Below are 70,415 nucleotides of genomic sequence, written 5' to 3' on the forward strand. Positions count from 1 at the left end.
ACACTCTGCACGTCTGTGAGTAACTGTGATGAAGATGTGCAGAGATCTGTGTCCAAACAGGAGAAAGACTGTAAAGACTCTGTGCTTCTAACAGCCTCTGTTAACATATGTGAGGCTGTTTGTTGTTGTTGCCATGGAGCTTTGCACTGTTTGGGTCAGCAGGTCATGTGATCAGGTTTGTTCTGCTGGACGATGGTTCAGTGTCAGGTTTGTTTGCATTCATCAATAAATATCTAAATAAATCAAAGACTCCATGTTTGTTCTTTCATCATGTGACCTCTGCTCATCCATCTCTGTGTGTATCAGGATACATTTGGTTCATAATACACAGAAAAATCAGAGTTATTACCTGTAATAAATGTGAAAGATTCCTGCAGTGATAACCAGGCAGGACTGAAACACATCCAAGCTGTCACCACGGTAACAGCACCGTCCATCCACAGGTGAGGGGAGGAGCAAAAAGAGGGACTTTGACCATTTTATACTAAAAACACTGAACTAATGTTTCTAATATGAAACAAATAAGCCCACATTAATGTGAGCGTTTATTAAATAATAATAATGATGATTTCCTCCTGATCTCATTTCCACAGCAGAGAAAACTGTGGTGTATATTGAGGTGGAGGGTGTGGTCTGTGGCTCAGGTGTAGAGTGAGGGTGGGGTGCACCACAGCAGCATGCTGGGACTGCTGAGGGTGGAGGAGGGAGTGATGATGACATCAGAGCTGCAGCACAGAGACCAGTGAACACACAGTCTGTTCATCTTTGCATAGATACAATATACAGCACAATATTGAATGACAGACACGCTGTGGGAGCTTCCACAGATACACTGACGTCAGCATCCAGAGTCCTCCTGCTGCTCCCCCCTCAGAGCCCCGTGATCAGCACCAACACATTCAGTTAGATGACAGAGTCCAGCTGCAGCTAGAATCAGCTCCCCTCTGTGAACAACAGCACAGCGTCAGTGTTTCACACTCAGTGAAAGGAGGAAACAGCAGAAGAACACCATGTGTGCTACGTTTCCCAGGACACACTACAAACTGCACAAATACAGAGCAGCACGTGGAAGGACCTGGAGCTGCATTTACAGAGCTGCAGACAGCGTGATGTCCTGTATGGACAGGTGGAAGGAAGCAAGTCCTCAGCTGGAACACTCGTGTTTGTCCACAGACAGGAAACACAGCAGGAAACTTCCTCACAGAAGTGCAGCTCATGGATAACACACTTCCTGTCAGTCAGAATGAGGCTGCAGCCAAACACAGAAAGGTGTTTTTGTCCAGATGAGCCCAGAGAAGAAACACGAGTGTTCACAGACATCAGAAGCTCAGAGAGGTGAAACATGAGGTTGGAGTCCTCGTCAGCATCCAGAAGAGCTGCTGTGAAACCCTGAGTACTCATGACAGACTCTGATGGCACAAACACATCATGATTCAAACAGAAAGACAAACATGGAGCTCCTGATCCTCCTGCATGAGAACAAGCTGACATGAGCGCTGTGTCTGAGAGTGTCTCCCTGTCACAGTGACAATAACACAGCTGCTGCTCACAGTCATTAAACTGACCTGAGGTCAGCTGTGCTCCTTACATATGAACCATGTGACCTCACATCAGTGCTGTGGATGACTGTAGTCATAGAAGAGTAGAGCTGTAGCAGGTGGTGTGAGGAGGAGGTGGTGTATTCTAGTTAACGCAGTACTGAAACACTCCAGCAGAGGGCGCTGTTAAGTCCTTATTGTAACACAGTTACTGTGTGCAGTTAGACTTCATACATAATCTGCACTTATTTCCATCAGACATGCTGTCAGTAAATGATTGGTTTCTATTGATTCTACTTCCTGTTGACTCGTTTGATGACAGTGAAACAATCACAGCTGATTGTGTGATGATGTAAACTGTCACTGTTACATTCAGTGTGTGTGACATAATGTTAGTGCAGGCTGATAACAGCCTGGTTCTGTTAGAAACACATGAACGTGTCCATAGATCAGTGTGTGTTTAACATGAGAGCTTCAGCCCTGCTGATGTGTTAAATAAAGACATGCAGGAAAACTGATGAGACTCTGAAATAACTCTTTATATTTATAATGTAACTCTGCATCAAAAGAACAACAAAGGATCCCAGACAGGTTTCTGTGAACAAAGACCATTCTGATGTTTCTGTGTTTCTAACACTTTGACATTATTAGTAAACAGACTGCAGTGAGCAGCATTTATAAAGAGCTTCTATATAAAGATATGACAGCTGTTTGACAAGTTTATCACTCTGTGTTTGGACCTGATCAGTCCAGCTGTTTACTTGAAACATGTTCATTTACCTGTTCTGTTATATTCATGTTCTTGTCTCTGTTGAAAACACATTTTAATGTCCCTCAGATTTTTCTCCCAGATGAATAAATATAAAAATGACACAAACTGACTGCAGCTACTTTTTGTCCTTTCTGTCAAAAACCTTCATGTGACTCATGAGAGACACGTTTCAGCTGTTTGTGACAGATCAGAGGCCAACAAGTCATTTATAACACTTTCCATCATTGTTTAAAGTTCTCAGTGTTTCTGTGTTGCTGCGTATAGGATCTCCCAGCATCATCACTGTGCTGTCCAATCATTGTGTGCGAGGTTACCCTTATAGTGCGATGTGTGTTTGCACAAAGAGAAGCATGTGTGTCAAATATAAATAAGCACAGAACAGAAACAGCTGCTCGTTTCTTCTGTTTAGAGTCAAGTTAGTGTTTTGTGTCTTTGTTTGAGGCCTGATGTCGAGCAGAGGTGTGTGTAACTGCACTGCTCTGTTATATGTGTGAAGTGTGTGCTTCTCTTCAGCATCATCTTTGTCACTGCTGATTCCTTTGTGTCATCATGTGTTGAGAAGAGAGAACAGTTATAACGGAGGAGCAAAAGGAAGCCCTGAAATCTGCATCAACAAGGAAGTGTTGGCTCACCAGTGATCCCAGCAGAGCCACTGGTTTGGCTCCAGTTGTTCTAGATTCAATGATGTTGTTGCTACAGATACATGTCAGCATCTTTATTGAATTTAATATGAAGCAGAAATGGTGTCATTAGGAGAAGAAGAGGAGAACAAGTCCGGCGAGGAGGCAGCAGCTCTTAAAGATGAAACAGCAGCTCAGCCCTGAGCTCAGAGAGCTGCACATGAAAAAGCTCCTCAAGCAGATCCTGTCAGAGGTTTGTCATCAACAGGAGGAACTGTTCACATCATAGGATGAAGATGCTGTCAGCTGGATGAAGAAGGTTATTTAATGCAAACGTTCACACTGAAGTCAAATTGTTGTCGTGTTGAACAGATTCATGTACTGATCGTCTCCAGAATGTTAGAAGAGCTTCAATGAATCATTAGAAACAACTTACAGCTGCACAGCTGTGTCAAACACATCTGTGTGTCATTGTGGGATTGTTGTGTTTCTACATGTGACACACGTCTAAAACATGCACACAATCTGAACACAAACAGGGACTCATGTGTTCCCACAGCCAGATGCTGAGAGCCATTTCCTTGTAGTCCTGTGTCTACATACATGAACCATTAGATGTTATTGGAATGATTGTCAGCTCTGATAGTTTCATGTGTGTTTAGCTGGACGCTGTTTGATCCTCGACATGTTTAAAGGTGTCCAGTCCTGAGACACTGGGGCTGGAAACAGCTGTGATGTCATTGCACTGTCACACAGACAGAAGTGCATGAAGTGAGCAGCCGAGGAGCCGCTGATGTTTTGGATTCAACAGCATTTGAAAGGTCGACACAGACACATTTGCACACAGAAAGCTGAATCTGTCATATGCCACAGTGAACTCACTGTTCAGTGTTTTTCAGGAAGCTTCTTAACTGCCTCTGCTGCCAAACAAGCAGCTGATGTCCTTGAGAAGAAGCTGAAGAAGTCTTCAACAACAAATACAGGAAGTGGACTTTCAAATACTAGATTCACTTTAGACTCACAGAGAAATGACTCAACCAGCTGTGTTTGACTCTATGAAAGGTCAGTGTGTGTCTGCACACAGACTGTTGTGTTGGACTGTTATTCAGTTGTCTGCTGAATGTTTTCAAATGTCTGCATCTCAGCTGTGATGAGGCTGGGGGTCATGGGAGGCCACCGTAGCAGCCTCTTCAACATCATGACATCATCATAAATGCTGCTGGACTGTCTGATGGGCTGACGGTGAAAAAGCCGTCGGGAAGGAAACAGAAGACATTTCAGAGGCTGCAGCAGATTTCTTTGATTCGGGGCCTTTTTCAGCTTTATTGGACAGAGCAGTGAAGATAAGTGACAGCAAAGCAGAGAGAAAGGGGGCGTGGCCCGGGTCAAAGCCAGGCCAGCTGCTCTCCACCTCGTGGTCACCTGCTCATCCTAGTGAGCTCCACCAGCAGCCCTTTCACACACTTTACACTGTCAAACACTGTGTGTGGACCTCAGCTAACAACAGGCTACATTTAAGTCTGGACTACATGCTTTTATATTGTTTTTATTCCATCAGCAGCTCAACATCATGAGCAGCTTTGACATAAAGACATCAAACTCAAGCTGACTTTAAGCTACTTTTAATACAGGGGCTCAAAAACAACAACATCTTTATTATATATCAGGACACAAAGTCATTTCATCTCAAAGGGAAACAGCTTTATTTGGAATAACCAGCACTATCAACTGGTTTGGGATCTCCACCAGTTTCATGTCTTTGCAGCTTCTCCAACAAAGTTCCTGTAAAATCAGCATGTTTGTCTTTATTGGTTTGATAGTGATTGATTATTCAGTCCCAATCTGCTGTCATCTAAAGAACAAAATGATGTTTCTATGAGTCACAAAGCTCCAGATGTTGTCGGCTTCACAAAGAAAACAAAGAACTTAAACACAAAGTGTTTGGAGCCAAAATGTTCCCAAGCTGCTCTTTTTGAAATGGCAGAGGTACAGTGGTGTCTAACAGCACACTGTGGAAGGCAAACATGTTATTGTTGGATGAAACTTCATGAATCCTTTGTAGATTTGAGCTGTTGGAGCCTTTCTTTTCTCTTCAGGTGTACAGATGCTGAGGAGGCAGGTGAAGCAGGTGGAGCTGTTGTGATGCTGGCAGAGGGTGTGTCTTAGTAACTCTGTGAGGCAGAACTGGATCCAACATTGTGGATGTGTTGATGTTGGAGCCATTAAGAGTCTCTGGCCACACTGTAGGATTTCCCTTTGATCCACTGTGGGGGCATTTTGGAGTCTGTCAGTGAAACTCTTCATGTTTGTGTTTGACTCCAGTTTATAGAAACAGAGAAATGTGTCATGCTTTTGTTCGGCCTCCACAAATACACACATTTGTTCATTGGTTGGACTTTTTGGAAGGAGACACATTGAAAACCATGTTAATAAGATCTTGTTGTTTCCTGTGGATCCGACACAGAGAGTGGACTTCAGACAGAAAGCGTGGAAGAGATTTTAGAGGCCGTGTGTGGCAACAGGAAGTTTCTGTGTGTTTGCTGATCTTACATGTGGAAAACAACACGTGATGTTTGTGAAGTTCTACAATGATCATTGTTCTCACAGCATTTTGAGTGGGAACAGTTCAAACTGGGAGTAGTGGGAGTTATTTACTGATTGAAACAAGCTGAATGTTTCTGTGACGATGAAGATCAGCAGCTCAGCTGATCAATGAACTGACATCTATCAGTCGTTTCATGAGATGAAGTCATCAGCAGACATTTGTTCTGACTGTGTGATGAATGTCAGAAGGTCAGGGCTCTGCTTTAGTCACTGCTTGATGATCATTGGCTCATTGTTGAATCCAGGGCCCAGTCTGACCTCTGACCTTTGCTGCAGGTCTTCTGTGTTATCTCCACTTTCATGTCTGATCTTCTGCTGTATCGTCCAAAATAAACATCTGGATCATTTCCAACACTTCAGCAGATCTTTAGTTTGGGCAGTGCAGCACAGAATAACACATATTGTACTATACTGCCCACTTCCTGATCTTATTGGATCTGTGTGTGAGGTTGGTGAAGGAAACACATGTTTACTGAGTGAGTCGCTGCCATTAGGAACTAGTTTTTATATCACAGCCTGGAAATCACACAGGACCATTTCTGCAAGTGAAAAGTCGTCATTGGAGGAAAATCATTGTGTAGTTTGTGCGACTGAAGAATTGTCCCAACTACATGTGCTGCTGACCTTTGCTTTAGGTGCACAGAGGAGTCTGTGGGAACATCCAGAACTGAGGCAGTGCTACAGATGCTTCAAATAAAGTGGTGTATTATCCATGTTTTCTATGGATCACATCCAGTATCCTGATCTAACGAGCCCCCTTTTTGTGGATTTTAGAGCCTCTGACTTTTGCTGCGTCTCATTTCAAGCACAAGAGCAAGAAGTGGATGAAGAAATGGGGCGAGTGGGGTCAGTGTGGTGCATGTCAGCTGTGCTCACACATGCTTTCACAAAGAACATGTGTGTTCATCGGCAGCATTAAGGTGCACTTTAGTCTTCATAATAATAAAGTATTCTGACTTTATTCTTCTGAATCCTCACAGTCATGTTGCAGCTCTGCTTTGCTTTAAGAAAATGTTCTACCAGGATGTTACTTTCCTAAACGTGTTCTCCAAATGTTCCAAAGACTTTGTTCTAAGTAGTTCTACATGATGAAACATCCACACTAAGTTTAAGAAGGACACACAAACACCATCTGTCCTTTCATCATGTGTACAAACGTGTTCAGATGTCAAATGTACCGTGAATGGATGCAAATGTGGATCGTTCCAATAAAATGAGACAGTTTTGTAAGTGGATCCCAGTTTGAAGTTCATTAAAACCTATAAGAACATGTTATTCAAACCAATTTTATCCAACAGGAAGAAGCATCAGGGGAACAGGAAACATTCAAACATGTTTACTGTAAGAACTGCACAAAGGAAGGAAACACAATCCTACACACGAGCACTTTAAAATGGACATTTAGCTTTTCAAACATCAGGGAGCTGCAATAACAACACTGTGCCCATTCTGATCAGACTGAAAGATTTATAGAGATTTATCCATGTGCTGGAAAAGGATTTGATATCAACATAGATGCAGATTAGCAGCAGCATTTTCTTCATATTGATTTAGAGTTCAGTACCAGGAATATGTAGAATTAACATCTGTGCGCATGACGAGTGATGAAAATTCAAAGTCAGGCTTTCAAAGGATGTCAGAATTGGTGTCTCTATCTGTGACTGTCCCAGAGGAACCTACCTGAGGGATTATTACAGATCTGTCTATATAGAAAGACTTGCATTGATTCACAGTGTACAATTCTTTCTAATCTATTAACATCTTCCTCCAAATCCTGTTTCTGCTGTTTAATGACATATGTCTGAATACAGACAGTGGAAAAATGTCAGTTTTAGTTTTACTGGATCTCAGTGCAGCATTTGATACAGTTGACCACAACATATTACTCAAACGACTGGAGAACTGGACAGGTCTTTCAGGAACTGTACTAAACTGGTTCAAAACATACTTAGAAAACAGGAAATACTTTGTATCAATAGGTAACTTCACATCTGAGCAGACAAGTATCACATGTGGAGTTCCCCAAGGTTCCATCTGGGGACCCTTTTTGTTTAACATTTACATGCTCCCACTGGCACAGATTATAAAGAACAACAAAATAAACTATCATAGCTATGCAGATGACACACAAATATATATCACAATGTCACCAGGAGACCAAGGCCCCGTACAATTTTCTCCAGCTAAACAAAACAAAACTGAGGTAATAGTCTTTGGCGCCAAAGAAAAACGATTACAGGTCACCAGAGAACTTCAATCTATACATCTAAAAACCACAAACCAGGCGAGAAATGTGGGTGTAGTGATGGATGCAGACCTAAACTTAGAAAAACACATTAAGACAATAACAAAGTCAGCTTACTATCACCTCAAGAATATTTCAAGGATAAAAGATCTGATGTCTCAACAGGACCTGGAAAAACTAGTCCATGCATTCATCTTTAGTAGGCTTGACTACTGTAACAGCATCTTTACAGGTCTACCTAAAACATCAGTCAGACAACTACAGCTCATTCAGAACTCTGCTGCTCGAGTCCTCACTAAGACCAAAAAAGTGGACCACATCAGTCCAGCTCTGAGGTCTTTACACTGGCTGCCTGTCCGTCAGAGGATAGACTTTAAAGTTCTGATGCTGGTCTATAAAGCTCTGAATGGTTTAGGACCAAAATACATCAGTGACCTCCTGACCCAGTATGAACCTTCCAGATCACTCAGGTCATCTGGATCCGGTCTTTTATCAGTTCCCAGAGTCAGAACCAGACACGGAGAAGCTGCATTCAGCTTTTGTGCTCCTTATATCTGGAACAAACTCCCAGAAAGCCTCAGATCAGCTGAAACACTCAGTTTATTTAAATCCAGGTTGAAGACTCACCTGTTCTCAGCTGCATTTGAATAAAGCACCAAATCCACACTTTAAGCTTAAATTTCAAAACTTACATTTAACTACTGATTTTATCTACTGTTCTGATCTGTTTTGATTTTATATACTGTTTTGTTTGTTTGTTTGTTAATTAGTTAGTTTGTTTGTTTGCTTGTTTTAATCAATTTTAAATCATGCTTTTTATTTGTTTTTGTTTCTAATGTCTCTGTAAAGCACTTTGAATCACCTTGTTGTTGAATTGTGCTATACAAATAAACTTGCCTTGCCTTGCCATCAGTAGGGCTCAAACCTCCTGCTGTTTCTACTGGACCATAAATTCTACTTTATGATCATCTTCAAAAATAAAAACGTGAGTTTATTTGTGAACTCTGTGAAATGTGTCTGATGTTTAGTTTGAACCAATCCTGTGTCAGCTGCAGCCACATCATTGCCACACATACAAATGGGTGCGTTCCTGTTTAGACCTGCTGGCTGTCAGTGGGCTTCATTCCATTTCAGACTGCCGGTGGTCGGCTGTGATCTAAACTCAACATGGCTCCTGTGTTAGAAGAGCCTCTGATTTTAAACTTTGCACATTTAATAGTTTCTTTCCAACACTGTGGAGCTACCAGCCCAGTATATGTAGCCCACAGTAGATGGAGTTATCAAGCTGGACTGACAAACATCAGGACTCATGTGATCCCTACATGTGGACCTTTCACAGATGGATCCAAGTGCAGATTCAGCTCTGCATCACATTTGACTTCAGCTGTTACACACTTTCTAGCTGTGTCACTTCCTGCTTTTTGGATCAGATAGTTTATTCATGTCCACAAATGTTTGGCTGCATGTTTGTATCATCTATATTTCCAGTCTTCATACAGCCGATATTTCATGTGAACTCCAACCTGCCAGCTGCCATCATGTTTTCAGGGTTCATTCAGTGTTGAAATGTAGGACAAACAGCAGCACATGTTCTCTAAATGTTTGCAGTCATTTTAAATGAAGCTGATACTACATGAGACATTTTCCATATTTACTGTCTTTGAACAGAGAATAATAAAGCCATCAAACATATACAGGCTGTGCAAATACAAACTTCTGTGGTGCATTTGATGACCTGCAGAGGAGAACAAGTCGGGCTTTTCAGCCCTAACACAACCTCTTTGTTCTCAATACTACAAAACCTTCAAAGGCTGATATGCAAGTTTGCATGAATCACCAACACAGTAGTGTTTGTTTCTAGTATAATTATAAATAAGCTGATCAGATATCTGCTGACTGATTAGATCCTGTATCTATTACAGATGAACTGGATATCACAGCGCATGTTGTTAATCCGTCATATCAAACTAAACCGTGTTGCTGGTGTAAATATCCTCCAATAAAGTCAGATGAGGGCTGCTGTTGCCAGGTAACGATGATGTCACACTGGATCTTCTGATCTTTAGCATCGTAGCGCTCGGAGTCTGATGTTGGCTCATGTGTTGTTAAACACCAACATGACGTTCTACTAGTCAAGGCCTCAGCTTATTATATACCTATTATATTCTAGTATCAAATACACAATTTTCAAATGGAGGCCTAATAACAGATTATATTGTTCTCTTCCAAGATGGTTGCTGGCATCCACCAGTAACCTTTCAAAACAAAATGTCTAATTTCACTGCATTGACAGTAGGTAAAGAATTAAACTGACATTACTCCTCCACTGAATCTACATAAATCAACAGTTAAATAATGTCAGTTCTTCCGTGTTCTCTGGAATCAATCACAGCAAAGAAATTAGACTGTTTCTTTTGAAAAATGTTGGGAAAGAACAAATCAAGATCAAAAATCAAGATTCAGTTAAACAACAATTATAACTAAACAATTTGAGATAATGTTAGTTTCCATTAACATTAAATTAGGTTACTGAATTGGCAAACACCTTCCTATTAACATTACCCATTTTACCCCAATAACTAAAGAAATTAGCACTTGCAGGTCAAAACCTTTATTCAAGAGATGCAAAAATAACATTGATACAGTGACTGTCAAAAATTACAGCACTGATCATACTGTGACATGTTGGTTCAAAACAGCACACTTAGAAATATTCAACGTTCTTTACTTCAACTGAATGAAACTGAAAACACCATTTCACACGACCCATATGGGATATTTAGACTGTATAACTGTTCATGCTACATCTCTTCACTAGTAAAAGAAAGAAAAAATACAAAGAGAAATTTAAAAATGCTGCCAAAGTGCTGCACAGAGCAAAAGGAAAAACAAACAACAAAAAAATGGCCCTGTCCTCATGGCAGTTGCAGTGTATATAAAAATGAACCCTGCGATCTGTTCCTCCAGCTTCAAAAATGCAGCAGAACAAGTGTGAGATTTAAATGTCTTCTCACCTAGAGCTGATCAACTTAAGATAAGATAAGATAAGATAAGATAAGATAAGATAAGATAAGATAAGATAAGATAAGATAAGATAGAACTTTATTAATCCCTCGGGTGGGTTCCTCTGGGAAATTCGATTTCCAAAAAAGCACAGCACCGACAGAAGTTACAGAGTTATACACACACACATATATATAAATACAGAGACAATATAAATAAAATATACGAAGGGGATAAATAGAATAAATAGGAATAAAAATAAAAAATACAAGTGAATTGCACATTTCAAGTATTGAGTCTATTGCACCGTTGACTATTTACAAAAGTATTGCACAAGGTATTGTACAGTGAGGTGAAGAGGCACTACAGCTTAGTTGTTCCCCCCTCCTTTGTCCTCCTGTTTCCCCTCCCTCTCCCCTCCAGAGAGGAGTTAAACAGTCTGATGGTGTGTGGGACAAAGGAGTTTTTAAGTCTGTTAGTTCTTGTCTTTGGGAGAAGCAACCTGTCACTGAACAGACTCTTCTGGTTGTTAATGGCCGTGTGCAGAGGATGCCTGGCAAACAAACAAACAAACAGAGGAGACAGCAAACAACAAAGAGCAACATAATAATAGAGAAAACAAAGCACCATCACAATAAACTAGCTAGTCATAGATATCAGTATTTACTAAGTAATAAACGATATTGTGCAGCACGCAAGATAGACAGCGCACAGTGTGCTTTGAGGCAGCAGCCAAGAAAGCTTTAGTCCGCGTCTGTGAATACCCATGTGTGCATACCTGTGTGGATCAGCATGCTTGCATTCCAAAGGTTTCTCCATGTAATGATCTGCTAGGGAGTGTGGGGGGGCCACAGCCCCGTCCTCCAGGGTGTGAAGCGGGTATGGAGGAGATCAAAACTCCAGACATCCAGAGGCCCCCAGAACACAAGAGACCATGGAAGACCAACAGAGGGGCAGCCGCGCCACTGTTCCAGAGCTAGCCCTCCTGATCAGTTTCTCCAGCCTGGATGAGTCCTTCTTTGCTGTGCTGCTCCCCCAGCACACCACAGCATAGAAAAGTACTCCAGCAACCACCGACTGGTAAAACATCCTCAGGAGCTTCCTGCAGATGTTAAAAGACCTCAGCCTCCTGAGGAAGTACAGTCGGCTTTGGGCTTTTTTATACAGGTGCTCTGTGTTGCATGACCAGTCCAGTTTATTGTCCACCCACAGCCCGAGGTACTTGTACTTGTTGACCACCTCCACCTCCTCCCCCTCTATCTGAACCGGCAGTGGACCTGCTCTAGACCTCCCGAAGTCCACAACCAGTTCCTTAGTCTTTGAGGTGTTGAGTTGCAGGTGGTTTGTGTGACTCCATGCGACAAAGTTCCTCACCAGACTTCTGTACTCCTCTTCCTGATCATCCCAGATACACCCCATGATGGCTGTGTCGTCTGCAAACTTCTGAATGTGGCATAATTCAGAGTTGTAGCAGAAGTCAGAGGTGTACAGGGTGAAGAGAAGAGGGGACAGCACAGTTCCCTGTGGTGCTCCTGTGCTGCTGACCACTGTGTCAGACGTGATGTCCTTCAGCCTGACGTACTGTGGTCTGTCGGTGAGGTAGTCGGAGATCCAAGCCACCAGGCAGGGGTCCACCTCCATCCTGTTCAGTTTTTCCTGAAGCATACAGGGCCGGATGGTATTAAAGGCACTGGAAAAGTCAAGAAACAGTATCCTGACCGTGCCTTTTCCCCCATCCAGGTGTGAGTGGGCTCTGTGTAGGAGGTACAGGATGGCATCCTCCACTCCGACACCCGCCTTGTATGCAAACTGTAGTGGGTCCTGGGCATGTTGTACCTGTGGTCGGAGGAGGTTGAGGAAGAGCCGCTCTAGAGTCTTCATAAGATGTGACGTCAGTGCCACCGGTCGGAAGTCATTCAGCTCATTGGGCCGGTTCTTTTTGGGGACCGGGACGATGCAGGATGTCTTCCATAGGGCGGGCACTCTCCCCAGTCGCAGACTGAGGTTGAAGACTCGTTGTAGCGGCTCCCCAAGTTCAGCAGCACACGCCTTTAGCATCCTAGGACACACCTTGTCTGGGCCTGCTGCCTTTCTGGGGCGAAGCTTCCTCAGTTGTCTCCTGACCTGATCCACTGTGACACTGGGAGATGTTTGGGAAGAGGGGAGGGGGGGAGATGTCTTGCTGCTGAGAGAGGGATTGGAGGAGGGGGGTGTCATGGTGTCAGGAAGGGGGGGAAGCGAGGGAGGTAGGAGAGTGGGGATTGGACTCTGTAGTGAAGGTGAGGGTGGGGGGGTTGTGGGCTGGTCAAACCTGTTGAAGAAGTTGTTGAGTTCGTTTGCCTTCTCCACAGTCCCCCCCACTGTGCTTTTCTTGGTGTTGTGGCCTGTGATGGTTTTCACACCATTCCAGACCTCCCTCATATTGTTCCTCTCCAACTTCTGCTCCACCTTCCTCCTGTAGGTGTCCTTTGCTTCCCTCAGGCAGCGTTTCACCTCCCGCTGTGCTGCCTTCATCTCCTCCTTCACTTTGCTCCTGAAAGCCTTCTTCTTCATGTTGAGGACAGCTTTTACTTCCTGTGTTACCCACGGTTTGTTATTAGGATAACACCGTACCGTCTTAGCAGGGGCGACCGTGTCCACACAAAAGTTGAGGTAGTCTGTAAGACAGTGTGTCGCCCCCTCTATGTCCTCACCATGTGGGCTCAGGAGCACATCCCAGTCTGTGGTGTCATAGCAGTCTCTCAGAGCATCCTCCTTTTCTGGGGTCCATCTCCGGATGGAGCGCGTTGTGATAGGCTGCCTTTGGACGAGGGGTGTGTATTGTGGCTGTAGGTAAACCAGGTTGTGGTCTGACTTCCCTAGTGGGGGGAGGGGGGTGGCTCTGTATGCATCTCTCACATTAGCATACAGTAGGTCAATTGTCCTGTTGCTCCTTGTGGGACAATTCACAAACTGGTGAAAAGCAGCCAGAGTAGAGTCCAGTGTGGCATGGTTAAAGTCTCCAGATATAATAATGAAAGCCTCGGGGTTTTGTGTCTGAAGTCTTGCTGTGACTGTGTGTATTTTCTCACAGGCAGCTGTTGCGTCGGCCCTCGGAGGGATGTAAACATACACACAGATCACATGACTGAACTCCCGAGGTAGATAATATGGCCGCAAGCTAACAGCTAGCAGCTCCAGGTCCGGACGGCATACCGAAACTTTAACGGAGACGTGTCCAGGGTTACAGTATCTGTTGTTAACGTAGACAATGAGTCCCCCACCTCTGCTTTTTCCGCTGGCCTGCGTGTCCCTATCGGCTCTCACGGGTGTGAAACCGCATAGGTCTACGTTAGCCTGCGGCGTTAGCTCGGTTAGCCACGTCTCCGTGAAGATAAACAAGCTGCACTCACGGTATAGTCTGTGGTTGTTCAGAGCGCACAGTTCGTCAATCTTATTCTGTAACGAGTTCACGTTGCCCATGATCACTGTCGGGATTGATGGTTTGAATCGCCTCCGGTGATCCGCTCTCCTCGCTCCAGCTTTGCAGCCTCTGTAGCTCCTCTTTAGCTCGGCCGGGATGTTGTGTCGCATGCCGGTCTGTCCCTTTGTTTTTAGTGCCAGCAGCTCCGCTCTCGAATAGATGAAGGAACTGGTTCCAGAAGTTTTAAAAAGTGCATTATCCATCTTGTATCGCTATATCTAAGAGGTATAAGTAGAGGAAGGTGAAAAAAAAGTTTGAAAAGCCTAGTCTAAAAAGTTAAAGTTAACAAAAAGGTGCGGTGTTGCAGAGCTACTTGGAAAGGCTGCCGTCACTCCAGCGCCATCTTGATGATGTCATCTTGATGACTTGCATGCATAACAGTGAGCTTTCCTTGCAGGAGCAGTTTTGTCTTAGTTGTGAGCTTTTCTTGTACCGGACTCTGCGCCCTAATTTTAGTGTCAGACCACACATTCAGAGTATTCCATCAGAACCAACCACGACGCAAGAGGAACACTGATGACGTGCAACCCCATGACCCAATCTGGGGCAGTGATGTACCAGCGGAGTTCAAGTTGTGGACCACCAGACAGAAGGTCCTGCACTCACTGTTCCCATGGGTCGGAACTGGAAAAAACACGTTAAGAATTGAGACTCTTGACTACCGATTTGGACTTTTCCTGAACAGCTCAACAAAGATAAATAAGGCTCAGAATGAGGAAATCAACGCGATCAGAATAGTGGTCATGCAACACAGGGTCGCCCTGGACATGATTCTCGCTGAGAGAGGGGGCCTCTGTGTCTTATTCAACACCACTTGTTGCACCTATATCCCGGACAACGTGCACTCCTTGACCATGACCACCGCCCTAGACAAGTTGCGACAACTGAGTAATGCGCAGCAACAAGACTATGTCACGAACAATGAGGACTGGCTGACCTGGCTGCTGAGTGGCAGCTGGAAGACCCTCGTGATAAAAGGACTCGTACTGAAAGGAGTTCTGCTTCTATTATTGTGCTTGTTTTCTACATGTATCCTACCATGCATAAGATCCATGATTGACAAAATGGTACAGGCCACAGTAATTACCTATGTTGGACTGCCACTAGAAGATGAATCGGATGAAGAAGATTTAGTATAGAAACACACACACACATACTGAATGATGCTACAATTGAAAATGTTATAAGCAAGTGATTGTTGGCTGATAATAAAGTATGATTAAGTGAAAAATATTAACATCAGGAGGGGATGTTAAAGAAGAAACGCTTTTATGAGTTTTATGTTGCATTAAAGTATATGTTCATATTTTACTCTTAATAGGAAAAGAACAAAATGTACTACTCGCTCTGTTTATAGAAAGAGGAAGTTCACCCTATGACATTTATACGAACTTAGACACACACACACACATATATGCAAAATTAGAGGAAACTGCTATGCTTGTTTCACCCTGCTATAAATAATAAACGACTACTGCAGCTCGGTGTGAGTCCTCTCTGAGCCCTCACCCGTGCAGCACGTTAACCGTCTCCAAGTGTCTCAGTGTTGTTTATTCACCTAACTGTTTGATAACTGTAAATCTCTGACAACAGTTTATTTATACCATCTTCACGTGAACACATTCAAGAACATCACAGATGAAGAAACATTAAAAACTTCCACACTACATGAAGCAAGAAAAATAGTTTATTCCTTTATGTAGAAAAAACAGAAACATCAAACATCTCCAAGACTCTCTTTGAAAGAACTAAAAACCTTTGTTCTCATGGTCCAATCATGAGTGAACTCCCCGATGAAGCCTTGTGTGCTAAAACATGTCAGAGTTTTAAAGGTTAAACATGAGTTTCCAAAACGTTTTGCTGGAGAACAATGAACTATTTGACTGAGTTTCAATCATTTACAGACGAGCAAAACCAGGACAGAAAAAAAAGGACAAAACTGACTCAGTAAAAAACAGAAAAGAAGATCCCATGTAGATCTGTATTATGTAGAAGTTCAGCCCAGCAACCAGTTCAGTTCAACACAAGTTTAAATGATTCTATCTGAACTCTGTGGAGCCTGATCTCAAGCTTTTTGAGTCTGACACAGAAACCAGAGGATCTTTCTGTGTCTTCAGATTCACTGTGATCCAGTGATGGGAGTGATTTCAGCCCTGAGTGATCGCGCTGATGTTTGCACAGAGCAGACAATGAGGTGAATGTTTGGGCACATTGGTAACAGTGAAACAGTTTATTAGTAACGTGGGATCGTTTGTGTGCAGAGTATGAACTGAGATTCCTGAAGCTCTTGTCACACTGGTCACAGCTGTAGTTTCCTTCTATGTGTGTTCGTTCATGACTGTTACGATGACCTGAATGCGAGAAGCTTCTCTCACAGTGTCTGCACTTGTGTGGTTTCTCTCCTGTGTGGACTCGTTTGTGTGATTTAAGGTCCCTTGCAGTGGTGAAGGATGACCCACACTGATCACAGAGGTGCTTTTTAACCCCACTGTGAATCAGTTCATGTTGTTTTAACTCACTTGGTGTGGTGAAGCTTCTCCCACATTCTTTGCAGTATTTCAGTTTGTCTCCAGTGTGTCTACGTTGATGTGTTTTAAGGGCAGCTTGCCAACTGAAAGTTTTTCCACAGAGGTCACAATGAAAGTCTTTCCCACCACCACAGTGATGACAGGGTTGAGAACTGGATCCATCTGTGTCGCTCTGCTTCTAAACAAAGACACAAAGACAGTGTAAGTCAGTCCTTCAACATTTGTATCCTGAACGTCGCCTGAAATAAAGAGCATCTCTGCAGACGTCCAACTACATTTGACTGTTTCAGTTAACACACTCAGTTTACTGGGCTGCAATAACTACAATACTACCACCACAATACTACAGTAATACTAAAATCATAACTGAAAGGAAAATCTGAATAATCACTCAGAGCTGCTTTTCCATGCAGTAGAATTGCTAACATGCTAACACAGTTTAATGAGCAGAGTTGTTCCAAACAGTCAGGCTAAAATGACAAGATAACAATATAAATACATACCTCACAGTAGCTGCACTTGTAGAGTCTCTTTCTGGTGTGGATCTGTTGGTGTCGTCTCAGGTGACGTGGAGATTTAAAAGTCTTCTCACACAGGTCACATTGATAAGGTCTCTCCTCAGTGTGGGTAAACATGTGTCGTTGTAAGTCTGTGTGAGTTATAAACTCTTTGCCACACTGTTCACAGCAGTACACATCATGTCTGTTGTGAATGCGTAGGTGTGTATTTCGGCTCTCTCTCTGGCTGAAAGTTTTTCCACAGATGTCACAGCTGTATGCCTTAATTCCAGAGTGGGTAACTAGATGCCTCTGTAAGTGGCTACTGTTAGTAAAAGCTCTGCCACACTGATCACAGCTGTATGCCTTAATTCCAGAGTGGGTAACTAGATGACTCTGTAAGTGGCTACTTTGAGTAAAAGCTCTGCCACACTGATCACAGCTGTACGCTTTAACTCCACTGTGGATGAGTTGGTGTTGTTTTAGGTAACCCTTCCTGGAAAAAGACTTTCCACACAAGTCACAGCTGAACGGTCTCTCTCCAGTGTGGATGACCTGATGCTGTTTTAGTTTATCCCTCACAGTAAAACCCTTCCCACACTCGTCACAGCTGTATGGCTTAATTCCAGAGTGGGTAACTAGATGCCTCTGTAAGTTGCTACTTTGAGTAAAAGCTCTGCCACACTGATCACAGCTGTACGCTTTAACTCCACTGTGGATGAGTTGGTGTGTTTTTAGGTGACCCTTCAAGGAAAAAGACTTTCCACACAAGTCACAGCTGAACGGTCTCTCTCCAGTGTGGATGACCTGATGCTGTTTTAGTTTATCCCTCACAGTAAAACCCTTCCCACACTCGTCACAGCTGTATGGCTTAATTCCAGAGTGGGTAACTAGATGCCTCTGTAAGTGGCTACTTTGAGTAAAAGCTCTGCCACACTGATCACAGCTGTACGCTTTAACTCCACTGTGGATGAGTTGGTGTGTTTTTAGGTGACCCTTCAAGGAAAAAGACTTTCCACACAAGTCACAGCTGAACGGTCTCTCTCCAGTGTGGATGACCTGATGCTGTTTTAGTTTAGCCCTCACAGTAAAACCCTTCCCACACTCGTCACAGGTGTGTTTTTTCTCTCCCTTTCTTCTGTGAGGTTTGTCGGCCTCCTGAGAGCGCTGACTTCTGGCTCTATGTTGGTTCTGCAGTGACAGAGATACAAACAGAGGCAGTGAGTGAAATGCAGTCGTGGAACAAACTCAACCTTCAAACTCCATTAACACTAGTTTTAAACCTGAAGGTGGAGCGTGGCACCAAACACCTTAAAGGTCTCTTATCCCCACCTGCTGGTAGTTCTAACACATTACATCCAACCTGCTGTTAAAGATAATTCATGACTGTTCAAACACTAAAATCACACACACACACACACACACACACACACACACACACACACACACACACACACACACACACACACACACACACACACACACACACACACTATTTTATAATTTAGATTATTTTGTTGTTTCCTATTACATATTTCTATAATTTGTATAGATTTATACAGAATTATTCAGTGATAATAAATCCTATGTTTGTTTATTCTAAAGGAACCCCGTTAGCTTCCACAACAGATGTTGCTCGTCTTCCGTCAAATACTCACATAAAATATTACACAATAAAGTGGATTCAAGATATCCACATAATTTCACTCTTACATCCACAGTGAGGTTTCACAATTGTTCAAATATAAGCAATCAATAATAATAATAATAATATCAATAACATTGATGCACATTACACAAATTTCAAAAACAAATCATGTCTTACAATATTTACAACAACTGAAAGCTCTGTAAATCGGCTTTTAAGTGTTCATTGAAGTTTTGAATAATTCTCTAATTTTTTAAGGCAACTTATTCCACTTAAAAGTTGCTCTAAATGTAACAGTTTTACAAAACGTTACTTTTAACTCGAGCATTTACTAAATTGCAGCTTGTTGAAAACTGTGTAATATGATGATGTATTTCATCTGGATACTGCAGCTGAGCAGAATAAATGTGGTGTGTTTAACAGAATTGCTTTCTTTAGAACTACAAGTAAGCCATAGAATATTTTAGCCTGTACAGGAAGCCAAGAAAGGTTATTATGCATTTGATCAATATTAGTATAGTATGAACATCTTCACACATCTGGACGCCTTATTCTGGACTAACTGAAGTCTGTTAAGATCTGTCTTATTAGCTGCTGACCAAATGATTGAACAATACTCCAGATGAGACATTACTAGTGCATTAATGACATCTTTCATAATGAAGAAGTGATACACAAAGAGCATTTCATAGCCATAGCTATGCCTTGTCGGCAGAGTTATGTGACATTAGTGATGTTTGTACTTTCAGCGTTAACTTGGTTTTAAAGCCTTTAAAATATACGCCGTTCAATAGTCGACCTTAATCTGACAGAGAATGTGATGATTTTGTGGATAATTAAAGTCAGTCATATATCCACAAACACAACAAGCTGAAAGTCAGTGATGCTGCTCGGTTTGCAGTCCTGAACATCACGGCACAAGCAGGATCCACTGCACTGTTAATGTTAGCTGTGTTATATTGCTGCCTCTGTTCGGTGGTGTCGAGCCAAACGCACTTTAACGTGTGTTTGAACGAGCTGACGGTTCACTCGTTAAGCTGAAAGAAAGATGCTTTAATCACAGCAGTCACACATGTGTCCACTGCACCATCTGGAACTCTTCTTGTTTACACTCGTAATAACACAAACACTAAATCCTGCTTCTCTGGTGCTGTTGTGTAGCAGTGTGTACACCTGAGACTGTCACCTGTCTGTCTGTCCTGCACTCTCTCTCTGTTTCTTTCTCTCTGATTGTGGAATAAAAGTATGAACATGTGTTTATAAGTTACACTTGTGTTTGAATCCTGCAGCTTATCACACATTTGATTTCCATGTGTGACGACTGCAAGTGTCCAGAGTGAGGACAGACTGAGGGAGCCACTGCTGCACATCATCTGTGAGGCTTTGCAGCCCTGATGATCCACCAGGACAAACTCAGCAGTGTGTGAGGAAGAGGAGGAGGAAGAGCCAGCAGCAGCTGACAGATGGAGAGAATAGACAGACTGTTCCCTGTTTGTGAAGGACTGCTAGGAAAGTTTAACATAACTGTCTGTGCTGAATCAGTCTTATTAGGTAATGTTCAAATAATGTGATCATCCCAGTGTTTCCAGTGTGGGAGAAAGTACTCAGGGCCTTCAAGTTACACACTATGAAAGGCAGCAACAAGTTTAATGTTCAGAAACCTAAAGTCTGTATCAGCAGCAGGATGGAGCTAAAATAAATGTTGGTTCCAGTTCTATGAAGCTTTGAGTATTTTGGATCAGTAGCTGCTGTGTTTGTTGCATCATATTGCTGTAACTGTTTATATGCTTTATATATTCTGAGCTAAGTTGATCTATAGTGTTACATCATATTCTATAAGGATGTTATGTGTTTGTAGACTTTCTGCCCAGTTTGACCCATTTAGCAGAAGTCAGCCTGTTTAAGGCTCTGATATCTATTCTGTGTGACTTACAGCAGTTATGACATGGTCTGATTTTCTCACCCAATAAAGGAATATTTCATATATCAGTCGACTCTTCATTCTATCAGACACAGTTATCACAGCTCCTACATTTGCTTTTTACACATATATGTAAGCACTGAGCCACATTTAGTACCAACATATTAAATGAACAATATTTGTCTCTTATATATGATACATCTATATACACACTGTCACAGATACTTGTCTGTGAGTGAAGTGATTAATATAATAACTATAATATTGGCCATATTATATTTACATTACCACAGTGAGATGACTTTAGTCTCATGAACAACATCAGCTAATTTTTATTTACAGCTAATCTTAAACGACTGTTCAGCACAGAAATGAAGCCCAACAATCATGTTTCACAGTCCTGTGGTCTCAGCCTCAGATACTCATCAAATCACACAGAGCTCATGTAGAAACAAATGAACTAAATATGTTCTCCTTCATTTCTGTCAAACAAAGCTGTATGAAACGTTTCCAGCTGTTAGTATCATGGTTGCTAGGCAACCTGGGCAGCGCGACGGAGGCTAGACGTCCCATTTCACGAGCCTCGCACTTCGGCCTTAGCGGTCTTTGAGTACGCGGCCCTTGAGGACTTTAAAGCTGCAGAACCTGAATCGGGATACAGCCATGATGATCTCCAGCCTCGTGCTCGCCAACATTCTCACCTGAGTTAAGAAGACGATCACTGAAATGGTCTCAGCAGGTCCTTTGATGACAGCAATGAAATGCAATGGTAAGGCTTTTTGGGGATTAAGTTCGTTTTCATGGCAAAGAAGGACGATGCAGTTCATCTGATCACTCCTCATAACATTCTGGAGTGCAGGCAAAATGCTATTATAAAAACTTAAGCAGCAACTTCTCCAGGTTCCAATATTTATGCAATTCTCAAACCTTTTGGCCACGACTGTATAACCTCTTCTGAAGTTTAGTGGATATTATACATGGTTATGCTCAGGATGTGTTGGCCAGTTTCCACTGGAAACGCCTTTTGGTTAAACTGTCAGCGAGGAATTTGCATTTGCACTGTTACATTTTTATATAACTTTAATGCACATAAACAACAGCTGCTTGTTTCAGTGAAAATACATTGGTGGGTTTTTAATAAAGTTGTGCAGCTGTAAAGTATTTTGTCTGGTGTCAATTCTATCGTCAGCTACATCGTTATGGCAAATGTTCAAATGTATATGGTGATAAATATCTTTGGTCATATGGTCCTGCTCTGTCTGTCACCTTCTGTGTTGAGCTCATTGTTTCCTCTGTAGTGGCTGAGCTGAGTCCAAGTAGCTGAAAATGTTCCTCTGCTGCTCCGTCAGACTCTCCTCCTCCTGCTGATCAGCTGGGACACAAAACAGATCTTTGTTAGGCTCCACACTGCACTGAAGAGTCAAAGTGTCTCATATGTTCATCTGACAAGTAAAAGAACACATTTTTGTTTCCCAAGGTGGGCAACTTGTTGGAAACAAACACAAAAGCTTTGAGCACTGATACCTGCCATTGCTGGCATTGAAAGATGCAACGCCAGCAATGTGGATTGTCAAGACTCAAACCAATCATCAAGCAAAGACAACAGGGATCATTTGTTTCTGTTTATTTAGCATTCACAGCATTTGTAGTTGCCTTCTGTGCAGGGGAAGTCCACGCACACTGTGTGGTACCGCCATCCGCAGAAGGTGCATTCAACCTCTGTAAGAGAAACGAGGTTGTCTGAGACTGAAATGATATTCACTAAAGAAGTGGTGATTTGTAAAACTTCAAGTGTATGATAAGGTGAAAACAAATACACAACTGCATGTCATGTAGTTGAAGGTTTTTTTTCTTTTGGAAGACCGGAAAACACTGAAAGTTACAAATTAGTCCTTTATTTATCCAGGTAAAAAAAAATCTCATTGAGATTAAAAATCTCATTTCCAAGAGAGACCTGGCGTCATGGCAACACAAGTCACATACCACACAGGTATATAACATTTATAACAAACACAATATCCCAACATGTGTAACAAATGTATTGTGCTTGAAACAAATTCAGAATAGGTGATAAAGCAGCTGCACATGTGTGTCACGAGTAAATCTGGCTGTATAACAAACAGAAACAAGTGATGCTGCTGTCTTTGCTCAACGGTTGGTTTGAGTCTTGACAATCCACATTGCTGCCATCTTTCAATATGTTGAATGCACCAGTGTAAGTGCAGCCACTCAGACTCAATGTGTTCATAGAAACAGGTGCAGATGTGTCACGAGTTCATCCAGCAGTAGCTATGGCACTTGGCCACAGGGGGCAGCAGTGGACTGACCTGCATTTGAGACTGCTCCAGCTGCTCTGTGACAGTCAGTAGATCTGCTACAAATTGCAGATCATATGCAAGTTTTGGAAATGACATTATAAATATTCTTAACTTAGCCACGGCAGCATTGTTGATGTATTACCTATATACTACAAATTATTCCACCTGCTGAAAAGTGGATCTAATGTGGGCGGACTCACACTTAGCAAATAAACCTGTGATGTGAGAATGTAATCAAACTGTTGATCAGAGGCAAAGTAATTTAAAGTTTATGATGCTATCGTCTAATGTTAGCTGACATGATGTTAGCTTGTAAACTTATGTTGTTGTCTGGGTCTCATGTCTGATCTGATGATAATAACTGTGACAACACAGAGATTAAATAAAGGACGTTGGTGGGACTTCTTATGTTAGAACTATAACTTCAGTTAAGGAGTGAGACGTAAGGTGACAAGGAGAATGAAGAGAATGAGAAAGAAGTAACTGGGAAGAGAAAATGAAAACAAAAATTTGAAATGATCAAATTTGTGTTAACAGATGATGGTGATTTTAAAAATTCAAGTAATTTAAAGGTTTTATCCTATTTGCTGTTGTTTTTTTCATATTCTTCTATTTGCAAGAGGTTATTAATAAAACAGGTTCTCTTTCTGGTTTCTCTTTTTGGACGCACTCTCTACATCTCATCACATCCAAAATGGCGGATGTCAAGTACAAAACCTCGACAGAAACAATCAGCAAGAATTTTAGCATCAGTCCAAAATAAAACTGTCCAACTACAGAGTTTTAAAATCCAACTAAACTATGAACAGAGATCTTTTACAAATAGGCTATTGATGAGATGACAGTGGTAACAAAAACGTACACATCCGCGCACACAGACAAAATGGCGGGAGAGCGTTTAACGGTCGACCTCATGAGTCCGTTACCGTGAACTATGGAGCGGCAGATTTGTGCTGGAACTGAGCTGCACACAGCTGATGTTAGCCAGGAAACATTACACACTGCTAACGTTACCTTCACACGGAGCTCCACACGGAGACGATCAGCGTCAGGCACAAACACCAAGTTCAGAAAAGAGGAACTTTGAGCAGGAAGGAAAGAGTCAGAGCGGCGTTTGAGGACACGTTTACAACCACGAACATCAGAATCTGTCTGTGCTGCATTCAAGTGCAAGTTGGAAACTCACTAATCTCTGTCATGTTGTCCAAAGATGATTTATTTCTGCTGGTTTTCCTGTTTGAAACACAAACATGTGTCAGCACTTTGTTGTTCTTCACCCTGCAGCATTTGAATATTTCAGGAGTAAACTGATCATAAATTCATGAAGTCATGACTGAAAGTGCAGACTGAGAGTGGATCACATGATGTTTGAGGTGTGTCATGTGACATGTTCAGTATTGTCACACATGTCTAGATTGTCCCTGATATCATAACTGCTCAAACACTGATGATTATATTTGAAGAATTATTCCTGATGGCAGCAAAGTTTGAATGGAGCTCTCTGTCTGTGCTGATTTGTCGCCCTCTGGAGGTCAAAGCACAAACTGCATGATGTCACTGTAACCACCACAGTGACAGGAAGTGTTTTTAAATGATGAAATATGTCAGTGATGCTGATAGTGTGTTCATCACAGACGTTCAGGCTTCGTGTTGACATGAATCAAAGTTAATGTCATTATGGACCAAGGACAGTACTCTGGGTCTCCTGCAGAACAACTCGAGCTGTGATACCTGAATGAAGAGCCTCTGCTGCTTTAAAGAAGGAGGCTCGAGGCAGAGGTGAGGTGCAGACCAACCAGCTTTTATTCAGCAACTTTAACAGAAGGATCAGAAAAATAAAACTATACAGCACAGTGATGCTGACTGAAGCCACAGCATTAAACTAAACAAGCATCTGATCATCTTTAACAACATCTAATAAATAATGACAACTATTTACTCCTGTATTTCCTACAATAAAGCCTGTTCAGATATTTGTTGCTGATGGAAATGTAAAAGGCTCCCAGGAACCAAAGGACAAAAACAGAGGCAACAGTCACAGCTGCAAAGGATCCCCTAACACATAAACTGGTTCGAAGATATTTTCTAGCTCTGCAGAGGAGCTTGATTGCACGGACAGTAAAAAGTGGATTCAATAACAGCAGCGAGCGCTGAGTGATATAACGGTGCTGCGAGCAGCAGTGCAAAGGCTCACACAGAGACAGCAGCTACACTGTGTGTGGATGTGATCCACAGTCACAGCTGTGGGTTTCAGTCAGTGTGTCTCTAACTTCATGGTCACATTTCAAAGCTTATTGGAGCCAGAAGATGTTCAAGTAAAAGATTTATTGCTGTACTCGTCTACCAGGATAACAGGAGGTTCATAAAGCTGTGTAATACTTCAGCTTTACATCATGCAGTAGTAGTTGTGTCCCTTTGTGTTTATTAGTGTGTTCACACGTCTACTTTAACTTCACTCTGTAATGAAAGGATTCAAATCACTGATAAATACATACATGCTGACTCTGAGTCTCAGTGAAGGAGGAAAGGATGGATGAAGGCAGCCTAGTGTGGGTCATGTGTGTCCAGCAGTCATCCAGGGCCTGGATCCATCTGTAACAGGAAGACAAAGTCCAGCCTGTAATCATCCTATCAGGCACAGCGTTTCCATCCAGCATCCTGACGACGCTAACAACCCGTCAAACGTCTCCTCTGGTCCACAGAAGTCACACTTCCTGTGTCATGTTTACCTTTTTAAGTGTGCTATTCAAGCCTGTGTGACCAACTCTGACTCTCCAGATTCCATCCTGGTCTCTGCTGCAGCTTCTTCTACACGACTGTTTTCTGTATAATAATATCTGCCTTTCCCGTCTCTGTCCCAGTGTGCCTGCCACTCGTCCTTCATCTTTACCTTCATTATACTCTTCACCTCACTTTCACTGTATTTTATAGTCAAACCTGCACGACTTCTTCTTGCTGCACCTTTTTAAACTTATCGTCCTGTTCATTGCATCAACACCGATATTCACAGGGAGCCATAAGAAATCCACTTCTATCCCTCTGTGTTTGATTCTATACAGTAAATGAAGTATATCAAAAACAATATGTTGCCTAGAGTCTGAAGACATATCACCTGTGCTCACTAGCACGCTGCTAGAGTCCCAGCAAACCACATACCTCCATATTAGTGCGTCCTCCACCCAGTTCAAGCCAGTAACATCACTACCAGCTCCCAGTATAAACTGCCACATCATCTGTAATTCTTTTACTCATCACCAAACTTATTTGTGGGAGAACAAATGCAGCAGCCGTTCTTTTATCTGACAGTGTTGACGCATCAGTAAATATCCTCACATGACCTGAGGACTTTCCCACTATATGAACCTGCTTTTAGTCGCCCCTCCTCCCTCGCCACAAGCTTCCTTTACAACATAACTTATAAAAAACAACTTTATTGACAATCAGCAATAACAATTACAGACAGTCTAGAAGAAGAATCACATGATCAAGGAGCAGAAGTTTATGGTTTTAATAGCTTTTACATTTTGGGAAAGTTTTAAAAACATTGTTTGATTTTCTTTCTAAAGCGTTGAAAGGACGGCTTTGCATCAGAACAGTAAGATCAGCAAATGAATCCATTAAAGTTCTTTTGCCTTGTTTGCAAAAGAAGCCAAACAACATTTGTGTCACAAAGAGAGACTTCAGAACAGATCAAAGATCACAAACATCAGGCACTGATGGAAACAGCCAAACACAGAAACAGAGGCACCAGCAGGTGAAGGAGGCCTGTTGTAGAAATGACTCTGAGTGCTCAGGTAGAAACGCATGAAGAACCAGTGCGTCTAATATTTGGAGACCAGTCTGTGTTTGAGCGTCCTGGATGAAACACAGATCATGTTGCAGAGCGAGGACGTCGTCTTTCCTCCCGAGTGTGTAACTACAGGACGTGTGCAGAAGGTTTAATCGTCCTCCTGACAGTTACTGATGAACGAGTCCTTCAGGGAGGCTCCAGGATCACTGTGGCTTTTACCAGCTGCTGCTAAACTGAGAGGTGTTGCTGCTTCATGTGTGAAGATGTTTGCATGGCTTTAACAGTGCAGACGTTCCTCATGTGCACCCATTTCATATGTTTTATTGTGATGTTTAGTAACATCTGCTTCCCTCCTTCAGGCAGACGATAAAGTGAGCTCAGCCTTAAACATGTGGAGAGAACGTTTGACCGACAGTCCTGGGACGACTGCAGAACAATGGTTTGTTTTTAATGATAAAGTTTCATAATGGAAATAAATGCTGAGCCTGTTTCATGATGTTGGCCCTGCAGCATCAGGCAGGATTAATACTGTAACAAACGTGTGTCACAGTTATAATGACTTTAAATGAAGACTTGGGTTGGATGGAGATGTCAGCTGGATTTGTGCTGACTGTCACTTTAAATGTTTTCTGTTCAGCTTCTAAATCTACTTTTGTATAATGTTTGCTGAGTTTTGCACTTCATGACGCTTTTAAGAAGAGCCAATAAATCCTGACTTTACACCAAAATAAAGGTTTAATGTGTTTAGTGTGACAGTGGAGGAGAGCGCACATAATAAGAGTCATTAACAGAATGGTGACAATTATAATCTGTCTCATTTTAGGAGCAGCTCACAGGCACAACAGACTACAGAGCAACCAAAGCACCAGTTAAACGTCCATGTGACCGGCTTACAGCCAATGAACAATCAGTCCCCACTGTCCCCACCAACATCACTGTACTGGAAAGACTGTGCTGCCATGGTCAGAGATGAACTGGTGCTAAAATGTAAGGCAGCTGATGTGTGTGGCCTTAGCAGCACAAATGCATCACGGCTGCAATGCTGCAGTGTGTTTAAACATTTGAACATTTCTGTGGCTTCAAACCAGCAGCTCCTCTGTACTCAGTCGTGTTTGTGTGTCTGTCAAAGTGATTGTTGTCTTTAAAAAGCCTTTTGTGTTGAGTTTTGTGAGCAGTGCCGAGCTTCTCTGTAGTCTAAGCTGAGTCGATATATTTGATTCCATGTTTGGTGTGATTTTCAAAGTCAGCAGCAGCAAACCCATACGGTAAAAAAATACATTTTTCCTGGCCAAAATATATTTCAAATATATGGTAAATATATTTTGTATTTGTGATGCTCCAAAAAAATATATTTTTGAAATTGAAAATATATTTCTTTCAAACCAAAATACATTTCAAAACATATTTTAGGGTGAAGAAAATACATTTCCAACCTTACAGTAGAATGTATATCAAAGTATCCTTTATTTAAAATATATTTAGTGCAATAATGATGATAATGATAACAATACTAAAAGTAACATGTTTTATGCACATCTGCAAAAAACAGTTGGATTCAAACAAAACAGAGTCAAAGGTCTATCACGAATTAGGTTGTTTATTCATTTGCTTACAGTATTTCACATTACACAATATCTCACTATAATGTAGCGTTCATTGACTTTGAAATTATCTGTCAGTGATACAGTAAACAAGATACAACAACTGCTATGTACACTTTAGTTTTTGACAATATATACAATTTAGTACTTAAATGAACACACTCCACTGTTTTGGAAATAGGCTCATTCTCCATCTCCCTCAGAGTTAAAAATGCAGCGTCTTCTTTCTAGATCCGTACGTTAATAGGGCTCTGGAGCGTGATCTTACGGGATGGGGCGTAGCCAGGATTTTTGGTCAAGGCGCCATATTAGCAGGCCAAACAAATGCTTGCTGTGTGGTCGGTTGTAATGTTAGATTGCACTACCGACAAAGGAATAAGCTTGAAAACAGGCTCTCTTTTCATTGTTTCCTCACCTGGAAGCATCATGAGGGAGCTTATGTGTTGGATGTTACCAAAAGAAGGCGTCTAGCCTGGATAGCAGCTGCGAGACGAGCTGATATTCAGTTCTCTACCAGCCACAGATATCTGTTGGTGTGCTCCAGTATTTTCATTCAGGTAAGTTCTAAATAAGTTCATATTATTCTTTATAGCCTGTTAATTTTATTTTCAATGCGCTCTGAGATCATAGCACAAACTTAGAACAAACATGCAGAACTACCTTCTATTTATAGAGTTGCTAATTATTTGGCATTATTGCAACAAACCAGCCTATGAAATGAATGAAACAAATCCTGACTGGGTTCCAACACTACACATGGGGCACTACGAAATCCCTGCTTCAAACTACATGCTACATACCACCATGCCAATCAGATTACTTCTTCCATGTGAGGGTAAAAAGGTGACCTTCCTGGATAAGATGGCAAAGGTTTGCTGCGTTTTGGTGAACATGTGCCCCAGTGTGGTAGTAAAACCAGGGAAAAATGCTCTTGTTAAATACTTTTAAGTCTTGTGCTGTTTATGTAGTGATAACTTTTCTTTTTTTTTTTTTTTTTTCTTCTTTTTTTTTTTCGCCTTCTCTTTTTACAGTTGCAGAAACATATAGGTGATTGCTGTAACGTATGTTTTAATTTTGAAATTAAAGCAGCCTTTTTTCCGTTAAAAGGTTCTTTGTGAGGATCAATCCAGACATGGGAACAAAATGCCCTGCAAAACTTGGTACAAGCCGCAAGACAGGTCGTGTCGTAAAGAGGAAGGTTACAAGAATCAGCCCTCGGATCACCACCTTCCTCCAGCGGCTCTCTGAGTTTGAATGGAGGACTTCCAACTAGGTAAGAACAGAGATGATAATATCTTTTACATAGCTGATAATTATATACATACTGTACACACATCCATACAACAGTATGAATGATCTCAGACAGATGTGAACAAGTGAATAACCTGAGCAAACATGAATATTGATGATGTGTCTTTGACAGGTGGTGATAAAGACTACGCTGAACCCGACCATCCTGGTAACGGAAATCTAAATCCCATGTCACATTCTATTTCCTGGGACCCACTGATAATTATTACATTTTGTAAATGAGTTTTGTTTTACATGTAATAGTTTATTTAATGTTCATGCTGGTGGGTTTGTCCTGTTTTTAGTGGAATGAAAAACTGTTTTCCTTAAAAAAATCAGACAGAAAGGTGAAGGACTGTGTAGTTTTCATGTACGCTTCTATTTATTTTGGTTATTGGCATTGTTTTTATTCAGTTGAAAAATGTTTTTCTTGTTAAAAAAAAATCAACAATAAATGTTGGTTTAATTCACTATTCTGAGACTACTTTATTTTTTTATTTTTTTGTCCCGTTTGGATCTATAGCCATCAGAATTGTTGTCTTGAGGCCAAGAAAGATGGCAAGCGGATTTATTTTACCAAGTGGATCATCATGGCCTTGCCATATTGGTCCATTTGATTGACCTTTATTATAATTATGAATTTATTTTATTTTCAGTTGCAAACGGGACAGACATAACTGTGGGACAGGACAGGGGGAAAGAATGAAAGAAAGAGAGGGAGAGAAAGAAAGAAAACCAAAGGGGAGAAGAGACGGTGAGAAGGGGGGAAGAGAGAAAAAAAAACAAACAACAAAAAAAAACTCCTGGGTCACCTGTATGGAGAAAAACAAACAAAACAGAGGAGACAGCAAACAACAAAGAGCAACATAATAATAGAAAAAAAAGCACCATCACAATAAACTAGCTAGCCATAGATATCAATAGTTACTAAATAATAAACGATATTGTGCAGCACGCAGGATAGACAGCGCACAGTGTGCTTTGAGGCAGCAGCCAAGAAAGCTGTAGTCCGCGTCTGTGAATACCCATGTGTACACCTGTGTGCATACCTGTGTGGATCAGCATGCTTGCATTCCAAAGGTTTCTCCATGTGATAAGTGATAAGTTTTCAAAAGAGACAGTAAATTACAGAATGCTAGCAGTGGGTGATATTATACAAATGCTGTCATGATTTTATGTGAACATTTTGTCATTTGTAAACTATACATAACATTTTTTCTACATTGTAACTGATGTGATGTTCGACAAAGTGCTTTTAATTAAAAATAGGCAAACATTTCTTTGTTTCTTTATTCAACTTTTGAACAGTGGTATTTAGTAAGTACATATTCAGTAAATGCAAAGTATTTACATGGCCCCCTAAATTAAAACATTATGGGTTATTCAGAACAGAACTATGCTTGGAAAAATATTGTCCCATCAGTTGATCCAACTCCTCCACAGTAGCAGGTGGAACCTTTCTTTTTTGAGGACGGCTTCTTTTACCTGTCACAACGAATGGTCTGTTTATGTTTTGATCAAGAACCTTTTTTTTGGGCAGCTGAAGAGGAGAAGTCTATCTTATGGCCAACCTCTGGCTGTATCTTGGTCATATTACCCAGCAAAACCCAGTATGCAGGTTCATCTGTAACAGTCCTTGTGCCACAGATCCTCACTGTTGCTTCTACATTAAACAGAAGAGCAGTGACATGGCTGCAAGTCTCCACGACTCTAGCCATACAGCTGCAGTGGGCGGCTTCAACCTTCCCTGTGATGCTCACAATGACCTGTGGCTGCAATGCTGCAATTCAGTTTTTAAGAGTGCAGGACCTGAAGCACACACAGACAAAGTTCATTTAAAGACAAGAACTATGAGCCAAGGCCGACACAAATGTGTTTTATTTACTTTCAAATCCATTTATCATAAATGTAACAAATAAAGTGTTTTTATGTATCCATCTATAGAACGCTGCATGTTATATTCTAAATCTGCATGTTTCTTTTTAGAAACCTATCAGCAAAAAATGAACCTAAAGTATGTAATGCAAGGATGTAATCACTTTCAAGAGGGAGAAAACATAAAGTTCAACTTTAAGTGACAATTATGGACACCTAATATGACAAGCAGATTCTGCAGGTCATTAATCAATGTATAAAACTAAAACAGAATGTATTTTTAGTGACACAGGACACAAACAAGGAAGCAAGATGTGTAATTAGGATTATTTATAATAAATATGAATTAATTAGGGCAATTTCTTTAACCATAAAGAATAACTAAATCCTTCAGGACAATGTCACATCAATGCACTGAACTCACTATGTTATCCCTCTAACAGAGCCTCTACATGTTCTCACTGTAATTTCCCCCTCACGAATGAATTTTTGCTAGCACTAATTTGAATGTTGGGGGGAATCAAACGCATTTTACTCGCAGTACTCAAGCTGACTTACCTTTGCTTGAATGACGGCGTACTCACAACGTGGAGGCTTAAAAATAGCCAAATCTTGTACCCAGTCCTTGGTGAATTGGATGTGCGCCTCCAGAGATTTATAATTGCGAAATTGGTGCGCCGTGTATGCTCTGACTCCACAGACAAGGTATGAGAGTAGATCATGCTAAGTCAATAGCGGTTTGGTCTTCAGGGTTTCTACTCCACGGCTATATTTCATACGGGTCCACATTTCAACAATCAAGTACCGTCTCTTTGCATCTGGACAGAATCTGTCTCTATACCGTCATTTTCTTTTGAGCTACGTTTCAGAATGGTTCGTAGCAAACTTGTTTTGATTCGTGACCTGCCAAGATGGTGCTGCGCTCCCACAATGCATTGCGACATTACGTCAACTCCAAAGCCCTTTGCGTGCAGGAGTGTATGCGCATGCGCATTGCCACGGTGGTTTAAAAAATAAAGATATAATGAAAAGTAATTAATAAAAATTAAATATTTAAACATTCCCACAAATGTGCAATGAACGTGCAAAAACTCTCTTTAGTAGTTGTTGCTATTTCTTTCTTTCTTCTTTTTTTTTTTTTTTTGAAAAATAACGACGTCTCTGAGGCGCGAAATCTGACAGCGAGAGGAACGGCCGGATACAGGAGACGGGAAGAAACAAGCCGATTATGTTCGCGTTAATTAAGTGGTTGGAAGATGTAAAATTCTCAATTCTGCCAACTGAACATATACGAGATTTTAATGAGGATGAATAATTAGCCGGCATGGAGGAAACGGACCTTTATTTCATGGAGTGGCGACAAGAAGCCAAGGCGGGTGGCCAGTCTAAGAAGCCTCCATCATCAAGCTAGCAGGTGCCTTTTCCCATATAATATTACTTTATTCTCGTGTATTTGGAACGGAAGCGTAGAGCTGCCACCCAGGCAAAAGAGAAATATAAGTATATCACGTTATAACGTGAAAAGTTTATCGTTCTAACAATATACTATCATGTTTGAACAACATGTTTGAACAACATTGTACGAAAAATGTACATAATTATCACGTCCGTACAATATTGTGCGAACGTGACAATTATGTATATTATAATAATGTGATATTATATTATACCAGTGGTTCTTAACCTGGGTTCGATCGAACCCTAGGGGTTCGGTGAGTTGGTCTCAGGGGTTCGGCAGAGCCTCCGCTGTGACGTGCACGGCTCATTTTGTGCACCAGTAAAAAACATATCTACGTCTAATTTGAAAAAAAAAACATACTTTATTTTTCACTAAAGAGGGGTTCAATGAATGCGCATATGAAACTGGTGGGGTTCGGTACCTCCAACAAGGTTAAGAACCACTGTATTATACAAACATGAAAAGCATAATGTTAGAACAATAAACATTTCACGTCATAACGTGATATAGCTCTATTTTTCTTTTGCCTGGGTGGCAGCTCCACGCTTCCATAATTTGGTAATCAAAATATGTAACTTAATTAATTATATTGTGACGTACTTTTGCCTTTTCTTATTATTCTGCCTTCTCAATAACTATCAAAGCCTATTCACATTTAATTTGGCTTTCACAGAAATCCTACCTCTCCTTCTGGCTACAGAGTACTTACCAAGGTTAGAAACAAAGAACAGTTATGCTTTATTAATGTTCGCTAATTACAATGTTCCACATTTCCTTGCTTTTTAAGTCATTTTTAGGCTTTTTAGAGTTTTTGTTTTTTTATTTTTTTTAGCAGTAATGTTTCTGCCTATTTATTTCAGCCCATGAAATCGAATGCAGATCTTCCTAATGTGAGATTTACATAAATGTAAGTAATTTTGTTTGTCATTGTCATTAATGTTGTTGCTGTTGTTGTTTTTGTGCAGTTTGCAATCATATAAACCTAGCAAACATCAGTCAGCACAGTGACTAACCTAAACAGATTCTTGCTTTATTCACATATATTATATGTAATTATATATACCTGCACATTGTACCTAGGGTTGCAGCCACTTGGCCCCACCCCATTGTTGTGACAGCCCTGATTGTACTTATACACTGCATCTGAACAGGGAACAGTCTGCCACATTAATGTATTTTTAAGTGACTTGTTTGTAATACATGAATTTGTTTTTTACAGATGTCAAAGTCTCAACCTCATGCTGCCCTCCCCCATCCTCCTAAAGTAAGTATTTGTTGTTGTGGTTTTTTATGCGGTGTCTGTGTCACATGCTAATCATAATTATTGAAATAACTGTTTTCTAACAGATTTTCCAAAACACTAGTTATGTTTGTTGTCATTCAGACCAGTACTACTGCTTAGACATTGTTTAGTGGTCATGCATGTTTGACAAGCTCGTTATGATACCAAAACAGTAGGCCTATCACAATAATCGATATATCGACTTAACACACAGTACATGTACATGACCTCAATAATTGTTGATGATGTAATTTATCTGCCATTATATTTACAAAAATAAAATATAATGATAACAAAACAATAACATTAAATATCATTGTTTTCTATTTGTTAGAAAACTTACTATTTATTCAAGTTTTTAAGGTATCTAATATTTTGATTCCTAATTTCAATGATCTAAATACTTTAAGAATTAGATGTCGGTTTGTCAATTGAAAGTGTGTAGATCTTGCATTATTATGGTGTTATATTATGATTATACATTCAAAGACATAAAATGGTCTTAAAATGACAATGACATAACTTGTCGCAATTGTTTATGGTGCAATATACCGACCAACAAAAAGTCGTTATCGTAACAGGCCTTCAAAACAGACGGTTTTATGATTGATAAATTCAAAAAATATATACATTTAATTTCTCTGAGATTCTCTAATATTCAGTTACAGTTCACAACACAGCTACCCGTACATGCAGTATTATACTGTAAATATAAATCTCTGCATTTAGCATCCCACTAGAAGCGTCACAGTTACTGCCTCTTTTTTTTTTTTTTACAAATACCTGTACTATTACTAACACATTTACTGTTTTACTTTTAGCCTGTGGATACAAATGCAGATTTCCTTAATGTAAGTTGTGCATTTTAATTACATCATGTTATTTTTATTATTATTTATTTATTTATTTTATTTTACATTCAAATATTTCAAGCTTCTTGGTTAAAGAAGCTTGATTGCTAGTAGGTAAAGAATAGTTCACCTATAATTCATATTCCCAATTAATTTCTCACCTCTGATTGAATGCCTTTGTTTGTTTTCCTTTTGACTATAACAAAACATTTTTGCTGGATATATATGGTGAATTTATATGCATAGATACAGTCGTAGTGCTTGACACATGCAAACAGCAGTAGATGTACTAAAAAGGAAATAATTACAATCATGATGTTGATTGCTGATGTCAGTATATATATTTTAGAGGAATGTTTTGTTTTTCACCCAAAATGAACTATATTTCTTCAGAAGAGATTTATTACCCTACCGGACTCTTATATATTGTTCTGTTTTTTGTTTGTTTTTGTTATTTTCAGGTTCAATGGTGCGTGTTCTTCTAATGGCCGCCTTCCCACTGGAGGTTTTGATCCACAGCAATTTAAAAGGTAATCAGCTTTGAAAGTCAGTTCAAATGGTTAGCTAATAGTACTTTAAAAAGCCTACAACTCTGTCACCAGTTTCTTTACCAAAAATTACCCATAAAAGTATCGCTCAATAGCATATAATTGTAGTTCAAATGTTTAGTTGTACAAATATCAAATTTTTGGAAATCTAAAACTAGTCAAACACTCAAATGTTCATGCTTTTTATAGGAGGACAGAGCAAAACGGACATCGGCGCAGAGTGAAGAACTGCCCTTGATAAGGACACTATGACAGCCATATATAGTAAGTGAAGACTTTCTGTGTATCTAAAATTGCATACACCACAAGTAACTTACTTTGCAACCATTAAAATAGGTTGTAAAGTAAGTTACCAATACAAATAGGTGATGATGCATTGTAGTGGTTGGTCTCAGACAAAGAAGGTCAACAGATTTATGAATGCTGGAAGGTAAGGAGAGACGACCAAAAGGGGTGTTAGCATTACTGTAATGTGAACTGGATAGACTTCCCATCTAGGAAAAAAAAAGAGGTAAATTATGCGTAAAATATATCTGTATTAATATCTGTATCTGTATAAACAGAAATATCTGTTTGCTAAATGAAGCCAGCTAACATAAATCACATTTTTATTTTAACTCTGATAAAAGTAATAGAACTGTGACTTTTGTTTGTTACAGTGGGGGTAAGGAAGGGGTTTCCCAGCGTGTCCAGAAGGGCTTTGAGGATTGCAGTGAAAGCTGGGGGAACTGAGACTGTGTGTGTATATATATATGTATATATATATATATATATATATATATATATATATATATATATATATATATATATATATATGTAACGGTGGACCCAAGAAATACCAGCCGGAGCGACTTTGACAATGCAGAACTTTTTATTAAACTCGGGGTTGTACGTGGACACATATACTCCGCGCTCTCTTTCTCTGCTGTCACCTCCGTCTCCGTCTGTCACTGCCAACATATAAAGAGACACAATCACTGTCAGATCCCAGCACACCTGTTCACCCCGCCCCTGCGCCGCCCCGGGAGCTCACTGCGTCACGCCTCCTCTGCAGCTGGCCAAGGACCACACCCACGCCACAATATATATATATATATATATATATATATATATATATATATATATATATATATATATATATATATATATATATATATATATATACACACATATATGTATATGTGTGTGTGTTTCTTTTAGAATGTTTAAGTATGTAATGAGAATAAACTTATAAAATGAATATTCCTTGCTTGATTGATATGCTATATGTATGTTTTAAACATCAAATAAAGATTTCTTTCAGATGTTACATGTGAATGTGTTTTCTTAGAAATATATGACGGGGTTAAATTTATATTTTTTTGAATGATTTTAAATACATTTAAATTGTATTTTGAAATATATTTTATTAATATATTTCAAAATATACAAAAAATGGCCAAAAAATATATGTGCTAAAATACATTTTAAATATATAAATATATTTTAAAATGTATTTTAAAATATATTTTTTTACCGTATGGGCAAAGCTACACCAGAGGGTTGTGCTGTGTAACAGGTTGGTGCAGGTGGTGTTATCTACATTTGAACATTAGGCAACAGTCTCATGAAGACACTTTCTATTGTTCACTAAAGACCAACAATAACAGAGACAAAGGGAGAGCAGCAGAACTAGTGCTAACAATTAGCACTGCTAGCCTGCCCACCAACACCAGCTAATGTTCTAAAAACGATGATCAATGATTTTGCTGTAACGGCTCCAGCTGTCTGTGTCAGGGACACGTTGGAGATGAAGTGAGTGATCCAGTGACAAAGGTTTGGAAAGCTGCAGTCAGCTGAGACTAAAGGAGTCACCTGACCGAGAGACCAAATGTTTCACTGAGAACGTCCAGATGAACAGAATCAACCTTTGGGATAATCTGTTCCACACATCCATGTTTCACTTACTGCATTATATTTCCTCATTGCTGTGCACACAGGCCTGTGGCTTATAACCAACTCCAAGTTCAGACTCAGAGGCTGCTGAAGCTGTTTTCTGGAACAGAGACGTGTTGGATATAAAAGCAACTCTTCTTTATGTGTCAGCACTGAGGAAAGGAGCAGCTTCGTTTCTAAGTGTATGAAGGACTGTAGCAGTGTGTGTGTGAGCTTTATTTCACAGACAGAACCATGTCAAAAACACAACTTCAGGTAAAAACAATACAAAATCAAAGAGTCTGATCAGAAGGATTAAACAGAGGAGTGTGGGACTGTTTTTAACAGACAGCAGGTTAAGCCAGGCTGGAGGAGTAAACTGAGCCTCGGTGTGAGCAGCAGTGTGTTTGACAGGAAGCTGAGATAAACAGTCTGGAGCCCATTTAGTGCTTCATATGAAAGTGTGAGGATTTGAAAGCAAATCTAAAATCAAGCAGGAGTCAGTGTGAGAATGATTTGTGCTTTTCCTCAGTCAGATGCTGGGAGTTTCAGTTCATCCATGTTCAGCGTGCTGTGCTTTGTGTAACAGGAGAATATGACAGTATAAATCAAGTCTTCATGTCACTGAAAGCCTCCACAGTCTGCTATGGAGGTGCATCAGTTTGGATTTACAAGAAGAACATTTCTTAAACCTGCCACAAGATGGCGCTCCAACAGAAGGGATGTCCACAGTGTAACACAGACACACACATACTGTGTGAATGTGTGAGTGAATGGGCTTTCAACACAAGGCTTCTGCTGCTACCTTTAATGACATAATTAGCTAACAAGAACAAACTGTTAATTACCACCAAAGAACGGCTCCAGATTTTAGCTGCTGACCATTTTGTGAAACGTTGATTACATCAGCTTATTGTTGATTTTTCAACCTTAATATCAGCTGCTTTAAAGGAGCCTCGTTCTCTGGCAGTAACACTTTTCTTCACTAGATGCAGTGCAGGCTCAGTCTGTGTTTCTAAACTACACACTAATGTTCATTGTTGTGCAGCTAAATCCTCCCTCTGGATGGGAAGAATCCCTGTCAGGCTTCAAACACCTGGCTTGGTGTTCTGGAGCTAATGTGTCACCTGTGAGGACTCTGAGATGAACACACAGCAGACACTTCAGTTCTCCGTCTGTGTGTCCTCAGTTTCCCAGCATGCCTTGGCTGTGGTGGTGGAGGTGAATGAGGGGGAACATGCTGCTCTGTCAGCACTCAGGTTTCATACCTGGTGATCTCAGAGGACAAAGCGGCGTTACAGCAGCGCACGTTGATGAGACCTGATGCTCTGAACAGTTCAGACTTCAGCCTCACTCTGAGAAAACAAACGACTGACTGTCAGCAGCAACTACACCTGCTCCATCAGTGACGGAGAGAAGAACTGAGACTGAGAGACATACAGCTGCAGGTCAAAGGTCAGAAACGCCCGCTCTTTGTACGGGTCAGGAGTTAGTACTGCAGAGGTCAGAGGTCAGCTTGCTGACAAACCATTTGAAACAGTTTGGAGCTAAAAGCACAACAGCAGAGGAAAGAAGAGACACTGCAGAGATGATGCAAAATATTGTGTTTTGTTCTCAGCTGTCAAAAAGTGTAACACACGTGTTCCAGCACAGCCTTTGTGTACTTTCACTTCTCCATACTGTCCATTGGAAATCCTGTTTGTTACTTTTTGATTTCAGTCCATGTGTCCAAAGCAAACTTCTGTCCCACACTTTCTCTGCTGACTCTTCACCGATGCTCAGATGATCTCAGATGATTTCACCAGAACTCATCAAAATTCGGGCTCCACAGAAACCCAGACGTCACTAAACAAGCGTAACAAGCAAAGTGAAAACTGGTCGTTCAGCTTTATTGACCAAAGATAAGCTCACATGTCACCTCATGACACAGACACTTATTTCCACAGCATGCACGAGGACTGACAATAAGTGTCTATAAAGCCACTTCTATCTGCCACACCTGTGCTTCTGTCATGGTTGCTCTCCTCTCACTCTGTCATTTATCCACAGTCTGCCTCCCTCTGCTCCGTCAGCTGACGTCCTCTCTACACCACCTGCTGTGTTTTATCCTGCAAAAACACATTTAAGAAGCGTTGCACCGAGTAACGGGAGGAACTGCTATAAAATCCATTTAAAGGAGGTGGTGCTGAGTGCTGTGACTGGGGTCCCACCACTGACATCACGGGTGGAGGACATGTTGGAAAACTGCTACAAAGTGCTGTGCAGCCAGCAGAGCTTACAGTCTGTCCTGTGTGTCATACAGGCTCTCACACTTAGTGTTTCTGTGACACATTGAAGAGAAGTTTGTGTTGTTCACAGTTGTGCTTGTACTGAGTGACAGCTGACATGACCTAACAGGAATAATGTGTCTGTGCTGAATGAGAAGTAACACACAATGAAGTCTTGATGCATCTCAATCATCCAGGAAAGTGAGTCTGTTGCTTCTGTTCATCTGGACGCAGCGTTTTGTGGGAGAAACGTGTCGTCATCATCAGGTGACGTCTTCAGTCTCAGCTGCAGGTTTCAGTCTTACAAACAGGACATTTGCATAAAGACTGAAAGCAGCTGCAGGAACGATGGGCTGGGAGCTCCGTTCCTTCATCTTAATTATGCAGATTCTCAGGACCATTGATCAACAACCACTGATCCATGTCCATGAGTCCCATTCACAGAGATGTGGGAATGGCTGCAGTCACAGCATGTAAGATGGAAATAAATGAGAAGTATTTAGCTGAAGTGGATTTGATTTATGTTACTTCTTTTTTAACTTGTAGTTCTACATTGGAAGATTATTGTGATATTGAAATATAAAAATACATTTATATTCTATTATTTTCTCAAAATAAGCGTCACACTCGTGGAAGCCGGTGTAGCCGCCGAAACGCCTGCATTTATGGAGACTTTCAGCCCCAGGTAGGCCAGTTATGGATCTTGGGATCCACATTATGTCAGCAGCTGTTCTCCACCGTGAACTGTGTTCAAACAAACACGCTCACGCCTCACAGACGACAGCTTACAGTCCTGTAGAGATAAAGTGACTTCGTACAGCCCCGACCTGCAGACGCTGTGCGCAGAGGTTCAGGAGCAGAAGTCCCGTTGTAAACATATCACGGCAGACCCGACGATGTTTGCATGAAGGCGCTTTTTTTAAAAGTCAGGTCAAGGCTCCAAAAGCCCAAAGGCGATATAACAGTTTGTGTTTGCTACATGGATCATTGGAGTTCAGCTTTCCTTTGTTATATTTCTTTAAGAGCTCAAAATGTGTTCATTACATAAATAAAATGTAATGTAATGTAAGCTCAATGTCCTTACAGCGTAGCGTCTCTTTGATAGAGAAATGCCCAGAGTTACACCATCTATCGTTCACAAACACAGCCAGACCCCCTCCTCCCTTCTTACCACTCTCCGCTGTTCTGTCATAAGAGGCTCAGCAGCTAAAGCAGCACACCTGGGTCTCCCAGCCTATTAAAAGCAGCCCTTTGCTTCACCTGCTTCACTAAACATTATTATTTTAAGCAGAGTGGTGTGATTTATGTAGGCATTGCTGTGTGACAGGATGACTTTTCTTGCACACCCACCAAATGAGGGCGCACATGCTTCCACGCCCACTGGTGACTGCACACATCCTTTCAAGGAAGCATTTCATGCATCCCTAACAAATGGAAGAAAACACTGTGCAGCGTGTTCAGGTTTGAACGTGGCCCTGGCCTCTCTCTGCATCCACCTGGCACATGCAACACACATCCACTCCCTGCTGAACTGCTTGTATTTGATGTGTTGAAGTTTTGGTAAAGTTTGAATAAATTCCACTTTATTTATAGGAACATTTCATCTGTGGACTCCTGCTTCCCCTCTCCTTGAGCCAGTTTGTGACAGGAACATGACATAAGAAAAGTAATTTATCCCTTTTTGATTCTGTGTATCTGGCGCTCATCCAGTGAGTTCACACTTGGCAGAAACAGACTGAATTTGTCTGGAGAACTTTGGCTTCAGCCAAGTTAGATAAACACACTGTGTCTCTGTCAAAACAGCAGTGTAGTTGTGGCACCCCTGTGAGGGAATGACCACATGAATATTATTTTGTGTAAAACACTCATGTAACGGGACATTTTTCATTGCTATATGTATTTATTTTCAGTTTCTTTAAGAGGATAGAAAATCCATGTAACAGGGATTCATTTTATGTTAGAAAGCAGTGAGGGCGGAACTTTGGTGCTTGCTCCGGGGTTTCGGGGAGCAGTAAGTGGAGCCCACCTTCCGCTGCTTCCTCAGACACGTTCTGGAGGAAAGCAGAGACGCATCGTGTCTTCCTTACTCTGCTCTTCACCTGCTTTTACAGGTCGGTACACGGTGCTCGCACCGAAAATGTTGTTTATTGTCACCATGGTTACCCACGTTAATGTGAATGGGAGAGTTAAGGCGGTCCGCCAAAGTTATTTATATGTAAACACGGGAGAAAACCAGAGGAGTGTCCCGCGCGACCGCACCGCGAGCCCGCTCGTTAGGTGGAGCGCTCGTGAAGCAGAGTCAGTGCGCTCCTATGCTCTGTGCAAACGTGTTGTAATGCTCCAATCAAATCAGTTCTGTGAGATGTGAATGTTAATAGTTCTGTTAAAGTGACTGAGTAGATTAGCTAGTGTAACACAAGCACTCTGAGCAACTCTGTGTAGCTAACAGAGGCATTCATGGGTTGATTCAACAAGCTGTGTTTCATGATGCACTAAATAGTGATTTTGCCAGTAAATTACTGGAGGGAACAAATGTAATGTATTTACCAATGCTGTTATTGAATAGAACTGTTTAGCCAGTAAGACACTGCAGAAGACAATGTGATGTGTTTATTGATATGATAAAAGGATGTAGCTGTTATGGAAAGAAGTGTGAACTTGAGAAACTGAACCAGTTAAAAAGAGTATATTTCACTGATGTTGTGAAATAAGTAAATGTCATTGATGTGAATGAGGAACCAGCTGAACAGTATATTGAAAGCTCATGTTTAGTGTTTTATAGCATTTATTTGTGTGAAATAAATCAGACTCAGACACGTTCTGGAGGAAAGCAGAGACGCATCGTGTCTTCCTTACTCTGCTCTTCACCTGCTTTTACAGGTAACATATTTGTCATCGAGGTCTTCATCCTTGGGACCCGTAACATAGTAACTTCTTCATTGTTATACTTCTATAGTTTTCCCATTTTGTGAGCTGTGGATGTGGAAAGTGTCTCAGTGACACATCCACATGAAAACGGCGTTACCTTCGTTCATTTGCACGTCAAATGAACGAGCTGTTTGGACTTTAACGTCACAGCTGATGCTTCGATACTCGAACTCAAGAGTTCAGCTTCCACTCAGAGGTACAAGTACACACAGCAAAGATAAACGTGTACACAAGGTGGAACCCACAAGTGCACAGCTCCAACCAGAGATGGGCAGTAATCCCATTACTTTTTTCAAGAAACGAGTAAAGTGAGGGATTACTATTGCAAAAAAGGTAATTAGATTACTGTTACTTTCCCGTAAGCACGCTGCGTTACTGCGTTACTAAAACCGCAGCTGTGTGCAGATGAACAATGGATAATCTATCGAGTGTGGAGAGAGTGTGAGCGTGCAGCGTTTAAAGCGTGGAAGCACTGACCTTACTTTGAGTTTGACTCTGTAAAAAGTGACAAAAACATTAGCATCCGCTGTTCACTGCGTGGGAAGACAACATGCTCACTCACTATGTGTTAATGGGCATGCTTATTTATAACTTTGATAAAATGTCATAAAAATAATTCCATGCCAGCTCACCATTGGTGATCAGGTAGTTTCTGTTCCAGTTCCAGTCCCATAAATCATGAAGCTTGCTGCCAGAAAAGCTTCAAATCTCCTTTGAAAGCTGTTTGTGGTCTTGATTGTGGGAGCTTCAGTTGTCTGACTCCAGCTGCCACACAGTGCTCACTGATATCATTTGCAAAAACCCCAGTGTGACAATATTTATCAGTGAAGCAGAAATCAGGAAGTGACGACTTTTCTTTGAACATTTGCTCAGGCTAAGCTGTGCTTTCTACCACAGTTGGGAATTTCCTGGTTTACAACAAATTATTGTGTCAACACTGCATAAGATTTCAAACTACAGGAAAATCACTGGAGTTATAAGAGGCAGACAACGACACACACACCACATGCATGCTGTTGCTATTTATTGTGGATTAACCTGTCAAGGGCAAGAACAAAATAATTCTGCCTCAAATACAGGAAATCATAGCTTTCCTGTATTTCCTCCATTGTTGGCATGCTGGTTAGTGCTGTTGCTCCACAGTAAGAAGGTCCTGGGCTAAATTATCCATGAATGTAAACGGCTGTGTGTTTCTATCTGATAGACTGGTGAGCTGTCCAGGGTGTACCCTGCCTGGTAACCTATCACTTCAGGGTTATTTCCCAGCCCTGCTGCAACCAGGATAGAGATAGGAGGATGGTAGTTGTTGTAGACCCATTCAATTTCAATTGAAGGATTAAAATGTTCCAGGAGCTCAACTTACTCCATCTGAACATGTTTCAATCGTGTTTTATGAACACAACATGCAGGTTTACTGAATATGAAAAGGTTGTGTTGATTTAACTCAGTTGTTTAAGTTTCTGCCAAAGCAAAACCTTTGTGTGCAACCAGTGTCCACTATTGAATCAAGTAAATCCAACATGTTTTTGTCAGTGCAAAAGGAGTTACGGTGCCTGTATTCCTGCACAATATTGTCCCGGGAGGGAGGAAAACTTTCTGGTGAAGTTTTGGTTGATTTTTGGGTTTTGCTTGACACTAGGTTGATTTTATCAGTGAGGTTTGGATTGTTTTCTTTCTCTAAGAGAGAGAAAGATGGTTTTATGCTTGGACATGTTTGCAATGGCCCCCAGTATTTGTTACTTTATTAGTATTTTATTGGTTGCGTTTGTTTGTGCTTTTGTTACAGTGCACTGAGATAAGAACATCTGAGAGGTGTGATCCACCGGTGGTGATATTTTGGTATTTTGTGAGTTCCCGATTTAACAAATCAGCTCTTTAATCCAGACCTGAGAGGTTGAACTTTAAAGCGCTATAAAATATTCTTACTGGAAACAGTCGCAAAGTGTTTTTCTCCATGATTATAATGGGCTTGGGAGAAATTCACTTATATGTGACATTGATCACATGAGAAGTCCTGAGCCTAAAAGGTTTGCAGCGAGTCAATCCAGTCCAAAAACAAGGAGCTGTTTTCCTTTAAAATGATGACGTCATCTTGCTGGTGATGGAGGCTCGAATAGGCTGCGCGTGAGACTCCATTATCAGCAATATCTGGTATGAATGTGTGTGGATGTATGCATGTGACTGGACTGTGACGGACTGACGACTAAAAGTTTAACTGACTTGATACTGAGACAAAAACGGTGCCGACTTTAGGATTAGTGAATGTCCACAACAATTCACCCAGCCTGTAGAAGAAGGGTGGAGGTTTTGTCTTGCTTTGTTTGTGCAGGAGCAGAAGGATGACAGAGACTAAAGGGGGAGGCTGTAGCTTCACATGAGTGTGAGCTGCAGACTGAACCCTTTGGTTGCTAATGTTGAGTCACTGATGTTTGCATTAAGAAAATTGTGTTTTATTAGCTGTGTTTTAATTAAGGTATCACATTATATTGTTGGGAATGTTAAATGCTAAAGTGAAGAAAAGCTTTGATTTCACTCATGACTGAACATGTTATTATTAACCATAGCAGGCCACTGTAAAGAGTCAATTAACTGTTATAGAGGAAAAAAAGGCCAAAAACTCTGTTAATACCTATGAATAACAGGCAATGATAGACTTGTCACATTCAAAATAGAGATATGTAATAACAAACACGGGTCCGTGTCATTTAGGTTCTCCATTGAAATAGTCAATCATTTAGAAAAGTAGAATATATATATATATATATATATGTCTCAACGCTGTTTCTCAATAATATTAAAAACCTAAAAACTATTGTTGTGGAAGATAGAAGTCACTGTGACAGCCCTCTGACTGTGGAGGACGTTTGTAATCCTATTTCTGCACTTAAGGCCAACAAATCTCCCGGCACAGATGGTTTAACTGCAGAGTTTTATGAATCATTTTCTAATCTCCTGGCTCCGTTCTTACTGCAGCTTTTCATAGGAAGTGTAGAGAATAACATCCTCCCTCCTACTCTTACTCAGGGTCTCATAACACTTATTCCAAAGCCAAACAAAGACTTACTTCTTATTGATAATTGGAGACCCATCTGTCTGCTCAATGATGACTATGAGATTATGGCTTTAGTACTTGCTAACAGAATGAAAGAGTTCTTGGACACAATTATGGATGAGACACAATCAGGCTTTATGAGAAACAGACACCTTTCTAAGAACATGAGACTGGTTTTAGATCTACTTGATTACTCTGATTTGGTATCTGACTATAGCTTCATTCTCTTCCTGGATTTTTAAAAGGCTTTTGATACAATTGAACATCAATTTATTTTCCACTCTTTGGAAAAATTTGGCATTTTTCTGTAAAGCTATCAAAACCTTGTACACGAATGGCAATAGCTCAATTAAAATGATTAAGACTCCACCCCGAGATTTGACCTGTTATACAAGGAATCAGCACAGCTGATAAGGAGCTCATCATCAGCCAGCTAGCTGATGACACCACACTCTTCTTGAAGAATGCAAATCAAATCCGTCCAGCCCTTAGTGTTATTAGTGATTTCTCTGAGGCATCTGCTTTATGTCTAAATCTAAAAAAATGTGAATTACTAGCAATTAAAGGCTGCACTGCAAATGCTCTCTGTAACATTTCTGTTAAACAAGAAGTCACATACCCAGGACTGTTAATATCCAAAGACCAAAAGTCAAGATGCTCGTCAAACTTGTCAAACAGTGTTGGGGAATTCTCAATGGTGCTTGGTGCCATACCCTCAGGGACTTTAATGTTATATAAAAACACTGACAGCTCAATATCTGCCTCAGTCACTCTCCCTGATCCAGCTGAGTCAGCAGTGGGAAAAATCTGCTTTTCACAGGAACTTGGTAACAGCAATAAGAGAATACGTAGTTTATTCCAAGAAGATATCATGTCTCTCCCATATATAGAATATCTTACTGGAACCGACATGTTCCAGATATCACCTGGAAGACAGTCTGGATGATCCCATAAATATCAAATTGTGAACAAGGTGAAGGAAATCTCATATAAAATTCTTCATAAATGTGACCCAGCCAGTCACTATATGGTAACATTTAAAAGAGACATAAATACTAATTGAACTTTCTGTGGGGATCATCCAGAAACTGTGGCACATCTCTTTTGGTTCCTCTACACAGAGATTCTGGAAGAATTTAGCAGTTTTGTTATTGTCCATATTTTAAGGGAGTTTTCTTTACGATGGAAAATGTTTTATTCTTTTTCTTTAAGTTCCCCAGGAAGAATGATAAATGTTTTTTTTTTATAAAATATTTGTTAATACTTTTAGCTATTTTATATCCATAAATGTAAGTTTATTAATAAAACACCATATTTCTGCCTTTTTATAAGGATATGAATTTTACATACAATCAATTTCAGACTCAACCAACAAAAAGCCTCTCAGAACAATATTTATATTGTAACAGTTGCTATTGTAATGCAGTGTATCACCACATGGCGGCGCCTCCTGTCTCACGACTGGTGTCACCCCCTTTTTGTTCTTCTTCGCACTCCTCCTGTAATGGATGCTCCCGTGTGTACGCGGACTAGTGTGCTCTTTAGTAATGTGTGGTAGAGGTAGCACTTTTATTTTTGATATTGTAAATAAATGAGTACTTTTTGGAAAGTCAGAAGCTGTTGCTCATTCGCTATCCACCTGCACACTGCGGCTGGCTTCATCTCCACTGCACGTTACAACTGGCGCCCGAACTTTTTCCCCTTGGACTTCAGACGATTTTTGCATCCCGCCGAGGATTCTTCTCTTCTAGCACGTGAACTGTCTCGGAAATCCCCCCAGTTTTGCGGACGCTCGGACGTTTTCTCCAGCCATGGCCGCAGCCTCAGCTCAGGTTGGACCCGACTAATTTCTGGATACCGTGATGTGCCGCTGCTCCGCTTGGGAGAAAGAAAAAGAGAGAAGCTGACTCCGCGACGCGAATGGACCCCGTGGATTTGTTATTTGTTGTTGGTTTCGTCTTCTAAGGATTAATTCTTCTGTGGAGAGCCTGGACATGAACATTTCTGCTGGCTTTTCATTCCCCTTTCCCTCTGCTGAGACTGACTGTAGCACATGTAAGTGATAGCTTGGCCGACTACAACCGTTGGTGCTGGTCTTCGGCTCAGTATAACGAAACAACTTAAAACTAATCTTGCATTGAGCTCTAGTGTTGCAGACATGCTATTGTAATAACATGGTTCTGATCACTCCAGTCTAATTTCAGTTGTTGGGCGAAATTTTATATGTGGTTTTTCTCAATTTAATCTTGAACGCATTTTTGCAGTTTTGTCTTTCTAGTCTGACCTAACTGACTCTTTTACTGCTATATCAATAACTGCGCTGTGCCCTGGAGCGGCTTAATTTTTTTGAAATCGCAATGGCACACTGCCCAGACGACTCTGACTCAGACATGGAACTTACCTCGTTACCTATGTGCCAGATAGTTGAAAATGTGACTCCTAGCCTTAGCCAACAAGTGGTGGAGTTAAGAACTGAGGTGAATAAGCTTAGTGATTGTTTACGTGACTCACTGAACATACAGCAGTTTACTAAGGCAGTGGGACCAACTCACAACGGGGAACTCTCCCCCTCCTGCAGTCCCACAGTCTCCTGTTTTCCCAATGGCCACATCGACACCTCATGTTCATGTGATGGACAAAACTGAACCCACCAACAGTACCAATCCGTTCCTGCCCAGCAACCCATTTCAACCTACAAATCCTTTCCTCCCATCTCACTCAGTTGAACTCAGCAGCACTTCCAGAGTGATTGCGGCAGCTTTACATCACGCAAAGCTGGAGCCTCCTGTGTATGCTGGGGACGGAAAAGTGCAACCTGAGGACTGGTTAAATGCAGTTGGCACATACAAAGCCTCATTGAACCTAACTGATGGGCAATTGCTAAATGAACTGCCACACTTTCTTGCAAAAGAGCCCTGGAAATTAGGGGTGCAACGATATTCGTATCGATATTGAACCGTTCGATACAGTGCTTTCGGTTCGGTACGCATATGTATCGAACAATACAATTTTTTTCAATTTTTTTTTTTTTTTTTTTTTGTGTCCCGTTTGGATCTATAGCCATCAGAATTGTTGTCTTGAGGCCAAGAAAGATGCCAAGAGGATTTATTTTAAGTGGATCATCATATTGGTCCATTTGATTGACCTTTATTATAATTATGAATTTATTTTATTTTCAGTTGCAAACGGGACAGACATGACTGTGGGATAGGACAGGGGGAAAGAATGAAAGAAAGAGGGGGAGAGAAAGAAAGAAAACCAAAGGGGAGAAAAAAAAAAGAACAATACAAAATTTGTAATTTATTTTATCAACTTTCCTTCTGACGATGCTGTCTGTGTTGAGCGCTCAGTGAATCTGCATTTGACTACTCCGCCTAGGCTCGAGAGTGCAGCCTAGGCGGAGTAGTCGAACGCAGATTCACTGAGCACTCAACACAGACAGCATGGTCAGAAGGAAGAGCGCAGGGCAAGCTAGCGAGACAGAAGTGGACCTCCCCACCCTCATTCAGATCTGGCGTTTGGAATTATTTTGGTTTTCATGTGACGTATGACCCTGAAGGTAAGCGAGTCATGGACTAAAGTAAAACAGTATGTTGGATGTGCCATGCAATGCTCAATTACATGGGTGGGAGCTAGTGTGTTAGCGCAGTTAGCTCGTTAACGTGTTGGCCGTCTAGCCCCTCTGTATAGGGTAGCTCGTTAACGGAGATTTGCCGTGTTGTGGCGTTAAGGTTATTTCAACGAGATTAACCTGAAAGCACTAGTGGGAACACAACGAATATGACTGCACATTTACACCGACATCATCCTAGTGCAAAGACAAAAACAACAAGCATGCATGCTACAAACTTTAGCCGAGTCATTTAGACAGCTGTTAGCACAGGATTCTCCTTATGGAGACCTGATATGTTTAATATGCTGCTGAGAATATAGCCCAGAAGAAGCGGATAGTATAGCTTTTATTTTGGAAAGAGACATTTCTCTGTAATAAACTCTCTTTTCCAAAGATGAGTGATTCCTCAATCAGATACAGGGCTCGCAATATTGCTAGCCCGACGTCCCGGGGCTATCTCTGCCCTGCCTGTCGGGCTATTGTAGGAAGGAAAAATATATGTCAATGCTTTTGCATTCTTTCAGAAATGTAGCTGGGTAATTATGTCATTGGGTGAGCCACTGTCAATATGTGACATATTGAAATCGTGTTTGAATTTGCGCTTGTTTTTTTGCTTTCACTTTGCAATCGCGCGAACTGTGTATAGAGAGCGACAGCACTGATCTGTGAGTGATGATAATTTGTGCACCAATTCCTCTGACATCGTCTTATTAATTGTTAGCTTACTATGCAAACATGACAAGTGAAATCTCCCGCAGCTTAAACATGTGAGAGGTTGATCGCGCAGAGAATCGCTGAGCTTATGTGAGTGCGGCAGGATATATATTTCACTACGATGACCTGGATGACTGAGAACCTTCACAGACAGATATATATTTTAGTTCTGCTGAGCCAAATAAGACAGGTCAGGGTGAAGAAGTGACAGCCAAAGAAAAGCTTACCACAAAACGGAGAAGTTATGACAAATCAGACTATAAGGCAAAAAGAAAGTGCAGCTTTATGGTTTCATGGACAAAAGAATTTCTGTGGCTGCAATATGACGAGCTAAAAAACAACACGCACAAGGGTTAGGGTTAAATTTAAAAACTGTACTTTTGTGTTAAAATATATATTTATAATTTTAATAAATGACAAATTAAAAAGGCATGAACATTTTTTTTTGTATCGAAAAAATATCGAACCGTGACACCAAAGTATCGAACCGAACCGAACCGTGAATTTTGTGCATCGTTGCACCCCTACTGGAAATGGTTCAAGGCACTGAGCTCCCACATCACATCATGGGCTCAATTCTGTCAACTGTTTAAGACAGTTTTTCTGCCCTCCGACAACCAAGAACGCATCCTGAGAGGAATTTTGGATCGTGTTCAGGCTCAGGACGAGCCGCTCCCAACCTTTGTCGCCCACATGCTGAGTGAGCCCCCCACCTGAAAAAGACAGAATTGACCTAATTAGTAAACATGCTCTCGAAAAATACAGAGTTGCCCTGTATGGAGCTAATGTCACTTCTGTAATGGACCTGCTGCTACGCGCTCATGAGCTTCACTTAGTGCTTGGACCACAAAGACCACAGCCTGCTTTATGTAGCAAAGACAACTATAAGCCTGAACCTTACTGCTTCAAATGCTCTCAGCCAGGGTTCACTACACGCACCTGCCCAAACTGTAACACCCAACCTCATTTGCCACAACGAGCCTCGAACACCGCTAGGCATGGCCCGGTCCAGCCATTGCCAGCACCTGGCCCCTCTGACCCTGGCCATGAAAAGGTGGAATTAAGCAGCACCACATCCCAGCCACAATACAGGCAGTCGGGAAACTACGGCGGGGGGGGGGAGGACATTTCACAGAGGCCAACCTTCCCCCAGTTACTAACGGAGCCTCACACGCCCGATTCACTACAGGGTGGACACAGTCTTGGACACTTGGAAGACAATTTTTCACAAGTCCACTGGAATACCCCACTAAGAACGAAAGTGAACTTCAATGCCTCGACAAACCCTCGACACAGGTGCTTCCCTCTCGGCTGTACGAACAGATCTCATTCAAGTAAATGACTCTTACCCTAGAAACACAAGTGAGTGGAATGGTCCTGCACTTAACCTCGCCAATAATGCTCCCTGTATCCCTGTTGGTGTTATTTGGCTCAATATTGGAGTCATGAACAAGAACTTTTACCAGCGTTTTGCCATAATACCAGATTTGTCCTCTCCTTTCATTCTGGGAATGGATTTTATGGCAAGAGCTTCTGTTTCTATTCACATTCCCACTAGAACAGTCTACATTGAGGACATCCCCTGCCCACTCGCAGACAATGAAGAGGACCTTCAAAATGATTACTCACATTCACCTGGAACACTGATGTCTTTGGACTTGGTTCGCTCAGACTTAACAGCCAAACTGTCTGAAGCAAGTCTCTCAGAGAACAACAAGGATGCTTTACTAAATCTGCTCAGCAAGTTTAGCTCCTTGTTTGATGGTCAACTTGGTCGAACGGCTCTCACTGAGCACGCCATAGAGACTGGCAATACAACACCTGTCAATCTCCCACCCTATCGCACGTCACCTGCTAAGAAACGTGTGATTGAAGAACAAGTGCAACAAATGTTGAAGGACAACATCATTGAACTTTCCACAAGCCCTTGGGCAGCTCCTGTAGTCATTGTAAATAGAGCGGCCACGGAACCAAGGTTTTGTGTGGACTTTCGAGGGCTCAATCAAGTTACCCGAAAAGACTCTTATCCCCTGCCTCGTGTAGATGAGTCTTTGGACTTTCTGGCAAGAGGAAAGTTTGTCTCGACATTGGACTTAGCGCGAGGCTATTGGCAGGTTGCTGTAGCAGAGGACTCGAAGCCTAAAACTGCCTTCATCTCTCACTGCGGTCTCTTCCAGTTTCGGGTGCTGCCCTTTGGGCTCTGCAACGCACCTGCAACTTTTCAGAGACTCATGAACTCTGTGCTTGCTGGCCTCATTTGCAAAACGTGCGCGGTCTACCTGGATGACATTGTTATCGCCTCACCTACCTTTGAACAGCACTTAGTGGATCTTGAGGAGGTGCTGGGCAGACTCCAGGCTGCTGGCTTGTCATTGAAGCTCAAAAAGTGCCAATTCTGCCTCGATGAATTCACCTTTCTTGGGTACCGCATCACATCATTAGGTGTTAAGCCCGATCCGGACAAAGTAAAGGCGGTTAAGGAGTTTGATACCCCAACCTCAGTGAAACACGTCCGTCAGTTCCTTGGCTTGACTGGCTATTATCGACGCTTCATTCAGAATTATGCCCACCATGCTGAACCTCTTCACGCCATCACCAGAAAGGACAATGCTTTCCACTGGGACGACAGCTGTCGAAGGGCCATGGACACTTTGAAGGATCATGTCACATCAGCCCCAATCCTGTCATTTCCAGACTTCAACCATCCCTTTTCCATTCACGCCGATGCATGTAACATTGGTCTTGGGGCAGTGTTGATGCAAAAGGATGACAAGGGTCGTGAGTACGTTGTGGCTTTTGCTAGTCGCTCCCTTCACAAAGCTGAACTCCCCTACTGCACTTCAGAGAAGGAGTGCCTCGCTGTGATATGGGCTCTGGAACACTTCCGCCCATATGTTGAAGGTGTTCATGTTACTATCTTCACTGACCACAACAGTCTCAGGTGGCTCATGTCTCGTCAAAACCCAACGGGCCGACTCGCCCGCTGGTCACTTCGTTTGCAGGACTTTGATTTCACAATAGTGCACAAACCTGGTGCACAGAACAAAGTTCCTGACGCACTGTCACGCAACCCTTTGCCTCTGACCTGTGACAGGCCGACTGATCTTTTACCAGATCATGCTGTTATGGGCAGCCTGGACATTCGTACTCTGCCCCCCGTCATTCTGGCTGACCGTTCACAATTGAGGCAGCTGCAGTTAGACGATCATGTCACAGGTCCACTCCTCAGAGACATTGAAGCAGACTCTCTGAACAGCTCGGACAATGCCACCTTGTTACAGTATGTTGTGTATGACTCTCTTTTGTATCACAGAGAACCCAAGTCCACATGTGCTTTGCACCCTTTGAAAGAGCTGAAACGGTTTGCCCCTACTTCCATGAGAGGCACCTTGCTGGACTATTACCATGACCACCCCACAGCAGGTCACTTGGGTGTTTCTAAGACATTGGCTAGACTGCGTTTTAGGTTTTTCTGGCCCAAAATGGCAGCTGATGTGAAACGCTATGTGATTTCATGCTCAGTGTGCCAACTCACCAAGCCAAGTCAGAAAAAAGCAGCCGGTCTTATGGTTCCCATTGTCCCCCAGAAACCCTGGGAGTATGTGGGTGTGGATTTTGTTGGGCCACTTCCCCGCACCCCCACTGGTAATGCTTATTTAATCATGTTTGTTGACTATTTGACTAAATGGGTTGAAGCCAGTGCTGTCAAAGAAGCTACATCTCAGGTAGCAGCTGGTAAATTCGTCACTGACATTTTTGCTAGGCATGGTACACCCACTTACCTCATTTCTGACAGAGGGTCTCCTTCTGTGAGTGAGCTTTTTGAACATGTTGTTTCTGCCTTAGGCTCGGTGCACAGACTCACTACGGTATATCACCCTCAGACAAATGCTACTGAACGCGTCAACCGGACTCTGAAAACTGCAATCCGCGCTTATGTAGGTGATAAGCACACATCATGGGACAAGTTTCTCCCTCAGATTTGCTTTGCTCTGCGCACCGCCCCCCATGACAGTACAGGTATGACTCCTGCCATGATGCTTTATGGTCGTGAGTTAGACACCCCGCTTGACCTTATCACTCAGCCTTCTACAGCAGGTGTTGATGAACCGGGTGTGCCTTACCCTGAGACTCTGAGAGCCTCCCTGCAGGAAGCTCACGACCACGCCAAAGCAGCTTTGGACTATAGCCATGACAGACAAAAACATTACTATGACTTGAGTAGGGATGGGTATCGAAAACCGGTTCTTGTTGAGAACCGGTTCCCACTGTTTCAATTCCTTGGAATCGTTTGCCATTTTTGCAAACGATTCCCTTATCGATTCCAGTCGCCCCGAATGACGTCACCACGTTGCGGAGTGTCATTTACCTGGCAGGAAACACGGCGCCTAAGCGGCTCAAACGCTCAAAAGTTTGATTATACTTTATGAGAACCGATGACAACAGGGCAACTTGCAAAGTAGATATTGCATTTAAGGGAGGAAACACTACGAATATGCAAAAGCATTTGCTCACAAAACACGCGATGACACGTGTTTTTAATTCCGCTCTGGACTCGTGACTCTCAACCCAGCAGCAGCGGTAACGTTTGCACGTCCTCTCCCGTTAATGCGGCAGGTAAATAATCAACTAACAGTGCATATTATGTTAGCGCGATCTGCCTTATTACAAGACCTGCCATTACTGTACATGTAGGTGACCATGATGAGAGAGACAGACAGAGTCTGGCTAGCGCTCGCTGGCAGTTCTCGCTGCAGTCTACCGGTAGCGTCTCCTTTCAGGCCAGGATAGACGAATGTCACCGAGCAGTGTCTAAGTTTGTGGTCAAAGGCTTGAACCCATTTGCCACAGCAGATGCCCCCGATTTTTGGTAAGTGAATGTGTTTAATTGTAGGCAGGGACATTACTGGATATTCTTGTGTAATTGCCACAGAACAATTTATGTTATACTTTGTTATTGCTACAGAAGAATATTTATTTTATTATTTTACATTTACAATTTTTTTTCCTGGGGACCCTGTGACACCCCATTGAAGAGCCGTAGGCTGGATCTCTTAAGATCTCACTGTTGGGTTTGTAAGGCCATGTCACTCCTAAATTTCTATCTTGTTCAAAGAGAAGATATAAAACAAAGTTCTAAGCTAATCGACCTTAGTGTTCTCCTTTTTAAAAAATAAAAAAAGAATCGATAAGAGAATCGATAAAGAATCGAATCGTTAAACAGAATCGAAAATGGAATCGGAATCGTTAAAATCTTATCAATACCCATCCCTAGACTTCAGACATCGACATGCCACGTTTCGTGTTGGTGACCTTGTGAGAGTTAAGACGCACCCCAGGTCAGACGCTCAGTCTAACTTTACTGCTAAACTTGCACCACTGTTTCAGGGACCATTGTGTGTATCTCAGAGACTCAGTGATGTTAATTACAGGCTCACTTGGGTGGACTCCGGTGTGGATGCAGGTGTTTATCATGTTGTGAACATGCAACCGTTCCATACCTGGGACTCTCTCACTTCCAAAGAACATTCTGTTTCATTGCCTGCTGAGAGAGAGACCGCAGAGGGTCTGAACTCTGACTCTCAGGCCCACCCTGGCCCCCCTGCAGACACTGACATTGACTCTGAGCCATTCCCCTTTGATTTACCGGACATTGACTCTTCTTCTGGTGTGGGCGCTGTTCCAGAGAGTGTTTCACCCAGATCTGTCCAGCACCCAGCTGCTGGTGGACATTACAATCTCAGGCCCAGACGTTGCCCCAGAGTTACGTCTGGCTGGAGCAACAAAAGATGGACTAATGATTTTCACACAACCAGGCTTGATCTGAAGTGAAATGTTTTGGTTAAACCTGTTTGATGCTGTCTTGTTGCATTGCTACTTTGAGTCATGATATGTAGATGTTTTTGTTTGCTCTACTTAATCCAGTTTTATGGCTCTTTTGTGCGTTAAGGTTCATTCTTGGCATTTACTTAGGAAAAAAAAAAAAGAACAAAAGAAAAAAGTGAAAAAAACTAAGAAAACTGATTTTCCACTGTACATATTCGTCTTATTTTCACCAATTTCATTTTTAAATGGTCTTTTGCCCTGTGTGTGTGCACCAATCTTAGCTGTAACCTCTATGTATAGGGTACTGTTAGGTGTGGTGTGTGCTTTTTCAGCTGTGTACGGCTGAGGACAGCCTTTTTCTCACCAGGGGGGGACTATGTAACAGTTGCTATTGTAATGCAGTGTATCACCACATGGCGGCGCCTCCTGTCTCACGACTGGTGTCACCCCCTTTTTGTTCTTCTTCGCACTCCTCCTGTAATGGATGCTCCCGTGTGTACGCGGACTAGTGTGCTCTTTAGTAATGTGTGGTAGAGGTAGCACTTTTATTTTTGATATTGTAAATAAATGAGTACTTTTTGGAAAGTCAGAAGCTGTTGCTCATTCGCTATCCACCTGCACACCTCCGCGGCTGGCTTCATCTCCACTGCACGTTACAATATGTTGATTTTTTTCGCCTACTCATATCATAATTTTTTTACTCCTGGTTCTGTATGTTCATGTTCTGTTCTTTTGTAAACTTCATCTGTTTGTATGTTGTATACTCATTGTGTTTCAATAAAGTTCGATTTAAAAAAAGGTACGTTCTAAACGAAGCTTCAGACGTCACTGATCACGTGACTCTGGCCAAACGAATCAAGCCTCGACACGGTGCTTCTGAAGCAGCGCGTTGATCTTTCTGACACACGCACCGGAGCGTCAGCTTCAAGCGGACCATCACTACGTCTCACATCTAAAGGTGTCAAGGTAACTTTGAACTGAGTTCAGTCAATCTGGAGTTTTTCCAAGTTTTCTGTTGCTCTCTGTGAGAGAAGAGCGTTAAAGGCGGGGCTCTCCAGAGCCAGTGCATATTGGGAAATTCATAGGCACCGATCGGTTTTCTATCAGCCATTTGCTGGGAGTAAGGGCGCCCTCCGTTTGCGAGGTGCGCCTGCTGCTGGCGGCACAGGGAGGAGAGGGCAGGGCGGCGGGGAGTCTGGCTGGCTGGAGCGGCATCTAATAACCAACTCGCAAAACAAAATAAAAACAACACAACAAACAGATATTATGATACAGACTTATAATCTGCACCGATGTTTTTTCTAAATTCTATAAAGTGAGCGCGAGAGCCCTCGGTGCGCCTGCGCGCTGCTGAAGTCAAAGTAAACTTTATTGTCATCTCCGCTACAGACAGTCCAGCATATAGAGAGACGAGACGACGAGGCTGCAGTTACAGCGGTGCAAGTAAACAAACAATAAATATAAGAAGAGTAAGAAAATAAATCTACACTTTAGGACTCGGGGTAAAGGATCAATAACAATTTAAATTTATAATTTACAGTTTGATGATTTAAAGTCTCACACAACCCATCAAAAGGGGCGGGGCCGGCTGCTTCCAAGTAGAGCGCATTTCATTTATAATGATGTAAATCCAAGCCCATCATGGATTCACGATCTGAATCCTGGGTTGTGTGAAATCCCAGAAATCAACCTTAGACAAAGTGAATCTGTGAACTAAGGTGTAGGTCTGTTAGGTTAATTGTGCTGATCCTCGGGTTGGGGGATTTGTGTTTGTACTGGAGCGCAAAATTCAAACCAATGGAAGATGGACAACAAAAGTTCAAAGCCATCAGGTGCTCAGGTTAGAAAAAAGAGAAAAGATGCAGGTAAGCAGACGTGTGATTGGATAATGGCAGGTCATCCTGAACCAGTCAGACTAAACTCCAAACAATACATTATGTTACAGATTTTAATATTGTTACTTGTTGATTTGTCCTTTTCTCATTGTGTGACGAATTATGACGACTGTTTGGTAGCTGTTATTGTCTCTCTCTCTCTCTTGTTGAAATCTCCCAATTCTTTGAACCTTTGGGCTGAAGGAGGGACAATACTCGGTGTATCAATGCTCAATCAACAATCATTTATTTCCATACAATTCAACAGTCAGAGCATTACAACGTCCGGACGGGAGAGATGCTACCAGAGGGTCAGGCACATGTCTCAAAATGGTGACGGGTTGCTCAGCTTTTTATAGTCTCTAGTGGCCCCCAGCTAGTCGTAAAAGCCAAAACATCACATTCTTTCTCTGTTACAGCGCCCAAGTTATGACCTCGGCAGTTGTTTCTCTGCTTTCTGTAAGGTGGGGGTGTGGAATGTGGTCTATCTATCTCCCCTGTCTTTAGACACAGAGTCTCCTGCTTACAACCTTCTCTTCATGATTCAACAATTAAGCATGTCAAGAAAACAGTGTAACACATTCCCAGCAGATCAAGGATACAGAGTGATGCACATTTATCTAATGAACTAATATGTGAATATGTTCTGTTAACTCAAAAGTATAATGAGAACTAAACTACATACAGCTCACACACTCTATATTAAAGGGTATAATATGATCTACAGCAGTATTCTAATTCAACTACTTTGATTACATATATAAGGTAACATATAATAACAGAATAATCTAACAATTCCCCCTTTTGATCTCTGAAAGAGATCACTTACAACATGCACTCCAGCATTTGCAAGGTCCAGGTCTTCTTGATCCTGAGGCCCTCTGTCCCCTTTAACGGGTTGACCATCTGTGGGATGACCTCTGTGTTCACGCAGTTCAGATGCAAGCAAAGTTAGATTTACAACCATAACAGCAGTTACAGATGACACTCCCATCATTCCCAATTTTCCCACAGCTTTATTTTGGTGCTCCAGTTTTCCACTCCCATTTTAATGCCCCCTTATACCTTTCAAATGTACTTAGACTAGAACCTCTGTCTAAGGAGCTTTTAACCTTCATTTTTATTGCTGCAGCTACCAGTGTCTTCCAGTTGGGTGATTCTCAGCTTCTTTCTTCGACCTCCGGGGTTAGACCACCCTTTAGTCATTGCACAGTTCTGGGGATTATTCTGCCCCGATTTCAAACAAAGATCTGTGTGTTTTGGGGTCACCTCCGTGTCCCCCTTTTTTCCAAGAGCCTCTTGAACCTCGTTGGTCTGGTGTTCCTGGTTTTCGCCAACCCCTTCATGGTTATTGCTGTGTTTGTGGGATCCATCTTCTCCAGGAGCCCAAACGTTATGACACTTGACCCCAGTTGCTGTCTCGGCAGTCCCTACATCTGTCTCTGCTGTGAAGGGTCCTCACATCTCCGTGTCCCCGTCTGGTGTCTGTTCCTTTCTCTGCAAGAGACAGAAAACCAAAACACCTCTCTCCCTAGGCTTAATAATCTAATATTGTTATCCATTGTTCTTCTAATGATTCAAATTTGGTTTAAAATATTATGTTCAGGACTCTCTGACCCAGGGACTTATTCTAATCATAATCTATGTGTATGTAAAAGAAATCAAAAATTAGTGAACCCTTTCTAAGTCTAACACATTATAAGCTTAAGTTTTACCATAGCTAAATTATTAAACACAGAAATAACGTCATAAGATGTTCATAAAACCATTGTTTGATGTTCGGACTCAACTCCCCCTTTTTGACACACTCCCATGTGTCAATTCATTGGAGCTAGACAATTAAAAGAGAAGGTTAGTGACATCATATCTCAGAAAGTATCAGAAATTCTTCTCTCGAGTACCGTTGCTCCAGCCTTGTCATCCCAGAGGATCCTCAATCCCGGAAATTTCCCTTCTCCTCATGTAATAAAGTCTGTCATCCTTCCATGCCCTGGTAACTGGTCCATCCAGAGCTGTAACATTTTGAAATGTACATACAACAAGCCAAACCACACCTTGGTCACACCAAGCCTTTTCTGCCCTGGAGATGTCCAACGCCATCTTAGTCTGGACCAGGGTTGTAATAGTTTTGCAATTTTCATTAGTTTTTATTTTTATTTAGCTTCGACTTCAGATTTTCAATTTTATATCAGTATAAATCAGTTTTTACCAATTGTTTGCTAGTTTAGTTTAGTTTTGATTAGTTTCAGTTATAGTTTTAGTTGTGTCTGCAATAATTAAGTGTAGCAAAATCCCAGTCCCATCATATCAGTCATGCTCTTGTGCTTATTCTTGGGTATTGTGACTATTAACTCTTGCAGCACCGGGTGCTCCCAATTTTGGTTCAAGTGAATTTACAAACTTTGTGAAGGGAATTGACTCCTCTGCACACTGGAATAAACATAATCAACATGATCCACATTTTACTGCGTGTTATTTCACCATCTTATTGATTCAAATGCTCCATCCTTATGTGGTTTGTGACATTAGGTTTATCCACTCCGTCTCTAAATGTTTGAAGAATTTTCAAGTTTGGGGTCAAATTTTAAGAATTTGACCATAAGTGAAAGTTATGGTGTCATCACCCCCTTCGGGGCTTACCTTTCCCAGTTTTGATGATATTCCTCCCTATTCTTTGCAAATACCCCCTGTTGGTGGCGAGAAACTGTTGGTGTGGTCAAGTGGGTGCTATAGAAACAAAAGCTCAGGACAGAACAGTTATCAGTCATGTACTTCATACAAATTTTGCATATGTTTTATTTCGTATTGATCCTCTGAGCATAATGGTACATTTTAATCTGAATTTATCCAAACTAAACACAATAGGTTTTCTTTCTTTACTTTGCTCTTGTTCTTTTGCAGTACCACATCCTATCAAATGTCCCTGTCAATTATATTCTACATCTAATAACTTACTATTTCAAATGAGAACCTAAATCACGTGGACCAATGTTTGTTATGGCATATCTCTATTCTGAATGTGGCAAGCCATTCATAGGTATTGTTAAGGTTTTGGCGATTTTCCTCTATAACAGTTAATTGACTTTTTACAGTGGCCTGCTATGGTTAATAATAACATATTCCAGTCATGAGTGGTATCAAAAGTCTTCTCCACTGTAGCATTTGGCATTCCCAATAATATAACATGATACCTTAATCAAAACACAGCTAATATAGCACAGTTTTCTTAATGCAAACATCAGTAACTCAAAATCAGCAACCACAGTGTTAAGTCTGCAGTTCATACTTATGTGAAGCTACAGTCTCCTCCTCCAGTCTCTCTTATCCTCCTGCTCCTGAAAAAACAAAACAAAACAAAGCGAAGCATCCACCCTTCTCTTGTCGGCTGGGTGAATTGTTTATTGGCATTTACTAATCCTACAGTGGGTGCAGTCATTGTCTCAGTATCAAGTCAGTCAAAGCTTCCAGTCCGTCCATCACAGTCCAGTCACATGCATACATCCATACACATTCATACCAGAAGTTGCTGATAATGGAGTCTCACGCGCAACCTATTCGAGCATCCATCACCAGCAAGATGACGTCATCATTTTAAAAGGAAAACAATTCCTTGTTGTTTTTTGGACCGGATTGACTCGGTGCAATCCTTTTAGATCAGTGTTCCCTATAGGTGAATTTCTCCCAAGCCAATTACAATCATGGAGAAACACACTTTGCAACTGTTTTTGTAAGAATATTTCATAGCGCTTTAAATCTCAATCTTTCAGGCCTGGTTTAAAGAGCGGATTGTTAAATCATGAACTCACAAAATATCAACATATCACCACCGGTGGATCACACCTCTCATTTGTTTTTCCTCAGTGCACTGTAACAAAAACGAAAACAGACATAACCAACAAAATACTACTAAAATAACACAAACTAGGGCCCGTTGCAGACATGTCCAAGCATAAAACTATCCCTCTCTCGCTTACGAGAAAGAACACAAGCCAAAGCTCACTGATAACATCAAGCTAGCGCTAAGCAAAACCAAACAATCAACCAGAAATTCACAGGAACGTTTTGCTTCCTGCCGGGACAATATTGTGTGGGAATGAGAAGCTCAGGTGCCGTAACACCTTTTGTTCCTCCTTGAATTAAATCTCAATCACAGAAAATGCCGTACTCCAACCTAAACTTACACTATTAATTCATCATTTTCACTCTGTGCCACTGTTCCTCATCAGGGCTGTGTGAAGCACAGCAAAGAATTCAGTCAAGGCCTTGAGCCATAAACAGACATCACGCACAGACATTGTTTTCATAACCAAACCGTTTTAGAGCTTATTCCTAAAATCTACATAAATGCCCTCTGGGTGACATATAACACATTCTAAGTAATCAATGGCTCCTCATAAAAATTATGCATTGGGATGTTTGTGTGCAGCATTTTGCATATCAGCATAAGCAAAGCATTCTTCATTGCACGAGCATGTGTGTGTGTGGATCACTCTTCATTGCACAAGCGTGTGCATGTGTATGTGTGCATCACTTCTCAGTGAATCAGCATTCCAATGTGTGTGTGTATGTGTGTGTGTGTGTGTGTGTGTATATGTGTGTGTGTCATTTCTCACTCAACGAGTGCACGTGTTCATGTGTGTATTTCACTTCATTCTGAATCTGTGTGTTTTGAGACGTGTGTGTGTGTGTGTGTGTTCATCACTTTCCTGTTCTGGTGTTCTGGGTAAACCACAGCCTGAAGCATGCCCTGGGGTCCTGCCCCCCTCCTTTTCAGTTTGTTTGCGACCATTGCTGCTGCTGCTGCCCAAAGTTCTGTCCGTCCTGGTTCTGACCCCAATTGGGGCAGTCCTTTCTCCAGTGTCGATGTTCACCACAGGTGAAACCTGCATCTTCTTCTGTGTTTTTTGTCCATTCTGAGGTGCCTTCTGACCTCAGTTACTCCTCCTGTCTCGGTCACGCCCTTTTTGCCGCCCGATCATCCGTGTTGGTCCATCACTGTCCTGCACAGTGTGAATGCAAAGTTATCAAGGTCAGCATTCTTTCGCTCGGCCTTACTTTTCATTCGGGCTTGGCGGGCGTCTCGTCACAGCTGAGCTCTGTCAGCTGACGCAGTCTGGGAATTTTCCCCCGTGTAGTGAAACGGGCCTTAGGTTTAGTGCTCTCCGTCTCGGCTGCATGAGATCACATTCCTGCAGGTCTGTTGACATTCTCAGGTCGTTGTTGTGGGTCCAGCTGTTGCAGCATTTGGTCAGTGTCACGTATGGGGGAGAGCAGGAGTCCAGTCAGCCTCGGCTTTCAGGGCCGGCAAAGCAGCCTGTAATTAAATATGTATAGAATAAACAAAAACAAAACAAAACAAAAACAAACAAAAAACAAAAACAAACGATCAGGAAAATGATGTTGTGTTGGCTGTGTTATTCAGAGGGGAGACAACGGGGCCAGGCCCTGTGTCAGCCTTCTCTCCCCCTTTTTTTTGTTTTTTCTCTCCCGATATAATCAACTCCTAACCCACCAAGTTGACAGGACAACATGCACCTGTTAAAATTCTTAAGATCATGTTTAAAAGCCCAAAAGGAAATTTTCTTTCATTCAGTAATCACTTGTATCAATCAATCAGCAGAAAACATGTCACAATTTGAATCTTTTACCACTAAATTTGTCGTGTCTTCACTGGTTGGTCAGACCAGTGTCTTTTTCTTTGAAGTTAAATTGTTGTCCTGCAACCCAGAGAGTTTATTTGTCAGTAATGTATTTATCCGTTAACAACAGATGTATGTTAAGTTTCGCTGCTTTAGCCTTGCTGGAAAATCTTCACGTGTTCATGAGTGTAAGCTGTTTCTTCATTGCGTGTATGTGCATTTGTAGGCAGGCAGGTTAATTTTATCTTTTCTCAAACTAGGCGTTACCTTAAAAGGAGCCTTTCTCTCAGATTTCTCTGCTTGTGTGTGTTTTTGTTTCACCTTTTTGTTGTGATGCTCCGGACGCCTTCCCAACCTCCACAAGTCCGTTGGCCCCAATTTTATGTGTTAAAACTTCTCTTAATTCCTCCTCTAATTCTCTCCTTGCTGCTGTCTGTTTCACAGCTGCTGATTCGTGCTGGGTGTGGTTCCCATTACCTATAATTTTGCTTCGGCCGCTGTGCTTGTGGGGGCAGTTGGTCCAGGTCCGCAGCTTCCTGTATTAACACACTAAGAGATTTATTTAATTTCATTTTCATCACATGTTAAACAGATAAGCAGGCAACCCGCCTACCTTGACAGCGTAAACTGTACGCCAGTCTCCCAACACATTCCTCTCTGTACTCCTCCATAATTCTCCACTACACACCTCTTACTATCTCTCCTTTTTATTTTTATTACACCACAGAGTAATACACCCAATTATGCCCGTCTATCTCTATGTGGCTCCAAATTCCCTCTTTATTTTAATTTCACACTCGTCAGGGGACAGGCACACAACAATTTCAACCACTGAAACGAGGAATTCAACCTTTTTATATTTCTTTACTAATCTAGACTCAACCTTTGTTCGCAAAATGTGTCTTGTTCTAGTCCGGAATAAATGTGAACCCGCGATTACGCTGCGGTCCCAGTGTTATTCCGTAGCTATGCGGGAGTCCTCAGTTCCCAAGTCGCCACCTCGGCACTTAACCTGCCTGCACGTCTACAGACAGGGGGGTTGCCAAACCATGAACAAAATTATTTCCACAGGTACACTAGGCATCAACCTTTGATCCTAAAATGTGTCTTTGCTCTAGCGTCCTCCTAATCAAACACATCAACCGTCACTGTCACTGTGTTCAGACTTCACACACAGAAACACACTCAGCGCGCGCCTCACCCACAGCCAGAGCGCGCCTTACACACACAGCGCGTTACACACACAGCGCGTTACACCATCAGTGTGACACACAGAGAGCGCCTCTCATCAGCAGAAATTTGCACAGAAACCTCTGAGCTCAACTATTAGGTCTTCTTAAAGCACACTGCACCATAGACCAAAATACCCCTTTCTCTGCGCTTATGACCACCACAACGGGGCAAAGTCGCATCATAAAAGTGATGCTTGCATCCCCGAAGTTATACCTGACATCATAAACCAGGTTTTGCTCTATGTACTTCTTGGCAAGTAAAATTTTACTTTGTTTTATGACCGCAGCCCTTGAGACTCGACTGATGCCACAAACCACCGTCAAACCTCTATCCAATGTACTAAAACTAGCACCAACCACTACTGCACTCCACGGCCGTACCACCGGAACACGCCGTATCATAAACCAAACCTACGGACGTGTTTCGCTTCCGCGTTGCCAGTGTTCAACTGCACCATGAGCCAGCATCTGCTTTTCCTTAAATCAACTTCTATTTCATAGCCGGCAAGAGCCAGGACTTTACCGACACCATAAACAACTTCAAAACCTCGACTTCAATGTACTGAACTAATGGCCGCGTCTTCAGAAGAAATTCTAATGTATTATTGCTACAGAAGCCAGTATTAGACAAAATTAAATGTGGAAGGTAAAGTGGCTGCAACTAGCTCAACGTAGTATCTTATTAGTTTCTCGGTAGAAGCAGTTTACTGCAACTAGCTCAACGTAGTGTCTTATTAGTTTCTCGGTAGAAGCAGTTTATTTAACACACTGGAATTCAGCCTCAACTTATGTTGTTAGTATCTTGCGCCAAAAACCAGACACCGACAAATTTACTGTGAAAATACATGTGACTCAGCGAACAGATTAATTTGGAAAGCCCAATATGCACATTTGGTATTTATAATACAACAGGCTGTGCTTACCTTTCTGTTTTAGGCCGGCCTTCTGTTCACTTTGCCCCACGATCTCACCAAAGGCCAAATCTACACCTCCTCAGCACACCAAAGATCCGGGTCACACGGCACCAAGTTGTTGAAATCTCCCAATTCTTTGAATCTTTGGGCTGAAGGAGGGACAATACTCGGTGTATCAATGCTCAATCAACAATCATTTATTTCCATACAATTCAACAGTCAGAGCATTACAACGTCCGGACGGGAGAGATGCTACCAGAGGGTCAGGCACATGTCTCAAAATGGTGACGGGTTGCTCACCTTTTTATAGTCTCTAGTGGCCCCCAGCTAGTCGTAAAAGCCAAAACATCACATTCTTTCTCTGTTACAGCGCCTAAGTTATGACCTCGGCAGTTGTTTCTCTGCTTTCTGTAAGGTGGGGGTGTGGAATGTGGTCTATCTATCTCCCCTGTCTTTAGACACAGAGTCTCCTGCTTACAACCTTCTCTTCATGATTCAACAATTAAGCATGTCAAGAAAACAGTGTAACACATTCCCAGCAGATCAAGGATACAGAGTGATGCACATTTATCTAATGAACTAATATGTGAATATGTTCTGTTAACTCAAAAGTATAATGAGAACTAAACTACATACAGCTCACACACTCTATATTAAAGGGTATAATATGATCTACAGCAGTATTCTAATTCAACTACTTTGATTACATATATAAGGTAACATATAATAACAGAATAATCTAACACTCTTCATGTTTGTTTCTCTGGTGAAACAATAGTTTTGTGTTAATGTTAGGGCTGCACGATTTTGCATAAAATGAGAATCACGATTTTTTGGCTTAGAATTGAGATCATGATTCTCTCATAACAATAAATAAACATAAAACAACAAATGTCTCACGTTTTGTTGTTGCAGCAAAATGTTGTCCTGCTTGAAATTCCGTCTCCACCATTGCTCGACGCTGCGTGTACAGAGCAGGTAGTGCAACAATGCGGGACGGCACTGTGTAGCGTTTGTCTAGGGTGTTGATCGTTTTCCTAAATCCCTCGTTTTGCACAGTGTTGATGGAGCCATATCTTTGGTCAGGTGATAAGTGATAGCCTCCGTAATGTCTTTGTGCCTGCGGGAGTTCGACGTGTATAGGGAAGCGCTGTATAAGGTTCCCGTTATTGATGTTTGGGTGGTTGACCGGGACGGATTTTCTCCTGTCACTTTCTCGTCATCCCTGACGTGCTCTCCGTTGTTTTTTCCCTGCTAATTTTAGCATCACACGGCTAGGGCTGAACGATATATCGCATTTGCGATAATATCGCGACATGATCAAGTGCAATTTTCTAACCGCAAAGGCTGCGATTATACTCTGGACATGTCCAAATTCATGGGCTGCATCCTCCTGAGGCCGCATTTGTAGACCGATTACGTCACAGCGACGCGCCGAAGGCTGTCCAAATTACTACCATATCCCAGAATTCATAGCGCGGCCCAGCCAAACTCCAGTTTCCAGCAATGGCGGCCGCTACTGAGTTTTAAAATTACTCATACTAATCTTTCTGGGTCACAAAATAAACTTTTAACATATTTTCAGGCGAGAAAGTAGTTGTGTAAACATCAAATATCTGCTCGGTTTATCAAGATATCCTATATTTGCAAAAGTGCTTCGACGTTTTCAGAGGCGTCTGCTACCCACCAGCTCGACAGCTAGCGGGAGCTCGAGGGTTACTGATGCGGCCGAGAACGGCACAACTCCCGGCACATCATTTTCAGATCACCGCGGAGTTTCGCTGCTCGGGTTAAACGTAATATATAAGTCACTTAGACAACCTAAAAATGTTATTGTTGGGCTTTTTTCAGTGTTTTGTTTGTTCGTGAGTAAATCGGTTTGGCTGAGATTAAAGTTATTAGATTAGATAAAATAAAACTTTATTAATCCCCGGGTGGGTTCCTCCTTGGTTTTCACACAGCTGACTAAACGTCAAACAGAAGACTTATTAAACAGAAGTATGAGACAGTCGAGAATTTACACCAGTGTCTGGTTATATTTTAGATAGCAAGAAGCAGACGGCCGAGTTTATTAAACTCCACCGAGACAGCGGTGACGCTAATCAGAACTAGACCGTCCAATTTCACGCCTTTAAACTTTAAAGGCGTGTTTGTGTGTGTGTTTATACAATTGCTATTATGTTTGCACTTTATGTGTAATGTTACTGACTGCAGAGATCAGTAAGATGTGTGTATTTTTTATTTATTAGTTTTATTTATTTAATATTATTTTTTAATTTAATGACTGTCTAGTAGTTCACAGATGTCGAAAAACTGAGTGTGGTAAAGCCACTGATTTTTTTTTTTTATGTATATTTCTGCAATCTGCACATTGTACTGACTTTCATTTTAATGTTTACACCAGGGTTCCTTGTCAGCACTTTATGCTCAGATGTTTGTAAGCTAAAAATAAACTATTGTGTATGTTCAAATATACTGTTGTGATTGAAGAAGTTAAATAAAAATGTCAGTCATCAATTCATGCATCACCTCATGTCATCATAACAGAGGTCTGTCTTCCAGGAAAGAACAGTTTAAAATTAATGTAATATAGTATTGGCCATACTATATGATGTATTGCTTGTCTTTGTTTAATAATACAGAAGACAAAGACCTTAAAAAATAATCGCATATCGCATCGCAATCGCAATATTGGGGGAAAAAATTGCAATTAGATTATTTTCCATAATCGTTCAGCCCTACACACGGCACAGCTTCTGTATCACGTGGTATAAGGCTCCGCCCTTGTCATTTGTTGAGCAGGAAGAGTGAGCGCTTGTTTTCATGCAGAGTACGTCCCGGATCAAAATGCGGTACATTTGATCCCTGTTGTCTTTGCTTGATGATTGGTTTGAGTCTTGACAATCCACATTGCTGGCGTTGCATCTTTCAATGCCAGCAATGGCAGGTATCAGTGCTCAAACCTTTTGTGTTTGTTTCCAACAAGTTGCCCACCTCGGGAAACAAAAATGTGTTCTTTTACTTGTCAGATGAACATATGAGACACTTTGACTCTTCAGTGCAGTGCGGAGCCTAACAAAGATCTGTTTTGTGTCCCAGCTGATCAGCAGGAGGAGGAGAGTCTGACGGAGCAGCAGAGGAACATTTTCAGCTACTTGGACTCAGCTCAGCCACTACAGAGGAAACAATGAGCTCAACACAGAAGGTGACAGACAGAGCAGGACCATATGACCAAAGATATTTATCACCATATACATTTGAACATTTGCCATAACAATGTAGCTGACGATAGAATTGACACCAGACAAAATACTTTACAGCTGCACAACTTTTTAAAAACCCATCAATGTATTTTCACTGAAACAAGCAGCTGTTGTTTATGTGCATTAAAGTTATATAAAAATGTAACAGTGCAAATGCAAATTCCTCGCTGACAGTTTAACCAAAAGGCGTTTCCAGTGGAAACTGGCCGACACATCCTGAGCATAACCATGTATAATATCCACTAAACTTCAGAAGAGGTTATACAGTCGTGGCCAAAAGGTTTGAGAATTGCATAAATATTGGAACCTGGAGAAGTTGCTGCTTAAGTTTTTATAATAGCATTTTGCCTGCACTCCAGAATGTTATGAGGAGTGATCAGATGAACTGCATCGTCCTTCTTTGCCATGAAAACGAACTTAATCCCCAAAAAGCCTTACCACTGCATTTCATTGCTGTCATCAAAGGACCTGCTGAGACCATTTCAGTGATCGTCTTCTTAACTCAGGTGAGAATGTTGGCGAGCACGAGGCTGGAGATCATCATGGCTGTATCCCGATTCAGGTTCTGCAGCTTTAAAGTCCTCAAGGGCCGCGTACTCAAAGACCGCTAAGGCCGAAGTGCGAGGCTCGTAGGCTCGTGAAATGGGACGTCTAGCCTCCGTCGCGCTGCCCAGGTTGCCTAGCAACCATGATACTAACAGCTGGAAACGTTTCATACAGCTTTGTTTGACAGAAATGAAGGAGAACATATTTAGTTCATTTGTTTCTACATGAGCTCTGTGTGATTTGATGAGTATCTGAGGCTGAGACCACAGGACTGTGAAACATGATTGTTGGGCTTCATTTCTGTGCTGAACAGTCGTTTAAGATTAGCTGTAAATAACAATTAGCTGATGTTGTTCATGAGACTAAAGTCATCTCACTGTGGTAATGTAAATATAATATGGCCAATATTATAGTTATTATATTAATCACTTCACTCACAGACAAGTATCTGTGACAGTGTGTATATAGATGTATCATATATAAGAGACAAATATTGTTCATTTAATATGTTGGTACTAAATGTGGCTCAGTGCTTACATATATGTGTAAAAAGCAAATGTAGGAGCTGTGATAACTGTGTCTGATAGAATGAAGAGTAGACTGATATATGAAATATTCCTTTATTGGGTGAGAAAAAATTTTGCAGATGATGTGGTTCTGTTGGCTTCATCGGGTGAGGGCCTCCAGCTCGCACTGGAACGGTTCGCAGCCGAGTGTGAAGCAGCGGGAATGAGGATCAGCACCTCCAAATCTGAGGCCATGGTTCTCAGCCGGTAAAGG

At 41.6% G+C, this 70,415-nt stretch overlaps 2 long non-coding RNA genes across 3 annotated transcripts; one reads left to right on the forward strand and one right to left on the reverse strand.

Annotated features, from left to right (window-relative positions):
- Nucleotides 1-15,244: 15,244 nt before the first annotated feature.
- LOC143420448 (uncharacterized) lies at nucleotides 15,245-26,666 on the reverse strand. Its single transcript, XR_013100281.1, has 4 exons — nucleotides 25,653-26,666; nucleotides 22,106-22,211; nucleotides 17,277-18,461; nucleotides 15,245-16,951 (listed from the first exon to the last, which is right to left on the reverse strand). It is a non-coding gene; the product is annotated as an uncharacterized LOC143420448 (long non-coding RNA).
- Nucleotides 26,667-32,839: 6,173 nt separating this feature from the next.
- LOC143420389 (uncharacterized) lies at nucleotides 32,840-36,573 on the forward strand. 2 transcript variants are annotated; one of them, XR_013100200.1, is made up of 7 exons: nucleotides 32,840-33,127; nucleotides 33,846-33,885; nucleotides 34,033-34,079; nucleotides 34,392-34,436; nucleotides 35,276-35,305; nucleotides 35,767-35,835; nucleotides 36,043-36,573. It is a non-coding gene; the product is annotated as an uncharacterized LOC143420389 (long non-coding RNA). The 2 variants fall into 2 exon arrangements; XR_013100196.1 differs by lacking the exon at nucleotides 36,043-36,573 and having other exon boundaries at nucleotides 35,767-35,907.
- Nucleotides 36,574-70,415: the final 33,842 nt, after the last annotated feature.

The sequence above is a fragment of the Maylandia zebra genome, linkage group LG2 (genome assembly GCF_041146795.1).
Source record: "Maylandia zebra isolate NMK-2024a linkage group LG2, Mzebra_GT3a, whole genome shotgun sequence".
In the NCBI taxonomy this organism is placed as follows: Eukaryota; Metazoa; Chordata; class Actinopteri; order Cichliformes; family Cichlidae; genus Maylandia; species Maylandia zebra.